Source organism: Ambystoma mexicanum, chromosome 14 (assembly GCF_040938575.1).
Source record: "Ambystoma mexicanum isolate Mex_15411 chromosome 14, UKY_AmexF1_1, whole genome shotgun sequence".
Classification (NCBI taxonomy): Eukaryota; Metazoa; Chordata; class Amphibia; order Caudata; family Ambystomatidae; genus Ambystoma; species Ambystoma mexicanum.
In genome coordinates, this window is record NC_090940.1 from 553,552,935 (window position 1) to 553,625,023 (window position 72,089).

General features: G+C 45.1%; 1 protein-coding gene across 1 annotated transcript; it reads left to right on the forward strand.

The window, feature by feature from the left end:
• The first annotated feature begins 6,501 nt into the window (after positions 1–6,501).
• On the forward strand, positions 6,502–44,580 carry DIO2 (iodothyronine deiodinase 2). Its single transcript, XM_069637866.1, has 2 exons — positions 6,502–7,215; positions 36,321–44,580. Exons 1-2 carry the CDS (start codon positions 6,832–6,834, stop codon positions 36,873–36,875), a joined length of 939 nt encoding a protein of 312 aa, XP_069493967.1. The 5' UTR covers positions 6,502–6,831; the 3' UTR covers positions 36,876–44,580.
• Positions 44,581–72,089: the final 27,509 nt, after the last annotated feature.

Genomic DNA, 72,089 nt, shown 5'->3' on the forward strand with positions numbered 1-72,089 from the left:
TGCCATATTTGTATCACTTACTGTCATCTGGTGCAGTGGGATTTTGTGTTCGTCTTTGTTCTGATTGTTTATGGGTTCCCTGTCAAGGGGGGTGTGTCTATTGCTAGTATAGAGGTTCTGTCCGTTTTAATTCCTTGAAGGATCAGGGTAGATCGTGTTTAACGCTGTATGCTCCTTGTGAAACTGGCATTGCGTAACCGTGGATTGTATCGGTATAATATGGCCTTGATTTTAGGTTCTTTCTGGGTCATTTCTGCTGGTGGGAGCCCTGTGTTGATGGGTGTTGGGCCGCTAGCATGGCTAGGATTGCAGAAGTTAGTTTCATTTTGTCTTCACGGTCATTTCTAGCCATCTCGAACAGTCTTGCTTGCCGTTGGGCGCTTGCCTCAGCCTCCAGGTTGAGGCGGTTATTGATGCTGTTCACAAAGGCTTCAAGGTGTATTTGTTTTGAATGTATGAGAGCCAGAGAAGTGGCTTGATGTTTTATGGCTTTCACATGAGCTTCCTGTAATTTGGTGAAAGGGATCATCGACTGTGATGAAACTGCCAGTAGTAGATTTTGGAGATTAACCATTGTGGTTTGGATTGCTTCTTGTTGACATGAGTGCGTGGGGCTGCATTGACATTTTGTGTGTACATTTCCTTCTTGCACTGTTCTTGCTTTCGAACTTGGTTTCCCATGTGTTGTGACTGGGCTTTCCATGTCTTGACAGCCGGTTTTCAGAAGTGGTAGGGTTTGATATTGGGATTGACGGTGTGGATGTTATCTGTCCCATATTGTATTTGCTGTTTGATGTTTTGTGGAAAAGGTTGTTCCTTTTTTCTTGGTCATTCATCAGTGACTCTATCTCAGTGATGTCAAGCGAGAGACGAGCGGCTCTGGTTTTGCTCAGCTATCATCTCTGCTTTAAGTATAGTGCTATATTTTTGTCCCATGCTCTTTTCGCTAAAGAAGCTTTTTCCTTTTGTGTCATCATTTTCATATCGTCTGGAGAGCATATTGGATTCTGGTCTTTATCTCGTTTTTTGGTCGTCAGGGCTACTATGTTTGATGGTCGCTCTTTGTGTGTACTTTTTTCAATCATCAATAGCTCCTCATGCCAAGAGAGGAGTTGAATGGAGTCGTTGTTTGTGGGTGGTCGATGAGCATGTTGTTCAATCTCAATGAGCTTCAAGTTAGTAGCAGTAGGGTGCTGGAATTACGTCCTGAGCGGCGACTTGCCCCGCTGTATCACCCTCGATCAATTAGATGCTCTCAGTCGCGCTCCTGTTCGTCTTCACAGGATGATCCTTGAGGTGCGCCTCGGCCACCCGTGGCTGTAGGTCATGCCGTTTCCTTCAGTTCCATTTCATTCCCTTGATTTGTCAGGGGGATTAATGGTGGTCGAACCTTTGCCTGTTTCTCTTGGTCTGACTGTTGCAGCTTGAGTGTGGGTGTAGACGACCCTGAGTCTGTTGTCGAGCACAGTTATTGCGCAGTCGTGTGACAGGTCCTATGGGGGTTGCCATTGGTGTAGCTGGTCTTCTAGGCAGTAGAGATCTTGCAAGTACGTTGAGACCCCTTGTTCGATATGTTGGTGCACAGGTCTACCGATGGCCAATCATACAATGAGACTCGTGAAGTAGAGTTGATGTATGAGTCGTGCTCCCCGCTTCAGCTACCGGATAATGAGGAGCGTGTGCCGCAGGAACTGAAAATCAAAGGCACAGTTGCTCACAGTCTTTCCAGTCCTTTGTGCGCTTGAATGAAACACTCGCCGTGCACTGGCATTTCGGAGCGGGACTCCGGGATGCTCCAAGTTAATTCTGAGTGTATACAAAGTGGTGGGCTCACACTGCCACATGTCCAACAGCCCAACAGCGGATTCGCGCCCTTGACACCTCGCGGGCCTCACGCCGCAAGGGCGCTCCAGTCTCCCTTTTCAAGGCAGCCGATGCTAGTGGGCGGAGTCCCAAGCCTTAAAACGAGAGCGGAATATTTTCTTTTTGCACGTAGCAGCGTGTATGTAAAGTGATGGTTTGAGTCTAAGTGGAGTGTTGCCTATAACACTCAAGTCTCAGCAGGATCAGTTGAGTTGGGTAGCAGACCAATAGCAGATTTGCATCCTTGGCACCTCGCAGGCTTCACCCTTCATACGTTTTTTCACTATTTTGCACGTAGTATGATGTCATTCTGACGTATTTTTCATATGAAAACCATATTCTGTGTGAAGATCATTGAGAGACTGAGCGTACCTCCGCTGATGCTCGTTGTAACCTCCCTGTTTTAGATAATTGTTAATAAAACAGTACTTTGCCTTCTTTCTGATTTGGTTCCGTTATTTGGACTCAAAATTATTCTGGTGTCATCCCATCCATTAAAGGGCCATATGCTCAAGGCCTTCACTGGTGAGTGGAGGTCTCATAGTTGAGAAAAGAACTGGTCAGCATGCGTGATGTTCCGCAGCGGTGAACTTAATTATAATGGTGGAAGTATCATTAACACTGCATTTTCAGAACTTTGGCAAGCGAACAGCGGGGGCAGGGCCCAACAGGCGGCGTTTATACATTTATTTTTGCATTTATAAAGCGCGCAGAACCCCGAGGCATCGATGAGCTGGTTACAGAGACAGTTAGAGTAGAGGGGAAGAGGGTGGGGCGGGCAAGGAACAGGGAGAGAGGGGGGAGCATAGGATACAAAAGATGCAAGTATGGTTTCAGTTAAGCCGTCTAGTTTTGAGTTGTTTCCTCAGTTGTCAGTAGGACGTTTCGGCCCGCAGGTGTGAGCTGCAAGGCGTGTGTGGCATTCAGTTGAGGCAAGTGTTGCTGTGGCGCCGCCCCCCCTGCTTGGGCACGCCCCTTTGTGGCCACGCCCCCCGCCCAAGGGCTCGATTTGGCAGCCACTTAAAGCACTGATTGCACTGTATATGCGCACTTGGTACTGTAGCACTGCAGATGTTGCACTGTTTCTGCACTCTTGAGGCACAGATTCTGTACTCCTGGCGCACTGATGTCGAATATTTGGACTGAGTACTAAGCTATTTTAAGGCAGGCCGGTTAACATGTGTCCAGTTTAATACAGACATATCTCAGAGATGGAGAATAGGCTTCTGTTTAGAAAAAATACCCAAGGGGCCCGATTCATGGAATATTTGCTCGGTTCAAAGTGAATTTGCACTGCTGAAAAGTGACTTTGCACGGCCGACACAAACCCTGATTCATGGAACCGTGCAAAGTGTATTTTTGCAATGCAAAGTCGGGCAAAGTCAGCGCATGGTCATTTTTGTAGTACAACATGCCTTTGCCCGGACTTTGCATGGTAAAAACACACTGTGCACGGTTCCATGAATCAGGGTTTGTGTCGGTAGTCCCAAGCCACTTTTCAGCAGTGCAAAGTCACTTTGAACTGGGGTCCAAGGGGTCCAAGGTATGCTGCTGTGATCAGTGTTGTGCCTGAGGATTCTCTGCCAGCGTGTAAACGCTCGGCCCGTGGTTCTGGCACAGCTTGGTGGAGATGAAGATTGGGAAGTATGTACTACGTCAGAGGATCTACGCGAGCTTTGTGCGTCACCCGACGCTGTATTGCCGGGCTCGTGCCACTGCGTCCTGCGCATTTGCAGTCGGCCCAGGATGCGTTGGCTGAGTCTCAGCGTGCGCCGCTCCGGGAGCCGGTTTACCTTGGGCATGTCATGCAGGCCATGGGTGCTTTTGGGGAATGAAAGATGGCACGTTTGACAATGGACAGTACAGTTGCACCGTACTCCTCTTGTTGCCGTCGGTATGGTGCAGACAGGGACGGCTGTTTGAGTAAAAAAGATCAAACGCCCGTCCCTGCTCGGAAAACCAGAGTAAGGAACTACTCAATAGTGGACCTTTATGTTCTAGCCGGCGCTTTCCTCCTGAAGCAGCACCCAATCGCTACTGGAAATATTAATTTGTTTAAAAAAAAAGAACAACAAGTCGACAAAAAGAACAAACATTCGTTTTTGTTTAATTGTTTCAGAGTTATATGATGCGGTATGAGTTTGAAATACAACACCTGTTTGCAGTTTAGAAATACTATACATGCAGGTGGTTTTGTGGTACTCATTTTATCGACAAGGCGAGGATGAAAGGCTGAGATGTCAGCGGTTTCAAATTAATGATTACTGCACACGGGTCGAACAAAAGGAGCTCGCTACAGAGCTGTTTATCAGCATAGATACAAGTTCTGTACTGTTTCTTTAAGGACCCGACTGGGCATATGTAGCAACTAGAGAAGCATGTGTGCGTTTGTGGGCTTGTAAAAATCATCAACATTCTTGCAATGGGGCTGGAGCGGCAGGCTCACAAATCACACATGGTGTCGGTGACGGAGCTGGCACCGGGACGCCGTCCTGCCTTTCAAGTTGCTGCCATTAATGGCTCGCCCGTACTGTACTTCTTGGCAGCCCTGGCGCGTGGCTGGCAGCGGACTTGTTCCCACACCTTGCGCCGCGCTCTGCGGCCGTGCAGTGGCACGGTCAAGTCTGTTGGGACGGCACAGGGTGATAGTGTTGTACATGCTGTGCTTCCAAGGGGGCGGGGGCTGGCTCCGAGGAGGCACTGGGGTCTCTGCAAAGCTGCCTGTACGTCTCCCACTTGTAATGGAAAATATCCACCCTCTCGGTAGGTTGCCATACTTGCAATCGACAGTACTCACACTTTCCAGTAGGGCTGACATTCTTGCAATCAGCAGTACTCACACTTCCCAGTAGGGCTGACATTCTTGCAATCGACAGTACTCACACTTCTCAGTAGGGCTGACATTCTTGCAATCAGCAGTACTCACACTTCCCAGTAGGGCTGCACTACTTGTAATCGACAGTACACACACTTCCCAGTAGGGCTGCAATACTTTTCATTGGCAGTACTCACACATTCTAGCTCAGTAGGGCTGCTATACTTGTAATCGACAGTACTCACACGTTCTCAGTAGGGATACTATACTTGTCATCGACAGTACTCACACATTCTCAGAAGGGCTCCTATACTTGTCATCGACAGTACTCACACTTCCCAGTAGGGCTGCTCTACTTGTAATCGACAGTACACACACTTCCCAGTAGGGCTGCCATACTTGTAATTGACACTAGTCACACATTCTCAGTAGGGCTGCTATACTTGTCATCGACAGTACTCACACATTCTCAGTAGGGCTGCTCTACTTGTCATCGACAGTACTCACACATTCTCAGTAGGGCTGCTGTACTTGTAATCGACAGTACTCACACATTCTCAGTAGGGATACTATACCTGTAATTGACAGTACTCACACATTCTCAGTAGGGCTGCTGTACTTTTAATTGACAGTACTCACACATTCTCAGAAGGGCTACTATACTTGTAATCGACAGTACTCACACATTCTCAGAAGGGCTACTATACTTGTAACCGACAGTACTCACACATTCTCAGTAGGGATACTATACTTGTAATCGACAGTACTCACACATTCTACGGGACCTCTCAGCAAAGCTGCGCGCAACACGTTTCAAAAGACAGCACACGCTTCCCAAACAGTGCGAGCATTTCTTAGCGAGACTGGAGCCCTCCAGGGGCCAATATATGGCCCCGGAGCTCAGGGCAGCACGGTTAATAAGACAGCACACACTTCTCAGCAAGGCAGGAGCAGCAAAGCTGCGGGACCTCTCAGCAAAGCTGCGCGCAACACGTTTCACAAGACAGCACACGCTCCCCAGACAGTGCGAGCACTTCAAGACTGGAGCACTTAGGCGGGAGAGCTGTATATCTTTCAGGAGAGCCGCATGCAACACGCTGAATAAGCTGGCATACACTCCCCAAAAGGAAACGGGCACTTTAAAGGGGAGCCCCGGCCTTTGTATATGACATCCCAATCGTTGGAGGAAAGTGGTCTGGACAGCAAATAGATATAAACGCCCCCCTCTCCCCTCCACGCCCCTCATTCTTCCAAGCCGGTCCGGGGACCCCCTCTTGCCAGGAATGTCCCGGGCTGGTAAGCCCTCTCGAATTCTAGAAAATGTGAGAGAGAGAGAGAGAGAGAGAGAGAGAGAGAGAGAGAGAGAGAGAGAGAGAGAGAGAGAGAGAGAGAGAGAGAGAGAGAGAGAGAGAGAGAGAGAGAGAGAGAGAGAGAGAGAGAGAGAGAGAGAGAGAGAGAGAGAGAGAGAGAGAGAGAGAGAGAGAGAGAGAGAGAGAGAGAGAGAGAGAGAGAGAGAGAGAGAGAGAGAGAGAGAGAGAGAGAGAGAGAGAGAGAGAGAGAGAGAGAGAGAGAGAGAGAGAGAGAGAGAGAGAGAGAGAGAGACGCTTAGTCTCGGCTGTAAATAACAAAAGCGTAAAGTAGTCCCGCCCTCAGCAGAGGGGAAAAAAAAGTTTGAGTTCCTTTTTCTATTCAGCGTAACGGCGGCCAAAGTAAAGCCCTCTTCGGCGCTGACGTCACAAATAGATTCAGGAGGGAGATTATTTTTTTTCCTCCCGCTCTATTGCAGCAATTAGCTGCGCAATGTATAAAAGGCTAGGGAGAGCTGCCGAGGGCACCAGAGGGGACCTTTGGGTGCCAAGGGGAGAACGAGGCAGAGAGAGAGGGGGTGGGGGAGATGTGGTAACGGCAGCAGCACGGGGGGAAAGATGCCTGCTAGCACATGTGCTGGGTCAGAGCGAAGTTGGAGCTCCACGCTGCCTGCCCACGTTGGTGTACGCTCTGTGCATTTATCTGGCGCTGAACCTTACCCGTACCACTGCTGTCTTTAAGGTTTACTTAAACTCCCAAAACGTGTTAGAGAGTGGGTAGCTCACGTGGATTGACCTGGCAAATCATAGTCTTATCGATGCCATTGTGGAAGGACCCACCACATTATGCAGGCTAGGTTCGACGAGCCTGCATTCGGTGGCACCTGTTGGGGAAGCGTCCTCTTCAACACGGCCAGGCAGAAGTTGGTGGGCTTTTTCCTCTCCCTCATGTGGGTGAAGGGCAGCGAGGAAGCCAAGGTGCCCGGGCGCCGCTGCCAGGCAACCGGCATGGGCTTGCCAAGTGCCAACTTGCTCATCGCTCTGCAGATCGTGCCCGGCTTCTTTTGCAACTGCCTCTTCCTGGCCCTCTACGACTCCGTCATCTTGCTGAAGCACGTGGTGCTGCTGCTGAGCCGGTCCAAGTCGACGCGTGGCGAGCGGCGCCGGATGCTGACCTCAGAAGGGCTGCGCTGTGTCTGGAACAGCTTCCTATTGGACGCCTACAAGCAGGTAAGGAAATGTAGGATCTCCTAACATAGCTCTGGGTCGATCGAGGCATTTGGAAATGTCTAGTTCCTGGGAGCTTTGTGGCATTTTACGAGTCAATGGAACTCTCCTTATTACTTTACAAACCGAGGTGCCAATTCTGTGATGAGAAAAAACTGCACACACCTGTGAAATCTGGTGGTATTTCCTGGAAGCTCTTGACTTTTCAACCAAGGTTTGAAGAGAATTGAAAATTCATCTATACACTTGTATAAGCGAGAGCCGACTCGGTCTTCCTAGACACCAAACTCTACAAAATGAGTACCATTTAATTGGGCGATAAAGGCAAATACATCAACTAATGCAGTAACTTTGGAAAACAAGGCAGCACACCTTTCATTGTTGAGTTAATAAATTCATCAATCGTGGTGATAAATTTGGTTTTAGCCGGGCTGTTGCACATTTTTACCAGTGCCGTTACATATGTATAATGTGGACTGATCCAGTACCATCTGCAATCATATAGTAACACCTGCTATGCTCTCTTCTAATTTAACCAGACAAGGAAACTGACGCTTAGGAAGATTAGGGAATTTGCCTATGATCTAAAATTTGGTGATGTTACGTTGCCAAAACTAGAATTAAGGCCATCTTATCCTGCAATTAACAATTACCAACTAGACCAGTCTCCTCCCATCAAGGCAATGTATTTAAATGACAAAACAAACAAGTCCCTCATTCTTTCTAATGCTTGATTTCATTCTTGTCTGTAGCTACTGAAAATTGCCCACCAAATTTACCAATACCTGAGATGTCTCGAAGCTGATTTCTAAGTATAACGAGTAAGAAAAGTTGTACTTTGTGACTAAGGATTTAGCTTGAAGCAAGTCTTCTTGTTGCAGGAGATTCACTGCTTGGCTCTTAGGGTCTGTAGGGAAAAGGGGGGCGGCTTGGAAGCACCCGAACCTGTCACAAACGCTGTATTCCCATGATGTCAATCAGACCTGGTGCATTCAGATCCTTACAGGAGACACCTGCCACAGATGAGTGACATGTTATTTATCAGAAGAGCAAGGTGACAGTGGGACTCCCCTTGAGATCCGATAGCGTACACATTAACCCAGAGCTGAACATTGGGTGTTTATAATAAAGGGTTCACAAAGGGGTCATTCGCTAGACTTCACCTCCTTGGGAGAACTAAGTTTGCCTTGGTTAGAGTTGGAAAAGTGGGTATCCTATTGTACTCCAACGTTGGGCTATCTCTTTGTATAATATCTTACAGTACTTTACAGCAAGGACTCCAACTCGAATACACCGCAGGGTTTGAGGAGGTGGGGCGAGGTTATTTCTGAGTGGGTGGGCGGGATGGGTTTAGATGCACGTTATGCTGGATTCGACTTTTATAAACACGGTATTGGCGTGTGCAGTGGAACGCGGGTTACGCCACGATTCGTTGACTGTACCGTGATGCTTGCCGTTGGTGCTGGGTCCGAACAGATCTCGTGAGATAGCGCAGTGGGTTGAGTGCCTGTTGCAAAGATTGGGGTGTAAGTGACAGATCAGAGTTACTAATCACGCCCAGGGTGGGGGGATATTGAGCTGGTCCAAACACATTGATGTTTGCAGAGGTTCTGGGCATCACTAGCGCCTGTTGGGTCAGTGCCAAGAGACGCCCCTGGCGCCATAATGCATAACGTTAAACGGCCATGTGTTTCGGGGACATAAGTGGCGCTTGGCTCCCAGAAAGGTGAAAGGGCGGTTCCAGGCAGGGAGAGTGACCACGCAGACAAAGGTCCCTCCTCTTATTCTCACAGATTATGACAAGGGAAGCTGCATCTGGCCCCGCCTCCTTTCATAGCCCTCACGTTTGCACACTAGGGGGGAAGATACCACTTTACACTTGGCTGGGAGGGTGGGTGGGGGGGGTCCCCCGATCGATGCACGAGGCTAATGATTGCTAGGAGCTGCTGAGCTCTCATCTCAGAGTGCAGCCGCGTGGGCTGGGCGGGGAGGGGGCGGGGCGATCCCCACTTTGCCAGCTGCCTTCTGGCAATGGCAGGGGTCCAGCTAGTCCGATCCAGTGTTTTGCACTCATGGGAGAGAAAGCGGCGGAGGCGGGAAGGGAGGCAAGCCGTGTGACACTGCAGAAGCTGCTGGTTGGCAGTCCCCTGAGAAAATATGCCCCTCACAAGATGTCAAGTCTCTTAGTTTGTCAATTCCTTACTTAACCATCCCGCCTCTAACTCGCACATCCACTCTGCACTCTTTCGCACAAATACATATACACACGATCACAAAATCTAAATCGCTCTCCCTCTTTCTTTCTTATCGACCCCATTACACACACACACACACACACACACACACATGCTCTTGCGCACACTTTTACAAACATTCTAGCTCATGCAATCTTTTACTCGCAAATATGTAGCACACCACGTACTCTGAGACACCCACAATAATCTCATACTCTCTAGTTTCACACACAGCACCTGCTTCATTGTTACACTATCTCAAACTATATTCCACACATATGTTTTCTGACACACACATATTCGCACCTAACTCTATAAAACTCGCATTCACACCCACCCCACATGCATGCACACACTGATGCCTACACACAGCCACCCAAGGATGCTTTCCTATTCACTGGCATATTCACACACCCGCACACACACATACAATGAAATAAACATGAAAACATAAACACTTGTACAGTGCACAAGTAAAAACGCCCCCAAACACAATTACAAAATATCCGTTTATATTCACAATTACTTATTTTCACACACAAATGTACCCAAAGAAATGCTCACACCTGCTGATGCTCAGCTATTCGCACAAAAGCAATACATGTTACACACACACACACACACACACACATTTTTACATTTATACAAGTCTGATCACAACGAAATCCCCAAAAAACTAAATCTTACAAAAATTCAACCCATATACACACTTACGAAAATACATTCACATGTGCTCCATTCTATACATGCATTTACACCTAGAACATTGTGTGCCTTTATATATATATATATAAATATATATATTCAATGATCAACTCACATGTATCCAGACTACCTGATTTCTCACACAAAGACACCTGTACACATACATGCTAGCACGCATACTCAGCCCTGATTTCAGGCCCACAAACTCAGTCTAGGATGTTCACATCCAATAACACATCCTCAGATCCTCAGGTTACATATTCATGTGCATGTGTGCACCCACTCACATCTACACTTGTTTTTATTTGCAAAGTTACACATTCACATAATGGTTGGCACTGAAACACACATTATCCTATTCACACATATATGCTTGCTTACACACAAACACCCCCACACACGCGCGCACACACACACACACACACACACACACACACACACACACACACACACACACACACACACACACACACACAAACACATCTCCATATACATCCATACACAGCATGATAAATCCTATACTTTCACTCACATGTATATCACACACGTGCACGCAATCACCGATAGCATGAACATCCTTGTGTACTCTCGCTCTATTTCTCTGCTCTCTCTGCCTCTCTATCTCCTCTCTCTCACACACACACTCTCATTTCAGTCTCTCTTTCTTACACAAACATGCACACACACACATAGATTCATACATTCAAACTTCCACATGAACACTCAGTCATATACATGTATGTAAACAGAGACATGGATGAACTCTCTCCCACACACTATGATCCTGTGTCACACCCACTCATTCATAACGCGACATTCATGCAGTAAGAAACCGTCTCACGTCTCACTGTCACGCAATCACTGACTTTAGCAAATGACCCACTGACTCAAAACACACACACATGCATGCACAGGTGTGCAAACTCATACTCGCATGCCTGCACACCTGCTACAACCAATAGATTAAAAAACAAACTCATTTTGACACACACACACACACACACACAAGAACATACCCAGGTAACAGACTCATTTAGATGTTTGTACATACACTCAGACACATACATGCTCAGTTATATTCCTGCACCCAAACTAACTCACACCACACATGCATAGACACTTCTAAATGTTTAGACATTAAAGTACCCTGTTCATTGGTTCTCCATGCTCTCTAATAAACACACACACACACACACACACTCACACACTCACAAACTCTAATTTGCACCACATGCTAAAAGGAGAGTCTTACAGTCAGAAACACTCTCGTGCGTCTTTTCACTAGCATACAATTACTCACTTATTCACTGACTCAAGCACACTCACAAATCACTTCTCTCTCTCTCTATTTCTCTCTCTCTCTCTCTCTCTCTCTCTCTCTCACACACACACACACACACATACACACTCACTTTGCAGTATACATTTACACATTTGGTGTCACAATGTTTCCAGGCAGTCTTCTATACACTCACTTTATTATTATAATTATTTATTTTTTATATACTGCGCTACATTCCCATGGGCCTCAGAGCCCGCATGAGCATGCGCACCCCGCGCACACGCACTATAGTACACATTCAGTACCGCAACGTTTCCAGACATACTGACATCCACACTGTCGTGCATGTATCCATTCTCACGCATGCCGTCATTGTTTCACACTATAACATAAACATTGGAAATGTCCAGGCAATGGTTACTTATATCTCTGGAGAAACTCAGTACTTGCATTTCTCATTATCTTTCTAAACTTTCCACAACTATAACAGTGTGTATCGACGTATTGGCACTATCTACACAATGCACTGTGCCATCACATATGTATATACCACACATATTTGGCAGTATGCATTATATTATATGCGTCCCTAGATGGTATGTACAATAGATCATAGGCAACACACGGTGCATAGGGTGCATTAGGCAGAGTATGTAGAGTGTAACACAGATTGCATAAGGAACATCAAGTGTTATGATGAACTCCCCTCCTGCCTGGCCAGCTGGGTGCATGGTGGGGTCACCAAAGGGGCAGTGTAATTCTGGGCCTGGAAGGATTGTGGGGAGATCCCCTGGTACCCCTTTCGTGCCACGGTCAGGGGCAGAGCGTTGCCACATGGCATCACCGGAAGGCTAGTTCCTTCGAGGGGCAAGGAGCGGATGTGGACAGTAACCGTTCTGAGATGCCATTAACTAGCATACTCGTCCTTGGCACTTAAGGGGTTAAAAAATAGTGTCTCCAAACACTGTGCTCACCAAGTCCCTATTTCAGCTTTTTAGAGAGGGATTCTCCTCTCTATCATCTCACTGTACCCCAAAACTGCAGCGGCCGAAATCAAAGCTCATATGCTGCGGCAGCTCAGCGAGCCCATACTTTCCTTCAAAGAGATTGACCTTCTGCCTTCAGTACACCAATCACACTTAGATAGTCGCTATGAGTACTAGCTGCATGCAACAGCAGAACGCCCAGTCCAGGGGCAGAGATCCTGGGCCTATTTAAGCCAAAGGGGTAGTGTGGGTGCTTGGGCAAGACCGTGGTTTGGATGTGGTTGGAGAGTACAGACTGGAGAGGCTGGGAGGAGGCTGGAGTTTGGGGAGGAGTTAAGAAAGAGGGAAGGAGGAAGTGGTGAAGTTACTCAGGAGGAGGTGAAAAGATGAGCTGAGAGGGAGGGGAGAACATAATTGAGTAGGCGAAGAGGGGAGGGGGAAAGAAGAACTGAGGTGTAGGTAGAGTGCAAGGTTGAGGATGAGGTGGGGAGAAGAAGTGAGGCGCTGAAGAGAACCAAGGAGAAACTGACGAGAGGAGTTAAGGAGGCAAGAAAGGGGCATGCGCACGTCTATGGGTTGTGCAATTTAGAGGGGGAGGAGCAAGCCAGTGGCGAAGGATCAAGGAGGTCTAAAGGGTTTTTGGACAGTAAGGTGACCCTAGGAATAGGTGAAGGTTGCCTGGGAATGAGCATGTAGCATGGTGGCAAGGAGGAAACTAAAGCTCGGCAGAGAGGAGACAAGACGAGGTTCATGGAACAGAAAAATGTTCAGGAGCCACGGGAATGACCGGTAACGCATATCTAGTGGTTTCCTATCTGACAAGGCTTTGGGCTGTGTTGCAATGTTCACTCAGGCCCACCTCCAAGGCCGAAGCCAGTTGCACAGGAAACTGCCAAAACCAAGATGAAAAACCCTCACACCTAATGGGTGAAAGCTGAAAGACGCAGACAAGGCGAATAGGGACATTTAGCATTTTAAGACTACGAGTAATGACGTTGAGAGTTCTGCAGAAGCCAAAGAACCATTAATCTTTACAGACATTTAATGAGCACAAGGAAGACGTTGCCATCTGGATATCATTCGTATTTTGAGGTTATTTTGTCCCAACCTTAAATACATTCTGAATACATTTCTGTTGACCAAACTCCTTTGTGGGGATCAATTAGTATATGTACAATGTATACTAGGCTACAATGCATGCTACAAATACCACTATGTGACTTTGTGTACACTGTGTCATTGCTCGTATACGTCACACATATGTCTATACAAGTGAAGGCGCACTTATATTATGTAGTAAACGCATGTATCTTACAAAGGCAGGCGTGGCACATGTCAAACACCTATGGTGCCTTCAATCACTCATTTGGGCAATAATTCATTTTTGTACTGCTTTTATGTTTACCACCTTCCAATAGTAATAGCCTCTACAATGCAGCGCCACAACCTCCAACCCCCAAAAAACGGCATCAGCATTTGCACACAAATGTTATTATTTGGGACAATGTCCTTGATGTGATTCCAGTAAGGGTGAGGTTAGGACTTACAAAGAGCCAAACCAAACATCAAACAATACATTTCAACTGGAGTCCGAACCCAATCCCGAAGCCAAAATCAAGCCCTGGTCCCTCACCCTACATGAATGTCTACCTCCATTGACACCACCGGAAGGTAACCATAAGTCTAACTCTATCCGTTAAAGCGAATTCAAGACTTTACTGCAACCAAACCCCTAATCAAATTATCAACATTTAAGCCTAAAGTGTAAAGCTCTTTACCACAATCTTTAAGTCTAAACTCATAAACTTAAAAAATCACCCTATAACCAAAACAAACTTCAATCTGCAGCCAAAACATATCTACGTTTAAGCTTAAACACTTAAACCCAGAGGCACATAATCCTAATTCTAAACTAAACGCAACCCTACATCTAAACCCCTAATACTAAAGCTGATCCCATTAACATTTGCCTAAAACCCCTAAACCTATGACAATGCCCACAATTCTAACACCTTACACCCCAAGCTTAGACATGTAAGCCTAAAGGCCCGAGCCTAGTTTTATACCATTAAACCAATGTATCCATTTCTACGCTTAAGACTAAACTCTAAAACCTAAGCCTAACCAGCAAAGATTAAGCCCAAATCCCCAAACTTAAGAATACATCTGTAAATCTGAACATTAAAGCTTAGAAATAAACCTCAAAACCTAAATGTTAACACTAAGCATTAGCCTAAACGTCAATCCCTAACTCTACCCAAGGCAATTTGCCTGAACATATATCTGATAATACAGTAATAACATTAAACCCCTAAACCTAATTCTAGCCCCTAATAATTTAGCCAACATCCCCAAACTTAAACCTAAATTTGTACATCTAAACCTTAAAGCTCAAGACTAAGCCCCAAACCCTAAAACCTAAGCATTATCCCAAACCTAAATCCCTAAGACTACCCCATTCAGAATTGCCCAAACCCTAAGCCTGAACCTAAAGTTCTGAAAGTATACCTGCCAATACAATCATAACACGAAACACCTAAAACTAAGCCCATTAACCTATAGTGAAGCTTCTAAACATATTTATTTAATTTACTTAGACATTTTGTAAAGTACCATTAATGTTATTTCGTCACTTATGGCGCATATATACCTAGGCAAACCCTAACAACCCCCAATGTCTTCAACTAATCTCTAAGCTCCCGAAACGAAACCGAGATCATAAACCTGAAATCAAAATCACAAACCTGAGCCTGAAATTGAAACATTAACCCCACACCCATAAACTTTAAAGCTAACCTTGCACTTTAGCCTAAAACTAAGTTACACAATCTAAATATTAACCCTTATTCTTAGACTATATACAATAACTTACATTTCCTAAGCCTCTAGTCATTCTCCAGAGTGTAAACATTAAAATGGAATAAGCATATTTACTTAAGCAGAACCCTAAAGCACTACATCTAAACAGCTAAACTGGATCCTCAGTTTCAAATGTACCCCTTACAATGGTGACTGTAGCAGCATAAAAAACATTAACTCATCATAGCAGAACATAGAGCTAAATGCCTAAATCTACGGTCAACCCAAAACTTTGAACATAGCCCAATGTCCAATTATCCATGTTTCAGTCAAAACCCCTACACCAAAATTTAAACATGTATATGTTCATCTAACCCTAAATATATAATGTATATTGCAGCAGGTGTGCATGTTCAACTTTTTTTTTCATCTAAATCGTGCCCCAGGGAGTTTTCCGGGTTTCAACAATTTACTCCTCTGAATCAGTTCATGTCACATACCATTTCACCTCCCAAAAAAATGATTCATAGCAAAATGTAACCACTCCTTTCATTCTATGTTCTACATCTTGCTTAATAATGATACTATCACTAATTATAACTTGTGCTTTAGGGAACTCTTGCTACCACACATTCCAGCATTTCTAAGCGCTGCCTGAAACTGGTTACGTTATAAACCATTTGAGGATGCAAGACTGAGTCAGCCCTACAGAAACTGAACATACTATTTCTAGGTCACACACAAACTCACGCCGCATGCGCACTTGCTTGCACCCACACACATCTGTGCAGTGAGTTCTTAACAATTGGCACCTAGCGTGGCCCCTTTATCAATCCGGAACAAGGCTGTACCCAATGGCATAAGACTGTGTCCAAGCAGTATATTGCCTCCCGCTCGCCTCATCCTTTTGACTTCTGCTTTGCCATTTCAGAAAATAAGAAGGAAAACTAATCTTTGATTACCCGTCACCTCTTCCATGCCATGCCTCCATCTCTTCTTCTCAGCTACCATGAAAATAGAAAAGGGACTTTTTGAAGCGCTCCTTTGATTCCGTCAATCCCTCTAGGTTATTGTTCTTGGTACATATGTTTACACTCCCCATGCAAACCACTTTAAATTAAATTAATACATTAATTCAACTTTGTAGCACACTTAATACCAGAGACCAGTCTCTAAACATGTATTGCTCTGCATTGTCTTGCTTCTAGTCAGTGTAAGATGTTTGCAAACAGAGTTTTGTGCCCCTGTTTACCTTCTCCTGTCATGCATTGGAGACCCAGAAAACATTGAGAACACTTTGGGCATTGAAGAGAGACAAATGAAGGTGTCATTCATTTTGTAGACACCTGTCGCGTCCTGGTGCTACAGAAATGGCAGGTGCACATCACTGGTGGTCTCTGATTCATCACCACCACAGTATTGCGATGGGAGAGTTGATACTCACTGAGACAACCCTACTGACCGTACCTCACAGGGATTGAAGAACTACTAAACCTGCAGACTATCAAGGACATAAACGAGCTGTGATCAGAATGACATCGCTGCTGATGTCACTGCTGAATACTGACACACTTAGGGGTATTAGACACAAACCACATTCACACTCTTCACGAAGATACACGAACAACAGGTCAACTTGCACTTAGACATGAAGAATATGCTTGCATCCAATAGGTTAGAAAACATACTTTCTATGCTGAAATGCAAGCTGCACAAGGATACACATAATGCTTGCTTATGCAGAATGAAACTAACACGAGTGGCCATGTAAAACAAGATGGACGGCTCAACCACATATGAGGGAATGGAAGACAGCAGAGAGGCTTCAAGTTTGCCGGGTGACCTGGCTCACTGAGTTAGCAGAAAACCCAAGTGAAAGAGCCCAGAAAGTAAAAGAGCACATGTTTGCCAAGGCTACACACGGAATAAAGGCCTGAATCAGCACCCAACACTACAGACAATAGCAGTTCTTAGACATGAGACACAGTCTTCTTAGATAAGTAAAGAAACAAGTAATATTGGAAGGTCAGATTCCCACCAACTCACAGTTAATATTGAGAGAAAAAGTGTCTCGAAGAAGTCTCTAGAGACCAAGAGAGGTAACGACACCCGCAGTAAAAAGGGCTAGGATCCTCATAAATGCTTAGCTTAATATTCCAAAATGTGGTCTCCACACACGTGACCTATAGCTTGAGAATAATGCCTGTTCATTAGAACCAGACGTAGACAGATGGAGACCTTGGTTCCCATCCAGTTCTCAAGACTAAAGATACAAGGCAGTGCAATGTTGAAAGCTAAATGTCCTGGCCTTTGGCCTAAGAGAACCTTATTGGGACAAGTAGCACATTGGTGTCGTTCTCACCACCTCCTATTGTGCGCATGTGCTGGTAACCTTCCAAAAGTGCTAGGGCTGAGAAAGCCACCACTGACCAATCATCACCCTCCGTCCATGTTGCCTCACATACTGTTGCATCGTCCAATGGCCTAGTGTACTGATGACATGTTTTTACCTGTACCAATTCAGAAGGTGGTCTCAGGCAGAGTTAGCGGATAGTGCCTGATCAATGATCGCCCTAACCCCTATATGAAATATACATAGTTGATTCCCTTATCCAACCTCTTTCCACCTTAGGGTGTTGCAAAGTTATATGTCATTTATGATGCTTTATAAGATGTTGTCAAGCTTGGGGTTGTTGAGAGCTGCAGAGATTTGCCAAATGTTCGTGCTGTCCCTTTTTTTTATATGGGTATTGGCAAATAAAACAGGGGTTTGTGACATTATTGGCCTCTTCTGTTTTTTGGGGGTGTGGGATTTCCCCTGGACTGTCCTCTTGGTTAGCCACAGGGGTCTTCCTCCCCATCAATTCAGCATAATTTCGAGTGTGGCTATATTTCCTCTGGAAACATAAATACTGTGACTGCATGCGGTTAGCATGCAGTAATGGCAAGGGTCCGCATGATTTGGATGCATGCGGACCCTTCATTTTTTCCCAATTTCAGAGTCTCTTTGGACTCCACAGGGATTGCTCTTTTATTGCTTGCGGCATTTACCACAGGCAGTAATATCAAAGGTGGCAATCGGTTGTGTCCTCCAAGCAAAACCGGGCAGATTTTTCCAAATTTTGAAACTCTGAATTTGGCGGTGCTGTAAAAGTAGCTGGAATTTCATTACCAGAAGGTTTCCCTGCTCTCTAAACTCAGCGAAGAACAATATCATTGCAGACAAAGAGTTCAGAGGTTATGATTAAAAAAACAACAGAGATTTAATTATACATGTTTTCTAAACATCCCAATTCAACACAGGAGGACAGGGACAAATAAAAAAAATACACGAAAAAGCAGTCATAGCAATCCCACCCACACACTCAATCAACAAATCATGTATATTAAAAACGTGTGACCATTTTCCAATAATTTGCACTCAATGTAGCCTAAATGCGAGATGGTATTTAAATTCATATTTCCAATTTCTGGCACTTATCCAGGACTGACAGGTTTCGATGTCACTGCAGTACTGAACTCTAAATGTGTCCCTTTCTCAGACACGCCCATAAAAAGGGCAATGTAGTAACCCATATAATCACTGGTGATGGTCCTGTCTAGGAGTTCTAGTTTGTTCCGGTCTGAAAGGGTGGCCTCCATCTAAAAAAATTGGTAAATTAAAGATGACTATTAAGTGCTATTGCTTGAAGATGCAGGCAATAAGACCATTAGCACCTAGTCACAGGGATGGGCACTAAACACACTGCACATTTGGCCAAGAAAAGCCGGGGGGAAAAACAAACAGGTCCACTTAACAGGAACCAGGTGGTCAGTAGGTGTCGGTCCATGGAGTGGGCTGCCGACGTACAGGAAGGAGGAGGAGGAGGATGTACGGTGGATCAGCACCATGATGTGGTATTGGCGAGCCGGAGCAAGCAATGGGAAGACGCGGGAAGTACTGAAGAGGCAGATGACGCAGGTAACAGGGAGCACGCTTGTGACACATGGAATCCGGATGGCTATCAGGATCCATGGCTACAGCAGCAAATTATTGGCCCCAGGATTCCAATGTCCCACCCAGGGCGCTAAAAGATGATCATTTTACAGCATAAGTGTCCTGGGAAAGCATGGTCTGGTCCAAGGAACAGCCCAATTTAACTTCCTCATTTAGGACAGAATGGTGCAACCATGTGGATTTTATTTTAGCGTTCTTTTGCTACAGAGGACAATAAATTCTTTTTTTGGAGTAATTTAAGTTGAATTCATTCAGATTCATTTACTCTTGTATTATAGATCAAGGGTCTGCAACATTTGGCTCTTCAGATGTTTTAGACTACAATTCCCATCAGCCTTATCCAGCATACTTAATGGTGAGTAATCATGGGAGTTGGAGTCCAAAACATCTGGAGAGCTACAGGTTGCAGACTCCTGCTATTGATCCACAAATAGATGACTTTTAATATCACACAAAGAGTGACATTGACAAAGCAATGGCAATCCATGCCCAGGCTCACAAGATCATTTAGTGGTTTGTTGTATAGGCCAAAGGGTGTATTTTCATAATTGTGTGGTCTCTAATTTGAGGGTACACTGCACCTCACATGTGCGAATCGTGATGCAGGGCCATCGTAGCCTTTCATCCTGAAAATGTGTAAATCAAGTACCATTACAAGAAAAAAATGACAAGCAGCAATACTGTGGCCTGTAGACTTGCAAGGATAGCAGATGAAACGGCTGTACAGTGGCAATCAGCTGTGCCTTCCCCAATATTCCCAATAAGGGATCTGCGACCTTCAGCTCTCCAGATGTGTTGGACTACAATTCCCATGATCCACCACCTTTGAGCATGCTACCAAGGACTGATGGGAACTGGAGTCCAAAACACCCAAATCGTTCAGACCCCTGTTTTAGGATTTGGACATAAAATAGACATGCATATTTTCGACCAAATTAGGCACGATAGTACATTTTCTCATGTAGGTCTCGTCATTGTCTAGCTCTTTAATGGCACCAAAGTTTGTTTTAGTTTAAATTTGTCACTATGGACTTAACAATTGAGTAATGTCCTTTCTTATTTACTTCCGTGGCTCATCTGTATTGGTAACATATCACAGTTGGTCGGTTTAATTTTCTTAGAATGTATACAACTATACTGTCCCTGAAGAAACGTTAACGTTGTTGTGAATTGAATGCCAGCCTTTGCAGGGGTACAGAAATAGGTTAGATTTTGGAATGTATTATTATACAAATTGGAAAGGTGCAGAATCTTAACTGAAATATGTTTTCTCTTGTTCCAGAGCTTGCTTCTGCTTTTAGTTATGGAAAGTAGAAGCCCCATTTGAAGGTGGCAATCCAGCCAAGCAGTCATAGGACAGCTGATTGTCTATTAATATTCCTTTGATATGATTGGTTATTTATAACGCGCTTAATACCCAGAGGTTTCCAAACGCGGACCCATGGATCGAACCTCTGGTGCTTCGTGACGCCTTGATTCCAAGGGCAAGCACATTGCCCCTGAGCTATCCTCTCTTTGGAGTTATCAGTGTAAATTGAGACTTTATTATAAATCATTAATTTAATAATTCCCGGACACCCATCGCTCTACTATGAGATTATTTTCCAAGTCCATGTCTAAGTTGATTTGATGTAAAAACAAAATTACAACTGTAGCTCTAACTTTGATTTTTCGATCATTGCTTTAATATAAAATAACATTTGGAAGAAATAGTCTGCTGAAATCTAATGCCAATTGGCCTAAAACGTCATCAGTCGGCAACCTTTGTCAAATTAGATATTTGAGCCTTCAGCTCCCAACAGTTCCATCAATCATAGTTAATGGCGACGGATCATGGGGGTCATAGTTCAGCAAATCTGGAGAACCACAGGTTGCATACCCCTGCTATAGGCTGTCAAGGTACAAGCCTCCAACAGTCTTAAACTTCTTTCGAAGGAACAGTAAACTTTTACAAGACCTGTCAACTACACCCGTTCCCCAGATAAAAGCAAACACCCCAGCACTATTGCCACAGCCAACAAAACAGAATTGGGTCTGTCGTATCCTCCAGTGACGAGTGCCACATATCAAGGTGTTTCCTGACAGGGTCGGACTGGCTTGCAGGGCAACAGGCCCATGGCCGAACCAAACACACAAAATGCTGGTGTGCGCCAGTTTATTTTGGTCGAAGTGGTCCACTTTTCTGCCCAATGTGTGCCCGTTTGATGAGTTACTTCACCATGTGGCTAGTAGTTTGACGAGTGAGGCTGAATAAATATTCTTTAAAATGCACAATTTGCATCACATTTCATCAAAAAACTCAACCCTTGGGTACTATTCAAACAGTGTCGCAAAAGGAGTGAATTGCCATTTGCAAATGTGGGCCACTTTTTCATTGGCGTCCGAGACAATGTTATGGCTCAGTCCGATTCTGTTTCGCGATCATCCGGCTGTTCAACATTAATATGAAGTGCTTGGCTTAGCTGATTTGTCTGCAGCTGTTGCATTTCTAGATGCACACTAATGACACCCCTATCAGTTTCCACCTCGAAAACAGACGAGTGCTGGGCTAACATCACTAGGTGTGTGAGTCATGTCTATTTTTGGGTGATGGAAAATGTCTCCCTAATGGCACCAAATACGAGGCTTTTGCACTCACTGGAGGTGAACATGAGGCCGTGCCATTCATTTGACCCCAAACCTAGAAAGATCTACAACACCATGGAAACACTGGATAAACTGGCATGACCTTAGCCTCAGCACTGATCACTTGCCCTTGAAAGGAAGTGATCATCATGGCGGCAGGATGTATACTAATTGACCTTTTCACAATTGACCTCGGGAGAATTGACCTAATTTAAAAGGTCAATTGGTACATATATGTGGGGGTAAACCCCCGCAACCCCCCACCTAATCCAAAACCCCCCCGCAACACCCCACCCAATCCCCTTATATTATTTACAATCCAAAACCAACCCAATACATATATAAAATAACTAAAATAATATAAAGGTCAATTGTGCAGAAGGTCAATTAGGACCACTATAATTAGGTCAATTAGGACAAAAGGTCAATTGTAAAAGGTTAATTTGGGTAATACCTGGTTGCCGGCTTCCAAATGCCCGATGTCTTTGCGAGACTTCCACTCCTGCACACAAATTACTGAGTTGATCCCACCTGATCACAAGTCATGTCAGGTCGCCATTAGCAAACCTTAACATATAATAGGCCTTTAAAAAAGTAATAGTATAAGCAGGTGACCACATTTTACCTCAAATTAAGAGCAATTCCTTGGCCTCCACTGGCGTAGAAGATGCATTTAAAAGGGATCTGTGTCATGCATAAAGCTGTGTGGGGCATATGCCACCAAGAACCCTCAGTTCGAGTGATGCTAAGTAATTCTGAAATCTGCCCACCAAAGTTCAAGTGGCGATACAGAAATTTAATGATTTTGCATTTAAATAGCACTACGAACTCTCAGGCATCTGAGCACTGCTTATTATTAATTACCGACAGTGTGTGGGGCTCATTTTTTGACCTCGAAGGATGAAAGGCTGAGTTTGGCCTGGGATTCGAATCTGCATCAGCAGGCTCTGCACAGATGTCAAAGCAAGCGCTCTACTTGCTGAGCTATCCGAGAGACACACAGCCTTGAATGCTTTCAACCAGTCATTAAGAATACAACCACACCACTGCCAGCCACTCTTCGGAGAGCCAGTGCAAGCAGATGTGTGTAAGCAGACCTGCCTCTGTTCAATAGAAGCGGAGGCTGGTGTGTGTGTGGCTGGGCAGTGTGTAGAGAGCCGGTTTTTGTGGGGAACACCTGTTGGCGGTGCACGCTCTTTTGAAGGATCACTGATTTTAACGAAAAATGTAATAATGAAAACTTTTTTTACGATCACTCTAATACTGAAAAAAATACCTATCTTTTATTTTTTATTTGGGCAAGGTCCTGCCACAAGCCCCCCTTTCGTAGGGTTTATAACACCACCCAAAACCCCTCCCCACCGTTTTAATCCTTTACCCAACCCCCATAGATATTTTTTACAAAATGAAATCAGTATTTTTCGGTATCTAGGGTTCGTTTAAAATTAATTTCGTTATTTCGTTATTTTCAATTTGTTAATATCACTGGATACCTCTTTTGAATTGTTACTTAAGTAATTGGTTGTTCAAGCTTTTCTAAATGGGTATGTGGCAATTTACTAGTCAGTTCAGCTTGCCACAACGGTTATCTATGCACTTTGCCTCCAAAACACTCGTTAGCCTCTTAGGTTTGTGACCAAGGGATTCAATGTATCCACTGGGAACGGACATGTGTTCCATGTCTGTGTCCCTTACAATATATTGCATGAATGGATTTGATTATTATCTGATACTATGGCGGCGGCCATCTTCTTTTGTTTGAGGGAGATGTGGCTTGCTCAATACAGATGGAGCTCGTTTCCAGTAAAAAAAACAGAAAAGGAAAACATATTTGCAGCTGAGATGGAACCCCTGGGGTGTCAATAGCCATCACCCCTTGTTGGGGGGGGGCAGCAGGGGGGGTATCAGGGCTGGTAAGGGCTCTGAGCCTTCACTGAGGCGCTTGTTTCGCTCGGGCCTGCCTAGCCTGGCAGGTTGTTACTGGCCACGGTTCAGCCTCCGATGCGGGGTGGATATCTACATTCATTCTCCTCTTTGTCTCTAGAAATGCGACAGAGCTACAGAAGTGGGATGAGGCCCGGAAACGGGATGCAGTCTATGTGTTGACATTGGACGACAAAAAGTATAGAGTTATTAAAAAGGGCAGTGGGTGAAGCTCTCGGTGGGACTTTGCAGCACATCAGAGGGTGGCAGCAGAAGGAAAAATGAAGCACCAGAATTTGTTTGATGCCTTGAATCTCCGGAGGGGTGGGAACAAAGTCTTCACACAGAGGTCACAAATGGATGATTTGCAGTAGAATCACATCACGGGGGCCTTTAAAAGGTTAAAGGCTATTGCAATAGCTGGACTACTGCTAACGTTCAAGAAGGTATGGTAGTCTCCCATTCTGTATTTGGCTTCTGTGCTGAGACGATCATCAATGATACTAATTAGAGATACTTGGAATATTTATTTTAACTCGCATTAACTGACTATCTCATACCGAACAATGAATAGCCAAATAATTGGACAATATAATTAGTCTCTGCCTAGGCCATGTCTGAGGCTAATAGCTGTGAAACTGTTTTATGCTAATAGCTGTGAAACAGTGTTCCCTGCCCGTGGCCAGCAAACTTCCACATTCCTCCCATAACTTCTTTGATTTGCATATCATCTTCCTGCTGGGAACACATGTTTGGGATGCCAAGGCATGATTGTGTGAGGACTGCCTCGCCATGCCCGGCTGAATAGATGGTGTTGTTGGATGTTAGAGCGTCATGAAGGACAGTTATCTGAGCCAAATAACTTGAAGTTCCTCAATGACATGAGCGCGGCATTGATCCCCTCTTTGTAAACAGTGGACATGGTTACAATGTTCCTAGGCACACAGACCTACAGTAATTAATTTCTTGTGTGCAAGAGCAGCCTTTGAAAATGAGCCCATTCATGGACAGAGCGCCTTAATATCAAGAGGGGATTGCGAAAGAGACGTAGTATCGAAACAAAGAGGGGATGGCGAAAGAGACGTAGTATCGAAACAAAGAGGAGACAGTGAAAGAGACGAAGTATCGAAACAAAGAGGGGATGGCGAAAGAGACGTAGTATCGAAACAAAGAGGGGATGGCGAAAGAGACGTAGTATCGAAACAAAGAGGGGATGGCGAAAGAGACATAGTATCAAAACAAAGAGGAGACAGCGAAAGAGACGTAGTATCAAAACAGAGAGGGGACAGTGAAAAAAACATGTTATTGAAACAAACAGTGGGGATGGTGAAAGAGACGTAGTAGTGAAATACACAGCCAAGGCCAATGGACAATGAATATTCCACGTTGGAAAGTTGGAAGCACACCAGGAGGATGAGGTCTTCCTCCTTTCATTCAATTAGACTCTCAGCTCCAAAAGAATGAGCCTGCGTTTTTTTTTTTTTTTACAACACGCATCTTGCAACGGAGGCGGAGTCCTGGCTGGGAAGTGGCACTCTTAGCGTGAGCACAAACTTAAGAAGGTCACTTGGCAGACATCAGAGCTTGTACGGCGCATCATCGAGACCGCGATGCCAAGTCTGACGAGAGCTGTCCGCCACCTTGATGCGTAATAGAGCTGGAGAAAGGGAGACAAAAAGTGGGGGCAGCACCTCCTCCCCCCATTATTTGCCACTCTTTTTCAATGCCTTCTCCCGCCAATGCCTGTGAGCTCACCATATTTACTTAATGCTTTTTACAACCTCCATTCCTTTGATGTTTTTTGATTGCATAAGAATGGAGCAGCACCCATTCTCAAAGAAGGTGCCTAGGACTTCACCTGCCCCAGCCCCTCCTGGTTAGTAAAAGGCAGCTATTTCTAATACTGTTCTTATTCTCTCATTTTAATAGAACCCAAAAAACATTTTTCCATCTGTGTTAAAGTTTTTGATGTTTTTTATCTGTATGAATTGTTGGTTTTGGCGCAGTATTTGAGCATATTTACATGTGCTGTGCCCTGCTTGTTGTTGCTGTAAAGGGTTCAGTTCTCCGCTCAATGGTCTTGATAGTGGCACAGAAAACCTTACAATTAAATATCTGTTTCACAGTCCCCCTTATTCCTCCGCTTAATCCCTTATTTCTACCATTCTTTGCCAAGAGTGTTTGGATTGATCAAGAGTGAGGTGCATTTCATCTTACTTTGGTTTTGTAATCTTGTTTTCCTATTTTCTTGTTTGATTGTTTTGTGCACGTCAGAGTTAAGAGGTAGCTCCCCCCAGTGGTGGGAGGGCAGAAGCAGACCCTGAATAGGGAATGTATGCAGACAATCACGTTTGCACTGGGATTTCTCAGAATGCAAGGAGGGCGGTGATCACTCCCCCGCCCCCCACCCCCCCACCCCTATTGATACTAATGATAAAGGGATATCACTCTTAGGAAATAAGCATAATTAAGTCTTCCAGCCCCACTATTCCTTAACCAGCCAACTGAAGCGCATACCAATTAATTTTCCAACTTTCCAGGTGTGCCAAGGTGGCTACGGTTGTTTGTCTGTGTTTGTAATTAATGTACAATTAAACAGACACAGCACACCCACAGGGGACCAGGCTAATAACACAAAGCGCTTTTTCGCTTAGTGTACCAAATAACCATTGACTTGTATTGTAGTTAGACGTAGAGACGTTCCAATTGATTCAGAGCCACCCAATTAAGCCATGATACAATAGTTCTGCTCAAAGTTTTCAACCTCTTTCGCAATCCCAGATCAATCGTTATGTTGTAGACCGAACCATCTCCTAAACAAAGGGGGACACCAGTAACAGTACAACGCCCCAACCTCTGGATTATTTTGGATCCTTAATGGACGCCCTTATCCAGTTTGAAAAAGTCCTGATGAACAGCTTATCCAAGGAGGTGGTTAAACGGATGCTTTGCATTTTTTGGATAACCTCGCCCTACTTCCAGAAAGGGACCAGGCAGCTCTAACTGTACACACGGGTGAGAAAGACTCTATTTGATGAAAGTGGACATCCCAAATCTCCTCCGTTTTGACGAGTCCTGTAATCCAACTGTACTGCAGACAGGCAGTATACTAATTGACCTTTTCACAATTGATCCCGGGAGAACTGACCTTCTGCACAATTGATCGTGAAATGAAGGTCAATTAGAACATATATGTGGGGGAAACCCACTCAATCCAAAACCCCCTGCAACCCTCTACCCAATCCCAATCCAATCCCGCGTTACAAATGCTATATCATGTCATATCATATCATATCCCCACCCAATCCGATTATATTATTTATTACCCCAAACCCACCCCACACATATATATATAAAAAAGTAAAATAAAGGTAAAGGTCAAATGTGCAGACTGTCAATTAGGACCACTAATATAAGGTCAATTAAGACAAAAGGTCAATTGTAAAAGGTCAAGTTGGGTAATACCCTACAAAAGGGCCACATATGAACAGATAGGAGCTCAAGAAAACCCCTAAATTAACAGGTCAGCAATATGACGACTCCAGGATAATGGGCAGAAAGAGTATGTGAGTTCTGTGCTGCTTTCTGATGAGAATATCGGCATAGTGGACTGCCGGAGGCGCCAATATTTGGAAGGATTGCTTGGCAGATATTCCTACTGGTGGCAGGAAGGACAAGGTGGAAGAAAGGCTTTCCCAGAGTGCGGAACGCCAAGTTGGTTACGGGCCCGGAGGGATTATACGTCTGCGCCAGCCAAGGGCTGGACTTTGTGTTCATGGCGCAGCCGCGTGGTCGGAGTAAAAAAATAAAAAAAATGAAACCTGGAAAGGCACCAAAGGGAGTTCCGCTTGGCTGACCTCCTTTCTGCTGTTGGAGTCCAACCAGAATTCTTGAGTCAACTTGGAAAATAAGATGCTTCAAAACGTTCATCTGGTTTGCGACTCAAGAGAAGGCATAACATGGCCCTTTTCCATGGACATCTTCTTCCTGTTCCAGAAATAAAAAGAATAATCAGCACACATGTTCAATAGGCATTGCCATCAATGACTTAGGACAGTGGTCTGTAAACTGTGACTCTCTAGATATTTTGGACTACAACTCCCATGATCCCTCTCATTTTACAATGTTATCTATGGCTGATGGAAGTTGTAGTCCACTTTCACCCGGAGTGCCAAAGGTTGCAGACCCCTGAGTGTTAGGATAATAATCCTATTCCAGACTGAAACCAGTATGTTTAGCAGGACGTCGATAGGGGCATCATTGTCTATAGGCTACTTACTCCTTGGAAAATCCGGGACTACACTTACCGCATTCAAGTGCGCTGGTTTAAAGGAACATTGTAAAGCCATTTGGCCACATGGGCATATATGGGCCGTAGAGAGAGCCAAGAATGGGTGGCATCAACCTGGAGCATCCATGCTCTATCAAGGGAAGGCGACTGTACTCCACCGTCAGGTGTCCGAGTGACTTTCACTGACCGTCACCTGCATCTAGCAATCCTTTCTTCTAGTTGATTGCTGTCTGGGCCACGTGATCCCACTTGCAACCTGATTGGTGCACAGGCTTTTCATGAGACACAGTAATATGGGCTGGCATAATCCTGCGCGATGTAATAGTACCATTCAATTGAGGACAGATGTGCCACTGAATTCACCAACGTTTCCTCACCTATACATAAAGTTTATTGACATTTTGAAGGTTTCTGCACTATCACAAAACCTCAGAATGAATAACAATGAAGAAGAATTGTAGCAGTATCTTGAGATACCTTGGAATACCCATTGAGCAGAAATCCCCTTGTGTATTGCTGGATCTAATGTAATAGATCATAATAGTAATGTATGTGAATATGTGCTATACAAATACAAATTATTATTATTAATATTATGTCATACATACCTACCTACCTACTTACATATCACCGAGGGACTGTTCCTGGTGGCAGTTAATATCATACACAATATAGCAGGCCTACTGAGCGAACCAACAGTAACTTTATTGATGAAATACACATACAATACAAATATTTCCATTATTTTCAGTGGCAAAGATTGGACAGCTTCCATGCCACAAGGCATAGAAGGCAAGTTTTGACTGTAGATATTCACATTCCCAGTGATTGCCGATTTGACTGTGGTTTCAAAAGGGCAATTTGCTGTTTCTGTCTCTGTGTTATGAATGCACATCTAAACTCTCTGGTTGTCCATGAATTAAACAAATTTAAGTCTATGACCAGACTAGCAGAGTCACCCAAAGCAACTGACAAGAAAGGCAGTGCCTATCAAACACACCCAATACATCAAGTCTACCTCAACTGAGTGCTGCAATTCCACCAGTGTGACCAAAATGTAGCATGCCTAATGTGTTTGGAAGACCCTCTTAAAAATGATAGATTTAGCCAGATAGATTAAAAGTACAATTGAAATCACCCTACAAACCCAACGATAACTTTGCCTCATGGCTGTATGCAAGCGTGGCCCGTCCCTGCAAAAACTTTATGAGTGGAGCAATATTGTTCAATTACCTCGTTTCCCTGGAGGTTGAAACTCCTCTTGGTTTTGGCTTTTGGGAGTGCGAGGGGAGCAGTCTGTTTTTGGTTCCTCTTCTGGGATGGCTTACTTTATTGCATGATAAGTGAGGTGAGTCAGCAGAGGGAATTTGGAGCAGCCAGTGCCTGATGGGTTTCTTAAATAGGGCATTGCAGCCTTGGTGAGTGATTCAGTAGAGAATTGAAGATAGCTCATGGGCAACGTGCTCGCCTTGGAAATAAGACCACACGGAGCAACAAAGGTTCGATCACCGGGTCCGCGCTTAGAAACCTCTGGGTATTAAGCATGTTATAAATAACCTATCATACCTTATAGACATATTAACAATGGGGATTTGCGGCGTTCTGGTGCAGAGAGCAGTGGTCGCTTGTTGCCAGTGATGACCAAAACATTAAGGGCATAGGTTTTTGAATGATTTCCACAGGCATATCGCTCTGGACAAACAGCCAAACCATCATGATTTAGGAGGTCGGTGGCGTTACGGGACGGGCCAGCCGTATAGAAACCAGTCTTTCACTGGAAGGAGTAATTCAGAAAGAAATGCAATGCTGCCTCTCCTCTTCATGGGAACATAAGGAAACCCAGGAATATTTGGCCTTGTGCATGTTAAGCCTCATCCTTGAGGTGCAGTTGGGTACCCTAGGGTACAGTGACAAAGGGGCCCTTTTTGTCCTTGGGGCTAACTGGCCATGACACCAATGGAAGCAGTTGCCCTCATCCACTAGGTCATGTCCAATTGGAACAAGAACACAATCAACCCCAGACAGGTTTCCCCCATGTTGAGTCTCATCAGTGAGGTGCAATGAGGGCTGCAACATCTCCATCCTCATTACTTCGATGGATAGTACCACATGGAAATGAAAGTAGACTTACTTCAATTGCCATTAGCGTAGTCCTTCATCTATAGACGCATCGAATATTTTAGATCCACTTTTCTCATTAGTCAAGAAAACTCAGCATTCTTCGCTATTCAGAACCAAAAGCCGATTGGCCGTTCATGGGATACACCGCCGGGATGCCGCTCATCATGCAGTGATCTTGAACTCATTGATAACATCACAGATGACGACATCAGTAGCTTCCCTAGTGATAGCATGGGTTCCCCGACTTCGCAAACAGATCTGCGGATCCTGAACACGGGTCTGGGGACCCTTGTATTTCCACAAACTTCGTGGAGCCGGAGGGGCCAGGCCAAGCACCTCCTTGTGGATGCTTAAGGCCAAGAGAGAGGAGGGGAACTTAGCTTGTGGAGGGGGGTCTGAATGATTCAGGGTGACTGTACTTTGCCAGGTGATGTAAGCCAAGAAAAAGAGACCTGGGTATCCTGATCATCGCACCCCCTTGTCCATCATCCACTGGCTTGGGTTGGCACCCTGCCCCCTGAAGCACTATCCTGGTGTCCTGCAGAACCAGGCAGGGTTCTTCATCACAGTGCACTACTGGGACTTTGCCCATCAGGGTACCGAACGGTGTTAATCAGGCATTCATCTGGTGATCCAAGCAATAGCCAGAATCCCTTGTAGTTGTCCGCCCACTCCGAAGTTTACCACAGTGTCTCTAACAACGTCAAACCCCTCTCACACACCCACAGGCCCGTACTTAATTATCCCTCATGCCACCTGCGAGGTAGGTAGATTATTGCACGTTCAAATTGGTCGCAGGAGAATTGGTCGCAATTTTGATGGCGCGTTTTGCCACATATATATGTGGGTGTGGGTTTAAGGATAATTAATGAATATGGGTTGGGGGAGTGCAGGGGGTATGCCCCTGCATATATATGCAGCAAAATGTAGTTGTAAAAAAAAATACACAAATAATTAAAACTAAAAATCGACCAATTTTCTCAAGACCAATTCGATATGACCAAATCAACCAGAACACACTCTGCAGCTACAGAATAACATCTAATGGAGACGTTGAATTAAAAAGAAGGCAGTGAGTGTTTAATTCACTCTAGTCTCTGAAACCTTGATTCATGGAACTGTGCAAAGTGTATTTTTGCAGTGCAAAGTAAGTGCAAAGTTCATTTTGTACTGCAAAAATGACGTTGTACTGCCTTTGCACAAATACACTTTGCACAGTTCCATGAATCAGGGTTTGTGTCGGCGGTGCAAAGTCACTGTTCAGCCATGCACAATCACTTTGCATTCATGGAATTTTTTGCACGGTTCAAAGTGACTTTGCATGGCTGAAAAGTGACTTTTCAGCAGCGCAAAGTCACTTTGAACCGTGCAAAAGGTTCCATGAATCGGGCCCTTAGTTCATTCATCACTGTATCCCTATATGTTGTGCTGAACTCGTCACCCTTGGTTTACGCCGCAGGAAGGTGTGCGTTATACACGCTGGGCCACGTCGCCCGAGAGGTCATGTTTGACTATGATGAAACCTATCACGTAGACTTTCACCTTTGATAGCTGTGTTTCAATAACTCAGCGCTCCGGTGAGTGGAAAGTTTTACAACCATAACATATTGAAGAATGCACACTGGGGTCCTTGTGATAGGCTACATGTTGCTGAGTGCGGTTCTGGCAACATTAACTGGGGTAGGGGACCACCACTGGATCTCGTGCATGTATACATCTCAGAATCGCGACAGCTCAAGTATGCACGTCCTTTTTGCATAGCAACGCATGCAGTCCTGCTGAGTAGCGCCAAGATGCCTTTGTGGCGAACGTTGAGCTCTAAAAAGAAACTTGACATAACAAATAGCTCAGCAGTTACCACGTACAGTAACAACCATTATTGTTGACATGGGCTTTCTTTTTAGTTTATCATGCTTTGCTCAACTGATAATGGCTACACCTGATCGTCTGGGGAGGATAGCTCAGAGGCAAAGTGCACCCCTTAGGAGCAAGACGACGCAGCAAAACACAGGTTTGATCCCCGGTTCCTTGCTTAGAAACCTCTGGGTATTAAGTACGTTATAAACAACCCATTATTACTAGATATACAAAATAATTTGCATTGTTACACAAGAGGCAGGAATTCGCCCTCGAGGTGATCTGCTCTTCAAAATATGCAGAAGTCAGGGAAGTGCCATGGGGCTCTTCCAAACTAAAACATGCATTGTTTGGCTGGCATTCCAGTTACCGATTGTGATGTAATGCATAACGACTGGTCACAGTATAATATCACAAACTGGAAATGAAAAACAAGTGTGGCAAATGTTACAGTTGGAGTTATAGGGTGGCGAGATTAGATTTTCAAGACAAAAACCTGGGACGACCAACAACATAAAAGAAGGACTGCCCCATTCACACCTCCTGCATACGCCCACATCACACCGCACCCCTGCTTATCCCGAGGCGCCACACCCATAAGATCTCACAATATCTGCATATAAGCGTTGCTTTTTAACTGTGGATGTGAGCATGTTAATAACAATGGGCAGTTACTCTATCCTTGTTATGTATTAGTTTGTTTCTGTGGCGCATTCAGTCAAAGCATGTGGCTGGTACCGTGAAGGTTGGTGGTTCGACGGCATCCTGAGATGGCAAAATAAAATAAAAAAACAGATTATGATGTTTACTTTGTTTATAATTATTGCCAATTGAGTTGTTGCCCTCCCTTTCCCCAAAACCTGTACAGGGATTTGAAATTTTAAAAAACCCTGGATGGGGGACAGAGGGCTCAATTCCGGGACAGTCTGGCAAAACCGGGACGTCTGGCCACACTAAGTTTGAGAGGATGTAGACAGTAGTACTTGCCTTCGACTTACCCATGCGTTCCTCCCCGGCAGTGTTTTTGAGACTTCCCTCAGACACAGATGTGCACACCTCCATCAACCCACACCTTTTCTCAATCTTCACCCACCTCATATTGCATGCTTCACTGTGCCTGTTTTTGAGGACGTAACCCCCTCATGCATACCTTGGCACCCCTACCTCCCTCACTGCCTGGTCCTCCAACAACACCATTGCCCACATTCGCCCCCATTTTCTGTCCCTCAACTGCACCCCCCTTTAACCCCTTCACTTTGCCCTCTCATCCTCCGCTGCACCTTCTTCACTTGGATTCCGCCCTCAAGCACCTCTTCGACACCGCGCCTCCTCTTGTCACGTCCTGTAACCTCTTCCCTTGTTCCGCTTGATGGCAATCGAGAGGTGACTTGTCGATAATCCCAAAGGTTACTCATGCTGCCGGGGAAAGCACGCACCTTTTTTATTAAGTTATTGCATTTTTATTTTAAGTACCCAAAGGTAAAATGCAGCAAAAGTATGTCGGTCAGATAGCACAGCGAGTAGAGCGCGCGCTTTGACATCCGTGCAGATGCCTTCTGACGCAGGTTCCAATCCCTGCAGGGCCAAACTCAGCCTTTCATCCTTCCGAGGTCGATACATGAGCACCACACACTGTGGGAAATAAGCAGCGCTCAGATACCCAAGGGTTCGTAGCGCTATATAAATGCCCAAACAAACAATAATAACATAACCAGTGGGAACAGTGTAAACAAACAATAGGGCAATCAGGTTGTAGCAAGTGGGATGTCCATGAAGCCAAGATGACTAAAAACAAAAAGAAAAGGTAAAAAATCCATTACAAAAAACACATCATGAAAGTAAGCATATAATGTATTACAATACCAGTAGGGCAACCAAAATCACATTGCTGAAAACTGAAAACGTACAAAGAACACATTCCGTGTTGGGAGGATAGCTCAGGGGGAACGTGCTCGCCTTGGCAGCAAGATCAAACGGAGCAACACAGGTTCGATCCCTGGGTCCGCGCTTTGAAACCTCCGGGTATTAAACGCGTTATAAATAGCCTGTAATTTCCCGTTAGCACATCAGCCACATTCAGGAACAATCCCCATATATCATTAAATGTATCAGTTTCCCCTCTGTGTGAAAAACTGCAACCATTTCGGCATTGGTTAATAGGCCATTGCACAAGACACAGGCCTTCTTTTGCCTTTGTTGTTATGCAAGGTTCATCCGTGGAGGAGAATCCTGCATAACAGCCATGCCACTTCTGTTCGGCAAGACAAGTCACATCCCTGCATCTAGTACAATGAAGCCCTGAATGGGTGTCAGACGCAGGATGTTCTCAGTCGGTGAGGCGAAGTCACGCAATTTCAGGTGTCCCTGGAGGCTGCCCTGATGGATGCAAGGGGGGAATGAAAATCATGTCAAGCTTGACTTTACCCACAGGCTGCTAAACTCCGCCCAGCCTAGCGGTCTCATTTCAGCCTGCTTTTTCAGAATGTTCTTGTAGGAGAGTGTCTTGTGAGGATAGCTCAGGGGCAACGGGCTCCCTTTGGAAGCAAGACGGCACGGAGCACCACAGGTTCGATTCACTGGTCAGCGCTTAGAATCCTCTGGATGTGAAGCGTGTTATAAATACCCTATCATACCGAATGGAAAATAATATTTCAGCTTTGATGAGCATTATGGAAGGGGGCTTCCGCAAGCAGGCAGTATATGCTCTTGGGAATGGAATATGGTGAGGGCCAAACATTTTTTTCCTCAATTGAAGCGAGAGCAGTTATAGTATCAACCACTGAATGGGGATTTGATCAGTTTGCCCCGGATATCGTTTTTTTTTATTAATAGGTTAAAATGATGCATTTTCTATTGCACAATTTTCATGAAGAATTGGGTAAAAAAGCTGTACGTCTTACAGTTGGTTCTATAGCGTAACAAATGAAAGATCTCGTAGATGCCATGTCACCAACACTATACATTTGAGCATGTTATAACAAGTTAGCGATGCCGGCGACTAGAATATTTGCCAGCATTAGCACTGTGAAACACACTTTCATGATCCCTGTGCAAACAATATATACAGTTGCCACTGTAAATCAAAATTCACGAAGCACGTACCAAAAATATATGCCAGCGTTGCCACTGTAAATCACATTTCATGATGCATGTGTCCACAATATATGCCACTGTTGCCATGTAACAAATATTTTCATGAAACATGTGCCCAGAGTATATGCCTGCCCAACTCTGTAAAAAACTTTTTCATTACACTTGTCTTCACAATATTTGCCAGCATGTCCCTGTAAAACACATATTCAGGTTGCATCTCCTCACATGATATGCCCACATTGCCCCCTTTAACGTGCTGGAGGATGCATGCTTCCACAATATATGCCAGCCTTGTCCTTTTTTCAAGGTCTGTATCCACACAATATATGCCAGAATTGGCACTCAAACACGCCTTCATTCTGCCTGTGCCACAGCAATAAGTCAGCCTTTCCCCAGCCGCTGACCTGCATGGCCTAACTCGCTCTGATCCTTCTGCTCCACCATACTGCCTCCAGTTGCACAACCTGCCTGCATACACCGGGAACTGTGACACACAGGGAGCATCACATGTTTGAGAAGACATGCAGTTATATCTGGGGCCCTGAAACGTCACTGCCCAATGTTTCTATTCAGCCATGATGTGAGGAAGTGGCACAGGGTGTCCCCGTTCATGCATTGACCCAGGCAGCATGACCAATGGACAATGCCTGGCTGTGCATCCGTTTGGCCTACTTGTACTGCGTTGTTCTCACTTCCTACTTTGTATTTGTATTTGGCCTGCTGGCACTTTCATAGTTGGTGGATCGGTGGCATGGTGGCAGAGAGCTCTGGGGGAGCCCCCATGTAATACATCCCGGGGTTGCCCGATAGATCAGGCCTCTGCCCCTGGACCCCAGAGTTCACCAGTCTTCCCTCTGGTCTAATGAGCAGATGAGCTCATCAGGAATGGCACCATGCACATTTGACAAACCACTGATAGCAGTTGTATTTTGGAGCGTGAATAATCTAACATTTCAATCTTATGAACAATATTCTCTTGTTGAAACTGTACATAATAATAGTAAAATATAATGGCAACCATGTAATATGCAATCTTTAAAACCTATGATGTCCTATCCCTATAGCATGCCAGCCTTGCACGGAACCAAGTTATAATGTGCCAATTTTCCGTGGATGTTGAGAATTGTTCAAGTGGCAATTCTTGTGTTGTTTGCTAATAGATGACATAATGCCTTATATTTCTCTCTTGGTTTAGGTGAAACTTGGCCGAGAAGCACCAAACCCCAGCGTAGTTCACGTCTCCAACGGCCAAACGAGACCCACTGATGATGGCAAATGTGGGATCCTGGACTTCGCCTCTTCAGAGCGGCCCCTGGTGGTCAACTTTGGGTCTGCCACCTGACCCCCATTTGTGAGCCAGTTGCCGGCCTTCAGCCAGCTGGTGGAGGAGTTCTCCAACGTGGCCGACTTCCTGTTGGTCTACATTGACGAGGCTCACCCATCAGATGGCTGGGCAGCTCCTGGCGTTGCGTGCTCCTCGTTCGAAGTGAAAAAACACCAGAACCTAGAAGAGCGTTGCGCAGCGGCTCACAAACTCACAGAACACTTTTCTCTCCCGACCCAATGCCAGGTTGTGGCCGACTGCATGGACAATAATGCCAACATAGCGTACGGGGTGGCCTTCGAGAGAGTGTGTATTGTGCAGAGACAGAAAATTGCCTACCTGGGCGGCAAGGGTCCATTCTTTTACAACCTCCGAGAGGTTCGTCTCTGGTTGGAAGGCACCTTCAGAAAGACTGGTCCTGAATGATATAACATGGCGGGTTGCTTCCAAGTCAACGAAACAGCAACAACGTAACTCAAGCAGTACACCCAGGTATCATCGGGACAGATAATACAGGTTGGATTACTTCAGGAGCAGACAACGCTGAATGGTCCTCCCATGAAAATGTGCTACGTTATAGACTAATTTCCTCTTACGGGTTGATACTGGGATGCTCTTCTGATGCTCGTTGTCTATGCTTAGTGTAGTAGCTCCAATAGGACATTGGTTGCCACAACCGTAAGATCATACCTGGTGGCAAATCGTTGGTTTACATGGCTCATTTTTTATACCGCTGACCTCAGTGTAGGATCCGAAACAGCCTGGAATTTTTTGGGGCCCAGATGGAGAATAACCAGAGCCTTCAATAGAAACAGTGTTTGGGGGCGGTTTTAGGGAGGAAGGGAAAAATGGAAGATGACTTGATGGGAAAATTGGGAATCTGAAGCTCCTCCGAAGAACATTCCATGGCCACAACTCCCCTCAAAACTGGTACTGGTGGTTATCAGAAGAGGCTGCACTACAGGACTGACATCAGGAACAGCATCACCCGCCCCTTTGTGCTGCCAGACAAAAGTGTTAATTTATTGAGATCATTTCTCAAAGGGGTTTCCTTAAGATCAGCAATAAGTCAAGATATGATACGGTTTGTCTCTTAGGTTTTGTATTATAATTTATAATGAAATTATTATGAATATTTGGCATGTGTAGTTGATGGTTTGGGATTGTACGATGCACCCACCCCTCTTTTCCTCCTGGGGATCCCTAGTATTCACTGAGTAGCCACTCACTGCCCTAGCCAGATGTGTCTATGCGGGTTAAGGAAAAAAACATCCAGGTGTAGCAAGGCGACAGAAAATAAGCAGGCACAATTTCCTTGCGTGGAGGAGTAAGTGTGTCCCTCAAGCAAAAGCCACACAAAATTCAAGTGTGAAAATGGGTTTTTTAGAAGCACAGCGAGGAACTTTTGTGCAACTGGTTCTGGACAAACTCCCTGTGACACACGCTTGAGATTGTTGGGCAACAGTCCTCTCAAACTTTTCGAAAGGATTAGGACACCAGATACGGTGGCGCATTAAGTAGGTTTTATGCATAGGAATCAACGTCCGCAATCATTGTTCTTCGCTCCTCCTTGTAATCTCCGACCCAGAATCACAGGTGAGGATACAACAAGAGGCCTTCACTTGTTATCCACAGGACTGTTGGCAGAATTTGGAGAACGAGGTAGTAGTGTGGCGTCCATGTGGCCATCGTCAATCTAGGTGAGACACCCACGGGTATTGGTAGGGTGGAATGGCCACTGCTCTACAGGGTCCCACACACTTATAATGTGCATATGTCAAAAGAAGTAACAGCAGAAGGGGAAACATAATTGCAACCACTCCACTTAGCCATCCGATCTACTCAACCATCTCTCATCCTCATGGAGACCCCAGGGTTAGTGGAAGTGAATAGCTGCTTCCCTGGTTTGCTGGGCCCTCCAGTCGTGTATAGTTCATCCTCAAGTGCCATGCAGGGTTATTTGGAGTGCGTGAGATAGGACAGCACACTTAGAGCTCCTCATCACTCTCCTTGGCCATCTGCCATCGCAACATTGACTGCCAGCCTTATGGGACTCCCGGGGTCTCGCTATTTTGTACACTGTCCATGCTATTCCAGTGATTTTTAGAAACTTGAATTTTAGAAACTGATGTCTGCTTTTTGCCCTGGTATGGTAAATTGTGTCCTACGCAGCATGGAGCTTTGAAGACCATTGGATCAGCTACATGGCCGACTTTCTCCAGACCTCAAGTGCTATTTCGTCATCCTTGCCTTAATGTTGACATTCACGCCTGTTCTCTATGTTCTTGATTTCTTCACTTCGGAATAACTGGAACAGGTGAGGTGATGAGACAATAAGGCCTTCTGCAGCCACCCCTTGGAGACCATGCTCCCATAGACAAGGGTTAGTTCCGCATAAGCCATTGTATGCTAGCATTGTGCCAATAGAGCAGGGTTATCCAACTCCCGGCTTCGAGGGCTGGATCCTGACGGGTTTTCAAGATATCCCTCATTAATATTCACGAGGAAAAATGTGCATACATTTAGAATCACTGTATGCAAATTTATCTTGTGAATATTAATGAGGGGTATCCTGAAAACCTGACATGGATCCGGCCCTCTCGACCTGGAGTTGAACAACCCTGCTAAAGAGGGTGCTCAGCAGTAATTCTTCACTTTGAAAGTGCCTCTCCTCAGTCACATTGCCAATCATAGAACACATCCCTCTGCTTGTTAGACACTGTCTCACTGTTGGCTGAACAATACCAGCACATAGTAAGAAACTGCATTGCTATTGGGTAATGCACACTATGACAGTGATGATCTCGCTGGCGGTTTATAGTCATAGTTTCTAATCAAACGATTCGAAAAACAAAAGTTTTGAAACCAAAGTTTCGAAAACATAAGCTGTGACATGCTATGTTTAACATGCAAAGTGCATTTCTTTCGAAACCAATTCGTCGACAATAGTCATGGATTGGTTTCAATTGAAATGCCCTTTCGCATGTTAAAAGTAGCATTTCAAAGCTTTTTTTTTGGTAACGTTGAAACGTTAGATGGAACTGTCTAGCGCTGTAATTTCAGCACTGGACAGCTCCATGTAACGTTTCAAGGTTTTAGTGTATATTGGAGCGGGGTTCCCTCCCCATCCGCCCCACCCCCACGCCACCCTCCCACCCCCAAACCCTAACCCAAGCCCCAACCCTAACCCAAGTTTCGAAAGGCAAACTTTCCCATTTTTTTCAAAGAAATTGTCATTCGAAAGAATGGCATTTCGAGAAAAAAAAAATATTCAAAAGTTTGCCTTTCGAAACTTTTGTATTCGAAAAAATGACTGGACACCCTCGCTGGCGGCAGGTCAGGAATAGGGGTGGGAGTAATGGCTTCATCCCGCTCCGTTGACCAATTGGCAGACTCTGGGCAAAATATGCCTGCTTCGCCAATTGCCGGACTCCAGAGGCGAATGACGCATTTTGGACATTTTCCTGCTTGACGTTTTTTTATGTGCAGTTTTGCCCGAAATTACAGACTATTGGAAGACTGTGAAAGGTTTCTGACTCCTAATTGGCCAAACAGTTGGGAAGCATCATTGTTAATGGTCTCACCTCAACATTGTTGATGGCCTCACAGCAGTATCATTAATGATCTCTCCACTGCACCAGCCATAGCCCCAGAGCGGGACTGTTTATGGTTCCAGAACCAGTCCCGTTCGGGAGGATAGCTCCTTAGCAACGTGCTCGCCTTGGAAGCAAACTGACACAGAGCAACACAGGTTCGATCCCCGGGTCCGCACTTAGAAACCTGGATTAAGACATAGTGGATTGTAATATCCGACCGGAATGTTTCTGAAAACCCTCTCAGTGCCCTGGGAACTAGATCAATTCAGTCCATAAGAGAATTCTCAAAGTTAAAGACAAAAGTCATCCTTCCTTCGAAGGGAAAATTCACTAACACAAAATGAAGTACATTATTAAATAAAGGGAAACATAAACATATTGAAATGTGCATTCCAAACAGAGCAAAAGGCTGGGCTGACCTTTTAAGGCTAGGATTTGTAGGAGTGATGCAGATTTCCTTGTGTACATCTCCCACGCCCCCATGCCAAGGCCTTGTAATTCCCAAACCAGCTCTATTACAGATTGAGATCAGTCATAGAAAGGGGACAGGCATAGACATAGAAAGTGGACTTTTAGGTCGTAAAGGCATGGGCAGGCAGTGAGGAAAGAACCTACAATGACATCGTCCACCATCTCAGGATGTCATCAGACAGGTGCACCACGAAAGCCCAGAAAATGGAAGGCAGTTTTGCTTAACTATTGAAATTTGTATTAAGGAATTATGGGTCGTGGCTCCAACGCTAATAGAAGTTCTTAATGTCCTTCACGCTTATACGATATGGCACGCTCCAACAACATGAATAGAACAGAAATAGAACTTAAAGTTGCAATTCCAGGTTATAGGATATGGCGGGTTGAACCAACATAAATAGAGCATAGAATTGTCAATGGAGGTTATAGGACGTGGCCCGCTGCACAAACATAAATAGAACCTAGCATTGTCATTCGAGGTGAAAGGGTATGTCGCGCTGCACCGATATAAATAAAATGTAGCATTGCCATTTGAGGTGAAAGGGTATGTCGCCCTGCACCAACATAAATAGAATGTAGCATTGCCATTCGGGGTTAAAGGGTATGTCGCGCTGCACAAACAAATAGAACCTAGCGTTGTCATTCGAGGTTAAAGGTTATGTCCCGTTGCACAAACATAAATAGAACCTAGCGTTGTCATTCGAGGTTAAGGGGGTGTCATGCTGCAGCAACATAAATAGCACGTACCGTTGTCATTCGAGGTTAAAGGATATGTCCTGCTGCACCGACAAAAATAGAATGTAGCATTGTCATTCGAGGTTAAAGGGTATGTCGCGCTGCACCAACATAAATAGAATGTAGCATTGTCATTCGAGGTTAAAGGGTATGTCGCGCTGCACCAACATAAATAGAATGTGGCATTGTCATTCGAGGTAAAAGGGTATGTCGCGCTGCACCAACATAAATAGAATGTAGCATTGTCATTCGAGGTTGAAGGGTATTTCACTTTGCACCAATATAAATAGAATGTAGCATTGTCATTCGAGGTTAAAGCGTATGTCATGCTGCACCAACATAAATAGAATGTAGCATTGTCATTCGAGGTAAAAGGGTATGTCGCGCTGCACCAACATAAATAGAATGTAGCATTGCCATTCGAGGTTAAAGGGTATGTCGCGCTGCACCAACATAAATAGAATGTAGCATTGTCATTCGAGGTAAAAGGGTATGTCGTGCTGCACCAACATAAATAGAATGTAGCATTGCCATTCGAGGTTAAAGGGTATTTCGCTCTGCACCAATATAAATATAATGTAGCATTGCCATTCGAGGTTAAAGAGTATGTCGCTCTGCACCAACATAAATAGAATGTAGCATTGCCATTTGAGGTTAAAGCGTATGTCGCTCAGCCCCAACATAAATAGAATGTAGCATTGCCATTCGTGGTTAAAGGGTATGTTGCACCGCACCAACATAAATAGAATGCAGTATTGCCAATCGAGGTTAAAGGGTATGTCGCGCTTCAAAAACACAAATAGAATGTAGCATTGCCATTCGAGGTTAAAGCGTATGTCGCTCTGCACCAACATAAATTGAATGTAGCATTGCCATTCGAGGTTAAAGGGTATGTCGCACTGCACCAACATAAATAGAATGTAGCATTGTCATTCGAGGTAAAAGGGTATGTCGCGCTGCACCAACATAAATAGAATGTAGCATTGCCATTCGAGGTTAAAGGGTATTTCGCTCTGCACCAATATAAATATAATGTAGCATTGTCATTCAAGGTTAAAGCGTATGTCGCTCTGCACCAACATAAATAGAATGTAGCATTGCCATTCGAGGTTAAACCGTATGTCGCTCTACACCAACATAAATAGAATGTAGCATTGCCATTCGTGGTTAAAGGGTATGTCGCGCCGCACCAACATAAATAGAATGTAGCATTGCCAATCGAGGTTAAAGGGTATGTCGCGCCGCACCAACATAAATAGAATGTAGCATTTCCATTCGAGGTTAAAGGTTATGTCACGCTGCACCAACATAAATAGAATGTAGCATTGCCATTAGAGGTTAAAGGGTATGTCGCGCTGCAAAAACATAAATAGAACATGACATTATCAATGGAGCTTATAGGATGTGGCGCGCTGCACCAACATAAATAGGATGTAGCGTTGTCATTCAAGGATAAAGGGTATGTTGCGCTGCACCAACATAAACAAGGTTATGCCACGCTGCACCAACATAAATAGAATGTAGCATTGCCATTAGAGGTTAAAGGGTATGTCGCGCTGCAAAAACATAAATAGAACATGACATTGTCAATGGAGGTTTTAGGATGTGGCGCGCTGCACCAACATAAATAGGATGTAGCGTTGTCATTCGACGATAAAGGGTATGTTGCACTGCACCAACAAACAGAAATTGGCATTGTAATTGGAAGTTAGAGGATAAGTGCATTTGTGATGGGGAGTTTAACATTCTCCTGAAAAGAGAGAATTACCTCTTTTGAGGATTCCATGGTCAACAAGCACTTTCAGGGCACATTGTTTTTTTTTTTTAAATATGATATAATGTAATTCTATGAATATGTGAAATTGTTTGTCAAGTAGGCCATGGTTGAATTTAATGAAATGCTGAAAAAGCTTTGCGATTATTGCTACACTCCATGTCCTTGCTGCTGACCGCACTGCCCACCTTGCTACTTTTGAATGGTTACAGGTAGAAGGAAGGCCTGAAAGGCTTCCACATTGCTCAGCAAGCCCAGATTCCTCCATTTTGAAGTTTCTAAAGCACCCTCCAATAGAGCCGCACAGCCTAAAAAAACGACATTTCTTCCTCTGTGGAAATAAAGCCATTGGAAGGGGGTGTGGGTTGGAGCACGAAGGAGAAAGAAAGATTACATTCCACCCATAACATACACACTGATGACGCACCTTTGCTGCAACTTTAGGGGAAGGATGGCTGCAGAAGGTGTAACCGCGAGGAGCCCTTCCTTGCAATGCTGATGACATCACTGAGGAGCCGGCCTATAGGGACCCCTGGAGAATTCCCAGTAGGACTCTGCACCCTGGGCCTCTTTTCGTGGTTACCCATTTAATTTCTACATTTTTTCACAGGAAAAGCGGTGGGCTTGCTCAAAATGTGTAATATGGGGCCATTTTGAAAATGATTTCCAGGGTCTTTTTTGGTTCCCAGTCCACCTCTGCATTCGTTCCAACCGCGGCAGACTCATTAAGGTGTCCACATGGTGCAAAATGGGGTGGAGAAATGGAGCATGAGTAGACGAGCCTGTAGGAAGACGACCCCCAAATTCTTGGCAGACCATTAACTTTGAAATGTCGTTTAAGCGGTGGAGGAGCCCGACATTTTGGGGAAAGAGCTGAAAAGCAGCTCTTGATTTTCCTACAGGCCCTGGAAATTGGTTTTCAAGGAAAAGTTCTGCCATTTTTTCAAGAAAATTAGCCATTTCGCGAAGAAACGAGATATAAAACGCCATCGATATGGCTGCTTTAGGAAGGGATCAGGTGATCGTTTCCAATATCCACTCACAAAATGGCCGCTGCATCTGGACAACTCTTTAATCACATACTATGTACGCTGCCGTCGTTACACTTTGTCTACAATGGTTCGATAAACATATTTCTATAGCCATACCCTGTTGTACATTTAGTGTAAGTATTTGTGAACAATGTGCTGGCAGAGCAGTGGGTGGGGGGGTGGGGGTTGAGGAAGAAGTGAAGTATGACGAGGGTACAGGGAAACGTTGACACCCAGTAAGGAGGTTCCAGGGAGTGCCTCTAGCGTGTTAATGAAGCGGATTGACCAAAGGGTCCCAGAATCCTGTTGGTGCGCAGATGATGTCACGCCGGAAGTTGCTCTCTCTTCCACTGCCGCATCTGAGGGTGTCTTAAATCTGTGAACATGTCCTCTTCCCCTGCCCCCCCATCCAAAAAACGTGACAAGTGATCAGAAAAAAACATACATTGTTCCTCTTTTGTACAGTAGAAAGTGTTTGATAAATGTTCTGTATTTTTGTATTTTAATAAACTGACTACAAATAATACGTTTTATTTTATTTTTGTTCTTGCATTCAACCACAGAGCTACATTATGCAGGTTTTATTTAGTTCACACAGGACTTAAAGCAGGACGGTTATTAGTAATTCATTTTAAAACTTAGTGAGGGATTGTGTGGTGTTCATTTATCAACCGCTTAGGTCTGAGTTTAGCCCTGCAGGGACTCGAACCTGTTTTGGTAGGCTCTGCACAGATGTTAAAGCGAGCGCTCTACCGCTGTGCCATCAGACTGGCTATACATCATTTTCTGGTAGCTGGTTTTTATTCCTTGGTAGACAGACTGGTACACTCCTATTGTACTTTTTCAAAAAAGCCCTATGACAAAGGGAAATGAGACATGCAACACACTGAGGCTTCCATTCTGTTTTGCATAAAATCAAAGAGCATTATGGGAACATCTAAATGTACCACAGATCTTTTGTATTGATAAAATATGTCTGTCATAAAAGTGTTGTTCTAGGGCCACATCCACTGCTTTTGCATTGAGAGTTCTGAGGCCAATTAGTGACAATTCCAGCCTATGATGTAAGCTAAAAGAGACGCAGATTCAGTTGAGTTATGTGAAAATCAAGCAATAGTTTACATCTCAGGAAATATGGGGTTTGGGGATAATCTGCAAGGAACATTTTCCTCAATTCCACAGGATCTCACACCTGTTTCCATCCAGGGATGCCTTGTGCACCATTTTAAACAAGCATTGGCAATGCCAACAATTTGGGCTTTTGTGTAGGCGTGGGATAAGCATTGCGAGGCACTGCTATAATGGCACTATTTGGCTATTAATGGCAACAGCTACAAAATGCTGTGAGTGCCTGGGCTTATATCAGCACTTTCTGGCAAATGCATATATAATACCTATACGCAAGCCGATTCAGTTTGCTTTGCCAATGCTTGTTTTTAACAGGACTTCAGTGAAGGACATGCATACTGTTTCCAAAATCAAGTGGCTGAAGGCAGACTTGCTTAAAACATTTTTGTTACACCAGTTGCGCACTTAAAGCACAAATTAAACCAATTAATCTCAGAGGACTGCTTCAAAAAAACTTTTGCATGCACCTTGCACAGTTTGATGGTTACAGCTTGATCAAGCTAGCTCAAAGAAATCCCAGGCTCCGCGTGTTTTGGGCAGGGCGGGCCCAGGAAATGGCTGGGAATGGCCATAGGGATTGGCAGGCCTTGGGCAGCCAATGGGTTGGTAAATATCCAAACGACACCTACAAGCACTGTGGCCCTCCTCATATGCCATCTCCCCCTAGCTGTACTCTAATGCAATAGTTTTGGCTTATAAGTGGCAATTAAACGCAATATAATAGCCCAAACTAAAAACTTGTGGGACGGAGAAAAACAAGAGTGAGATATATGGGACTGAAAGGTTTGTTTGTAAAGGTCAACAAGTGAAGGCAGGTGAAGGCAAAGGCGGCTGCCATCGCTAACAAGGAATGATACGGAAAGGAACCAGAGAAGCAAACACATAAGTAGCACCAAATTTCCTAAAGACTAACTCAACGATATATGCCCATACCCCCTCTTACCTGACGAATCAAAGACCAACTAGCAGCGCTGGTGTCAGGTATTTTAAGTTTTTCAACTGACAAGGGCCTCCTCACCTTGTGAGGGCTGTAACTCTGACAAAGAAAGTTTAATAGCTTTCCTCGGGTGGCCCTTTAGGGGTTCACATCTCCCAAGGGCTGCCTTTCTTTGTTCTGCTGTGCAGAGGACAGCAACTATGCCCCATAATAATCCACATCTACATGAACCCTGTAATCCTATATCCACGATGTGAAACCAAAATTCAGGCACCGGCTGAGGCCGTGATGCACAAGATCAGTGTAGAAGCCACCTTCTTAGCACTATACATAAGTGCTTCTAGGCACCTTTGTAAAGTAGCCATTACTTATTCCCAGGTCTTTGCAGCTTGCAGATCCAGCCAGGCTTGAATCTAGGTGAAAGAAGAGAACAGCCAATGTATTGATTCTAGGTACCAATGTAAAGTAGTCATCGCTTCTTCCCAGATCCTTGCAGAATGCAGCCCCAGCGCCCAGGTGCCTCTAGGCCTTGGTCTAGGCCTTGGTTCGCAATTCAGAAATTTCAATACATACTCTATTAATTCCAGGTGAACTCATTATGAGGTGACCTCCTCATATACAACAGCTATAACATCAAGGAGGACGAGGTGTCCTCCTCATATACAACAGAGACAACATCAATGAGGAAGTGGAAACCTCCTCATCTACAACAGTTATCACATTAAGGAGGATGTGTAAACCTCCTCATATACAACAGTTACAATATCAAGGAGTATGAGCTGACCTCCTCATATACAACAGCTATAACATCAAGGAGGAAGTAGTGACATCCTCATATACAACAGCTATAACATCAAGGAGGACGAGGTGTCCTCCTCATATACAACAGAGACAACATCAATGAGGAAGTGGAAACCTCCTCATATACAACAGTTATCACATTAAGGAGGACGAGGTGGCCTCCTCATATACAACAGTTACAACATCAAGGAGGATGTGGAAACCTCCTCATATACAACAGTTACAATATCAAGGAGTATGAGCTGACCTCCTCATATACAAAAGCTATAACATCAAGGAGGAAGTAGTGACATCCTCATTTACAACAGTTATAACATCAAGGAGGATGTGGAAACCTCCTCATATACAAAAGCTACAACATCATCAAAAATGTGGAAACCACCTCAGGTACAACAGTTACAACATCAAGGAGGACTAGGTGACCTCCTCATATATAACTATTACAACATCAAGGGGAATGTGGACACCTCCTCATATACAACAGTTATGAGCATATGGCTCTTTGGGCATCGTGCATGGAATGGATGGGAATGCAGAATAACTCTGACACCAAAGACGATGGCAAAGGTTCTGTTATAATAACAATTATTAAAGGGAGTTAAAACGGACATCAACGGACGTTCGCTCGAGCTCTCAGTATATTTATCATAAAAACACCCTTATATTCAAAAAATACATCAGAGGTGACGTCATACTACATGGCAAATAATAGAAACCTATGAGGGCTTGGGATACCTTCAAGGGGAACATCTAAGCATACTTTCTTTAAGGGGTGGGATTGTGATTGGATATCTACTGTCAGGTGGACAACTTATGCCTATCTATAAAACATGTAATCTTTAACACGATTAAGTACACATTATATCAATGCCTCTCAAACTATAAGGCCCTTCTTCATACGGCCCTATATAATTAGTTGGCACGCTCGTGCCATGTCTAGAACATTCGGTTCACTTAGCACGTCAACTGAGACCCAGGTGCCAGGAGGTGGACTTGAATTTTCCTCCCCACCCAATTAGCCTAAGATCTCTCATCACCCATGCCTTCTCCATGAAGATTGTCTTTCAACTTGGCCTTGCAAACTATTCTTGTCTGTGGGAATTTATGGGAGTATAGGCTTTCACTATTGTTGTTCTAGGACTCCATGCTCAACTCTATTTCCATCCTTGGCTCACATGACAGGAGACCATGATTTGGTCCATTTTTCAGCATTTAAATGTCTCAAATGAATAAAACTTGGTAAGCTTGGTGTTTTCTCTTTGCACCTTAACAAGGGATGATTCAGCTTCACACATTCACTGCCTTCCAGAATAGATAACTGACATTGGCTGCTTCAGCTTTTGATACCAGGCCAGACAGCCTCGCCATTTGTTACCACGATCTCAGCTTATTCTTGCTGCAACACAGTTCTCGGCCTTTCCTCTCCATGGGTCCTGGCTTACAAAATTCATGACACAGATGTCCAGCTTCAAAGAATGGCGAATTTGCCTGCGGTCTATTCACTACATATAGCCAGCTTTCATGATCACGTAGTCTACTTGCGTTACAACATCTGTACAATCATTGAATGGTTGCATTTTCTGCAGTGCTTCACACACGTGCTATCTTTTTCTAGTATATGAAAGTTTACTTGATTCTTAACTTCGTCATCAGTTTCTGTAAGATCCATGCATTCTCTTCAGCCAGTATTCTCAGGGCATCACGCTCGTGTTTTGTGACATCACCATCTCCTATTTCTAGTCTTCTTCAGATTCCTTCAGGGACATCCTCCCTCAGATTATCGTCTCTTCAGGGATACATTTGATAGGGTTTTCTCAGAGGATACCTTTTTTTCGAATATTCGTTGTGCTATGGTCACAACTGCTGATGTCAAGTATGGCACAATCTCAGGCCTCCAACATACAGGAGGTAGGGGGGAGGCATTTCCTGCAGAGGTATCCAACTGCTCCTCTACAGTTACAACATCATTGAGAATGTGGAAAACTCCTTGGATACAACAGTTACAACATCAAGGAGGATGAGGTCACATCCTCATATACAACAGTTACAACATCAAGGGGAATGTCGAAACCTCCTCATATACAACAGTTACATCACTGAGAATGTGGAAACCTCCTCAAACACAACAGCTACAACATCAAGGAGGATATGAAAACCTCCTCAGATGCAATGGTTACAACAACAAGGAGGATGTAGAAACCTCCTCATATGCAACAGTTATGACACCAATGATGATGTGGTGGCCTCCTCATATACAAAAGATACAATATCAAGGAGGATGTGAAAACCTCCTCATATGCAACAGTTATAAGACCAATGATGAGGTGACCTCCTCATATACAACAGGTACAACATCAATAAGGATGTGGAAACCTCCTCATTTGCAACAGGTACAATATCAAGGAGGGTGTGGAAATCTCCTCATATACAACAGTTATAACATCAAGGAGGATGAGGTGACCTCTTCATATACAGCAGCTACAACATCAAGAAGTATGTGGAAGCCTCCTCATATACAACAGTTACAACATCACCGAGAATGTGGAATCCACCTCAGATAGAACAGTTACATCATCAAGGAGGATGTGAAAACTTCCTCACATACAATAGTTACAACAACGAGGATGTGGAAACCTCCTCAAATGCAACAGTTATGTCACCAATGATGATGAGGTGACCTCCTCATACACAACAGATAAAACACCAATGATGAGGTGACCTCCTCATATACAACAATATAAACCCACTCACTCAAAAGGGAGAACATTGGACTGGATAGCAGACTATAACTGCACAGTCTCTATCTCCTCGATCAATCCTCAACCATGGACAGATCACTCACTTGTATCCTTTAATGTATCTACACTTAGACCCTCTCCCATGGTCTCATTGCCAGTGTCACCCTGCCCAACCAGAAATAAAAAAAGCATCACGGTGGATAAAGTTATCGCTGCCATCCTACCCACTTTAAACTTTCTGCCTGACAACCTAGACCCTAGTACTTTAGTCCAGCAATATAATAACATCATGCTCTATACACTGGATAAAATTGCCCCTCTCAAGTTCAGAAAAAGTAAACCCAAAGCTCACCTTAACAAATGGTTGACGCCTCAATTAAGAGACCTGCGACTCTTAAAAAGAAAAAGTGAAAATTCCTGGAGATTATGCCCTTCAGCTGAAAACAAAGCTAAACTAACCTCCATTTCCTCCCGCTTCAAAAATGAAGTATTCCTTGCTAAAAGGAATTCCTATGATGAACGCATCACCAACTCCAACTCTAGTATGAGGGAACTCTTCTCCATACTGAAAGAATTAGAGTCACCAATAGCCACACCCGATCTAGTTACCAAGGACAAGTCTTGGTGCGCAGACATCCAACAGGAGCTAGCAAACAAAATCAATACGCTCTAAAACAAAATACAACAAAAAAAGAATATGCTGAACCTTCAACACATTCCCAATACCTTGTCACCTAGTGACTCTCTCGAGGTGCAGAACAATACATTTCATTTTTCCAAAACTTCCCCTTTAGAGGTAGAAAAAATCATACTCTTTCTCAAACTGACTAACTGTAAAGGCGATATCTGCCCTGCACCTTTAATAAAAGATGCTGCTAGAGACCTCTCACCATTCATCCCAAAACTGATTAATGCCTCATTTGCATCAGGTACTATCCTGCTAACCTAAAGCACTCCTGGGTGCTCCCACTCCTCAAAAAACAGACTTTAGATCCGCTCATCCCGACTAATTACCGCCCTATTACCACAGTACCATTCCTCCTCAAAGTATTGGACAAAGCTGCCTACATCCAGATACAAAAACACCTTGATCTGCATAAGCTCCTAGGAGCTAGACAATCTGGCTTCTGCCCATTACACGGAACGGAAACTGCCCTAATTGATTTAAAGACCCAAATTGATGAGCTGAGAGATAGAGGAAGGACAGCACTCATGCTCTTATTCAATCTCTCAGCTGCATTTGACTTGGTCGGCCACAAGGTCCTTTGCAGACACCTGGACACTGCTGCTCACTTCTCTCCTGAGGCCATCAGATGGTTGGAATCTTTCCTGAGCGAGAGAACAATGAGAGTATTCTCCCCACTGGCAGCAGCTGACCCCACCCCCATCCTGTGTGGCTTTCCCCAAGGCTCTTGCGTCTCGCCGACTTTATACAGCATCTTCACCAAACCCTTGTTTGATGATTTGGACCTTCTGGGTATCACCTACACCAACTATGCAGATGATACACAGATTCTCCTCCCACTTTCTGAGGATCATAGTAAGGACACAGAATGGTGAATAGAGTATATCTTATCGTTCAGGCATGGCGGCCACCCATGGTTTGTGCTTAAATGACGACAAGACAGAGCTGATAATCCAAGGAAGTGAAAACCCTCAGCTTCTACCTAGACTTCAGTCTGTCATTTGACAAACAGGTAAAATCTCTGGCATCCACCACCGCCTATACTTGCAAGCTAATAAGAGCTGGCAAGCCATTCCTTTCCAACGACAGCTGCATGATCCTGGCCAGAGCATTAATTCTCTCCAGGATCGATTACTGCAATGCCCTTTACAGTGGCGATAATAAAACCATCATCCAGAAACTACAAACACTACAAAACAACGCCTTGCGAGCAGCGCTTGGCATAAATAAAATAGTACACATCTCCGCCATCAGACGCCAACATAAATGGCTATCCACAGATAACAAAATACAGCTAAAAATGATCTCTTTGACACACAAAGCTCTAAACAATGCCGCCCCTAGCTACCTCATGAACAAAATACATAAAAATACGTCTATCAGACTAACCAGAGCAGCCAACGCCAACTGCCTAGTAGCGCCCAGTTTCAAGTTAACCACGATTGGTGGTAATAGCTTCCCAGTGAAGGCTGCTAAAACTTGGAACGTTCTACCAAACAACCTGAGAGCTGATCAACCCTGCCCACTATTCAGAAGGAACACCATCCAACACATCATCTCCAATGACCATTAGTCACCTTATCTCTTCAGCTGCACTTACCTACCCTATTTCCAGGCCCTGACACCTGACACTGTTCATATTCTCCTTGTTGAACTATCATATCTGTACCATTTTTGTGTAATTTACCCTGTTTTTCTGTGATTCCTGTACATTATTGTAACTTGTATAATCTGCAACATTGTAAGTTTCGCATTATCCTATTGCTGTGCCCTGCTACCCACGGGTCTGGAGCGCATTAGAAATTAACAAACATACAAACAAACAAACAACAGGTACAACATCAATGAGGATGTGGAAACCTCCTCATATGCAACAGGTACAATATCAAGGAGGATGTGAAAACCTCCTCATACACAACAGTTATAACACCAAGGAGGACGAGGTGACCTCCTCATATACAACAGTTATAACATCAAGGAGGATGAAGTGACATCCTCATATATAACAGTTACAACATCAAGGAGGATGAGGTGACCCCCTCATATCCAACAGTTACAACATCATCGAGAATGTGGAAACCACCTCAGATACTTCATCAAGGAGGATGTTGTGGCCTCCTCATATAATACAGCAGTTACAACATCAAGGAGGTTGAGGTGACCTCCTCATATACAACAGTTACAACATGAAGGGGAATGTGGAATCCTCCTCACATACAACAGTTACAACATCAAGGAGGATGTGGAAATCTCCTCATATACAACCATTACAACACCAAGGAGGTTAAGGTGACCTCCTCATATACAACAGTTACAACATCAATGGGAATGTGGGAACCTCATCATATACAACAGTTACAAGATCATTGAGTATGTAGAAACCACCTCAGATACAACAGTCACAACATCAAGGAGGATGGTGTGGCCTCCTCATATACAACAGTTATAACATCAAGGAGGATGTCGAAACCTCCTCATATACAACCATTACAACACCAAGGAGGTTAAGGTGACCTCCTCATATACAACAGTTACAACATCAATGGGAATGTGGGAACCTCATCATATACAACAGTTACAACATCATTGAGTATGTAGAAACCTCCTCAGATACAACAGTCACAACATCAAGGAGGATGGTGTGGCCTCCTCAAATACAACAGTTATAACATCAAGGAGGATGTCAAAACCTCCTCAGATACAATAGTTACAACAACAATGATGAAGTGAAAACCTCCTCATATGCAACAGTTATAACACCAATGATGAGGTGACCTCCTCATATAGAACAGGTACAACATCAATGAGGATGTGGAAACCTCCTCATATGCAACATGTACAATATCAAGGAGGATGTGGAAACCTCCTCATATACAAGTTATAACATCAAGTAGGACGAGGTGACCTCCTCATATACAACAGTTGCAACATCAAGAAGGATTTGGAAGCCTCCTCATAAACAACAGTTACAACATCATCGAGAATGTGGAATCCACCTCAGATACAACAGTTACAACATCAAGGAGGATGTTGGGCCTCCTCAGATACAATAGTTACAACAACAAGGAGGATGTGCAAACCTCCTCATATGCAACAGTCATAACACCAATGATGAGGTGACCTCCTCATAAACAACAGGTACCATATCAAGGAGGATGTGGAAACCTCCTCATATACAACACTTATAATATCAAGGAGGATGAGGTGACCTCCTCATATACAACAGTTACAACATCAAGGAGGATGAGGGGACCTCATCATATACAACAGTTATACCATCAAGGAGGGTGAGGTGACATCCTCATATATAACAGTTACAAAATCAAGGAGGATGAGATGACCCCCTCATATACAACAGTTACAACATCAAGGGGGATGTGGAAACCTCCTCATATACAACAGTTACAACATAATCGAGAATTTGGAAACCTCCTCAGATACAACAGTTACAACATCAAGGAGGATGTGGAAACCTCCTCATATACAACACTTATAATATCAAGGAGGATGAGGTGACCTCCTCATATACAACAGTTACAACATCAAGGAGGGTGAGGGGACCTCCTCATATACAACAGTTATACCATCAAGGAGGGTGAGGTGACATCCTCATATATAACAGTTACAAAATCAAGGAGGATGAGATGACCCCCTCATATACAACAGTTACAACATCAAGGGGGATGTGGAAACCTCCTCATATACAACAGTTACAACATAATCGAGAATTTGCAAACCTCCTCAGATACAACAGTTACAACATCAAGGAGAATGTGGAAACCTCCTCATATACAACCGTTACAACACCAAGGAGGATGAGGTCACCTCCTCATCTACAACAGTTACAACATCAATGGGAATGTGGAAACCTCATGACATACAACATTTATAACATCATTGAGTATGTGGAAACCTCCTCAGATACAAGTTACAACACCAAGGAGGTTAAGGTGACCTCCTCATATACAACAGTTACAACATCAATGGGAATGTGGGAACCTCATCATATACAACAGTTACAACATCATTGAGTATGTAGAAACCTCCTCAGATACAACAGTCACAACATCAAGGAGGATGGTGTGGCCTCCTCAAATACAACAGTTATAACATCAAGGAGGATGTCAAAACCTCCTCAGATACAATAGTTACAACAACAATGATGAGGTGACCTCCTCATATAGAACAGGTACAACATCAATGAGGATGTGGAAACCTCCTCATATGCAACATGTATAATATCAAGGAGGATGTGGAAACCTCCTCATATACAAGTTATAACATCAAGTAGGACGAGGTGACCTCCTCATATACAACAGTTGCAACATCAAGAAGGATTTGGAAGCCTCCTCATAAACAACAGTTACAACATCATCGAGAATGTGGAATCCACCTCGGATACAACAGTTACAACATCAAGGAGGATGTTGGGCTTCCTCAGATACAATAGTTACAACAACAAGGAGGATGTGCAAACCTCCTCATATGCAACAGTCATAACACCAATGATGAGGTGACCTCCTCATAAACAACAGGTACCATATCAAGGAGGATGTGGAAACCTCCTCATATACAACACTTATAATATCAAGGAGGATGAGGTGACCTCCTCATATACAACAGTTACAACATCAAGGAGGATGAGGGGACCTCCTCATATACAACACCTATACCATCAAGGAGGGTGAGGTGACATCCTCATATATAACAGTTACAAAATCAAGGAGGATGAGATGACCCCCTCATATACAACAGTTACAACATCAAGGGGGATGTAGAAACCTCCTCATATACAACAGTTCCAACATAATCGAGAATTTGGAAACCTCCTCAGATACAACAGTTACAACATCAAGGAGGATGTGGAAACCTCCTCATATACAACACTTATAATATCAAGGAGGATGAGGTGACCTCCTCATATACAACAGTTACAACATCAAGGAGGGTGAGGGGACCTCCTCATATACAACAGTTATACCATCAAGGAGGGTGAGGTGACATCCTCATATATAACAGTTACAAAATCAAGGAGGATGAGATGACCCCCTCATATACAACAGTTACAACATCAAGGGGGATGTGGAAACCTCCTCATATACAACAGTTACAACATAATCGAGAATTTGGAAACCTCCTCAGATACAACAGTTACAACATCAAGGAGGATGTGGAAACCTCCTCATATACAACCGTTACAACACCAAGGAGGATGAGGTCACCTCCTCATCTACAACAGTTACAACATCAATGGGAATGTGGAAACCTCATGACATACAACATTTATAACATCATTGAGTATGTGGAAACCTCCTCAGATACAAGTTACAACATCAAGGAGGATGTTGTGGCCTCCTCATATACAACAGTTATAACATCAAGGATGGTGTAGAACCCTCCTCAGATAAAACAGTTACAACATCAAGGAGGATGTTGTGGCCTCCTCAGATACAACCGTTACAACATAAAGGAGGATGTTGTGGCCTCCTCATCTACAACAGTTATAACATCAAGGAGGATGTTGTGGCCTCCTCATATACAACAGTTATAACATCAAGGAGGGTGTGGAAACTTCCTCAGATACAACGGTTATGACATCACAGAGGATTATTGACCTCCTGATGTACAACAGTTATAACATCAAGGAAGTTGTGGCGGCCTCCTCATATACAACAGTCACATCAAGGAAGATGCAATGACCTCTCCATATGCAGCTGTTCTAACATCAAGGATTATATTGTGGCCTCCTCATACACAACAGTTATAACATCAAGGAAGATGTGATGGCTTCCTCATATAGAACAGCTGCCACATCAAGGAGGATGTAATGACATCCTCATACAGCTGTTAGAACTTCAAGAAGGATGCAGTGACCCCATATGCAGATGTTGTATATGAGCAGGTCACCACATCCTCCTAACACTTCTAGCATGAAGGAGGACAGTGACCTCCACATGTGCAGCAGTTATAACATCAAGGAAGATTCTGTGACCTCCACATATATAACAGTTATAACATTAAGGAGGACGTGGTGTCCTCCTCATGTGCAGCTGTTATTACATTGGTGAGAATGTGGTGACCTCATATTCAACAATTATATTATCAAGGAGGATGTAGTTACCTCCTCATATACAACAGATGTATCATCAGGGAGGCTGTGGAGACCTCCTCATATACAGTCGTTCTAACACCAAGGGAGAGGTAGTGACCGTCTCACATACGACAGTTGCCACATCAGGCAGGATGTAGTGACCTCCTCATATATAGCTGTTATAACATCGAGGAGGGTGTATTGGCCTACTCATATACAACACTTGCCATATCATGGAGGATGTAGTGATCTCATATACAACAGTTTCCACATCAAGAAGGATGTAGTGGTCTCCCCATATACAGCTGTTATAACCTCCTCATAAACAATAGCTGCCACATCAAGGAGGATGTAGTGAGCGCAGCTGTCATTAGATCAAGGAGGATGTGGTGACCGACTCATGTACAACAGTTGTCACATCAAGGAGGATGTAATGACATACTCCTACACAGCTGTTAGAACATCAAGGAGGATAGAGTGACCTCCTCATATGCATCTTTTATAACATCAAGGAGGATGTGGTGATATACAACAGTTGCCACCTCAAGGATGGTGTAATTACCTCCTCGTATACAGATGTTAGAACATCAAGGAAGATGTAGTGACCTCGTCATACGCAGCTGTTATAACATCAAGGAGGACGCAGTGACCTCCTCATGTACATCAGTTCTAACATCAAGGAGGATGTAGTGACCTCCTCATATACAATATTTGCCACATCAAGGAGGAAGCAGTGACCTCCTCGGCGGTTATAACGTCAAGGAGGATGTAGTTACCTCCCTATATACAGCTCTTAAAACACCAAGGAGGATGTAGCGACCTCATATACAACAGTTGCCACATCAAGGAGGATGTACAGACCTCCTCAGTGGTTATAACATCGAAGAGGATGAAGTTACCTCCCTAAATACAGCGGTTATAACATAAAGGAGCATGCGACTTCCTCATACTCAGCAGGTTTAACATCAAGGTTGATGTAGTGATGTAGATGAGTGCGGAGTGAAGAAGACAGGGAGAATAAGGTACAGATGAAGATGAACTGTGCTAGGGGTAAGAGAATATGGGTGGTCAACTCTTCAACAAGTATGAAACTTGTGTCAAGGCTGGACCAAACGTTCTTACCCAACATTTCTTGCACAACATACTTCTGCTTTTGCAAGATTGCCATTAGAGCTGAATAGGCTGGATACATTAAGGAAGGGCTCTTCAGTGGATTTGTTAGAAATTGCATGATTGCTTCTTTGACAATTCAGGATCAAAGTGATTTAAGGAACTGGGGGCAGAAACAGGGATACCCTAAGGCACCTTACCTCTGTATGGTTGCCCACAGATTCCCCAGCGAAGTTAAGGAAGAGCATTTTATCATCTTTTCTGCTCACAGGCCAACCTAAAACCTGGATTTATCCATATTCGGGACGACACAGGACTAGAGCGTTAAACTGCCCAAATCAAGGAAATGTGAAAAAGGGATTTTACTGACAATACCTTAAAGGGGAGGAGCCTCGGTTTAGAAACTTGTAGGGCTGTGTGGGCTGCCAATCAACAGAGAGCTGTTTTGCTGGGTACACACATGTGTTCTACTCTTTGTTCATTGGAAACAGCTCCCCGTCAGGTGTCGACTATACAGGATACACACAGAAAAAATATCCTATCAGATATGATTATTTAATACCAAGAAGCACCTGTCTCTTTTCCACTCTCCCGCTCTAAGACACACACTGAATAAGGACACAGACAACCAATTTGGAAAAAAAAACATTATATTTAGAACAAGGGGTGTTGCTGGGTCTGGAAAAGATCTGGGGCTACACTAATGCCAGGACTTAGGACAAGCCATGGCCTTTTGGTTGTAGCAGCTGAGCTTCTATCCAGGGCTACAACCAAAAAACCCGGGGCTGTAGCCCCCTCAGTCCCCTGTAGCAACCACTCTGTTTAGAACAGTTAATTGTGGACTGTGACTAGGCTGTGGCATATCTTTATTTTCCTTATTCCAGGATTATGGCAACATCTGCAGAGAAAAAAAAGGATAATTATTCTAATCAAAAAGTGACCTGTATGTTCTCATGTTCTTTTTCCTTCCCCTCAGATTCAAGAAGCACCAGATCTCCTTCCCTTCCTTCCCTGTCACCCCCTCCGCCCCCCCCGCTGTGCATCTAATATTCAGAGCCAAATCACAAACAGGACTTTTTCCTGAACTCTGAAGAACGCAAATTCAGGACCATTCAGTTCCACCAAGTGGTCTCCAAAGAATACCTTCCAAACAGCCTTCGTCCTGTGAGAAGTGAAGACATTGGGAAAGCAAGATTGTTTCCAAAGTACTGTGTGTGGTAAGAGCTTGTAGGAAGAGTGGACCCCTGCGCTAATCTGTTCTCTCTCATTTGGTTGGATTGGCTCCTGCAGTCTGGGATTAAGGTTCCAGTGGGACAAGGCTCCTGAAGTCCCATTGTTTATGAAAGTGGAGGATTGGGTTTGGAACCTCAGTCGCAATGGCGCTGGATATGGCAGTTGCCAAGTGGTATAGTTGTACCCTGCTATGATTTTCCAATGACTGTTAGAATGTGCATTGGTCAAATCACAATAGTTGCTCCTGGTGGGCACATTGTTTACAATTGCATGTTGGGTATCTACCATTTGCATGTCATGAATTGCCAACACGTGTTTCCACCTAGGGTCTTTCTCAAGGCGTGTAAGAGTGGGCCTGGTTGGTCCTAGATGTAAGTAGCGGAGTAGCTTCTGCTAAAGCCTGGTAGAGGTTGTCATTCCCGTTGCGGGCTCACAGCGATCGTCTGATAAACAAGCCTGCAACGTGAATGACAAGCCCCGCCAGGCTTTATCACTAACCGGGCAAGCTCTTAGACTCCTTGAGAAAGACCCTAGGTCGAAACACGTGTTGGCAATTCATGACATACAAACAGCATTTACCCGTAAATAAGTCTGTCTGCCCACCTGGGGCAACTATTGTGATTTGACCAATACATCCTTAATCACCCAACTGTGTCTAACAGTCATTGGAAAATCATACCTGGGAACAACTATCCCACTTGGCAACTGCCATATCCAGTGCCATTGGGACGGAGGTTCCAAACCCAATCTTCCACTTGTTTACAAAGTACTGGGCCTAAATCCAAATGTGCAAACAGAATATTTAGTATTCAGGAGTAAAAAAATGAAAGTGTGTGCTAGGAGATTGGGGAAGTAAGTGGATACAAATTGGCTTGATGTCCCTGGCCTGTTCAGTGCACGTCACAAGTGGACCGTAGATTAAAAGAAAATAGCTGTCCATGCAGCAAGAAGGGTGACTTGTGCTGCAAAGAAAATAAAAACAGTGTGACTTTCTTTTCCTGCACAGGTAACACCAATTTGTCCTGAGGTGCTCTCTGGCCCTAATGCCAGATCGAATGTTACCCCAGCACCCACTCCCGAATAATCCTTCTCAATGACTTTCTGGGGCCTCACCCAAAGTCAACGGTCATTTAAATGTCTGGTGATTTGCAAGAACCATTTGTCTTGGCTTTGGAAATATGGGTGCTTCCTTCTGCAGCAAATCTCAAATGGCCTTCCACCTGCGCTGCATCCTCTGTGTAGAGCAGTAGGTCGACGTTCCTCTACCCATCAGGGGCAGCTCAGGCTCCTGCACACATGGGGATCATTCATGTCTCTGGCTAACCCAATCAGGTGCAAGAACGCAGACTTGGAGGACACTCTCCGTAGCGGGTGAGTGCTCTGTTCACCCTCACAGCCACAGTAGCTCGATGTTCTTCTACCCATCAGGGGCAGCTCAGGCTCCTGCACACATGGGGATCATTCATGTCTCTGGCTAACCCAATCAGGTGCAAGAACGCAGACTTGGAGGACACTCTCCGTAGCGGGTGAGTGCTCTGTTCACCCTCACAGCCACAGTAGCTCAATGTTCTTCTACCCATCAGGGGCAGCTCAGGCTCCTGCACACATGGAGCTCATTCATGTCTCTGGCTAACCCATTCAGGTGCAAGAACTCAGACTTGGAGGACACTCTCCGTAGTGGGCGAGTGCCCTGTTCACCCTCACAGCCACAGTAGCTCGATGTTCTTCCTACCCATCAGGGGCACCTCAGGCTCCTGCACACATGGGGATCACTCATGTCTCTGGCTAACCAATTCAGGTGCAAGAACGCAGACTTGGAGGACATGCTCCGTAGCGGGTGAGTGCTCTGTTCACCCTCACAGCCACAGTAGCTCAATGTTCTTCCTACCCATCAGGGGCACCTCAGGCTCCTGCACACATGGGGATCATTCATGTCACTGGTTAACCCATTCAGGTGCAAGAACTCAGACTTGGAGGACACTCTCCGTAGCGGGCGATTGCCCTGTTCACCTTCACAGCCTCAGTAGGTCGATTTTTCTTCCTACCCATCAGGGGCACATCAGGCTCCTGCAAACATGGGGATCAATCATGTCACTGGTTAACCCATTCAGGTGCAAGAACGCAGACTTGGAGGACACTCTCTGTAGCGGGTGAGTTCTGTGTTCACCCTCACAGCCACAGTTGCTCGATGTTCTTCTACCCATCAGGGGCACCTCAGCCTCCTGCACACGTGGATCATTCATGTCACTGGTTTACTCATTCACGTGCAAGAAGGCAGACTTGGAGGACACTCTCTGCAGCGGGCGAGTGCCATGTTCACCCTCACAGCCACAGTAGCTCGATGTTCTTCTACCCATTAGGGGTACCTCAGGCTCCTGCACATATGGGGATCATTTGTATTACTGTTTAACCCATTCCGGTGCAAAAATGCAGACTTTGAGGACACTCTCCATAGCAGTCGAGTGCTCTGTTCACCCTCACAGTCACAGTAGCTTGATGTCTTCTATGCTAATGGGGCACCTCAGGCTCCTGCACACATGGGGATCATTCATGTCACTGGTTAACCCATTCAGGTGCAAGAACTCAGACTTGGAGAACACTCTCCATAGCAGGCGATTGCCCATGTTCACCCTAACAGCCATAGTAGCTCGATTTTAATTCCTACCCATTCAGGGGCACCTCAGGCTCCTGCACACATGGGAATCATTCATGTCACTGGTTAACCCATTCAGGTGCAAGAACGCAGACTTGGTGGGCACTCTCTGTAGTGGGCAACTGCCGTGTTCACCCTCACAGCCACAGTAGCTCGATGTTCTTCTACTCACCAGGGGCACCTCAGGCTCCTGCACACATGGGGATCATTCATGTCACTGTTTAACCCATTTAGGTGCAAGAATGCAGACTTGGAGGACACTCTCCGCAGCAGGCGAGTACTCTATTTACCCTCACAGCTACAGTAGCTCGATGTTGTTCCCACCCATCAGGGGCACCTCGGGCTCCTGCACACATGGGGATCATTCATGTCACTGGTTAACTCATTCAGTTGCGAGAACGCAAGCATGGAGGACAATCTCTGCGGCGGGCAAGTACTCTGTTTACCCTCACAGCCACAGTAGCTCGGTGTTCTTCCCACCCATCAGGGTCACCTCGGGCTCCTGCACACATGGGGATCATTCATGTCACTGGTTAACCCATTCAGGTGCAAGAACGCAGACTTGGTGGGCACTCTCTGTAGCAGGCGAGTGCCGTGTTCACCCTCACAGCCACAGTAGCTAGATGTTCTTCTACCCGCCAGGGGCACCTCAGGCTCCTGCACACATGGTGATCATTCATGTCTCTGACTAACCCATTCAGGTGCAAGAACGCAGACTTGGAAGACACTCTCTGCAGCGGGCGAGTGCCCTCTTCAGCCTCACAGCCACAGAAGCTCGATATTCTTCCTACCCATCAGAGGCACCTCAGGCTCCTGCACACATGGGGATCATTCATGTCACTGTTTAACCCATTTAGGTGCAAGAATGCAGACTTGGAGGACACTCTCCGCAGTAGGCGAGTACTCTATTTACCCTCAGAGCTACAGTAGCTCGATGTTGTTCTCACCCATCAGGGGCACCTCGGGCTCCTGCACAGATGGGGATCATTCATGACACTGGTTAACTCATTCAGTTGCAAGAACGCAGGCATGGAGGACAATCTCTGCGGCGGGCAAGTACTCAGTTTACCCTCACAGCCACAGTAGCTCGATGTTCTTCTACCCATTGGGGTACCTCAGGCTCCTGCATATAAGGGGATCATTTGTGTCACTGGTTAACCCATTCAGGTGCAAAAATGCAGACTTGGAGAACACTCTCCGCAGCATGCGAGTACTCTATTTACCCTCACAGCTATAGTAGCTCGATGTTGTTCCCACCCATCATTGGCACCTCGGGCTCCTGCACACATGGGGATCATTCATGTCACTGGTTAACTCATTCAGTTGCAAGAACGCAGGCATGGAGGACAATCTCTGCGGCGGGCAAGTACTCTGTTTACCCTCACAGCCACAGTAGCTCGATGTTCTTCTACCCATTGGGGTACCTCAGGCTCCTGCATATAAGGGGATCATTTGTGTCACTGGTTAACCCATTCAGGTGCAAAAATGCAGACTTGGAGGACAGTCTTCAGAGCAGAGAGTGCTCTGTTCACCCTCACAGTCACAGTAGCTTGATGTCTTCTACACTAATGGGGCACCTCAGGCTCCTGCACACATGGGGATCATTCATGTCTCTGGTTACCCCAATCAGGTGAAAGAACTCAGACTTGGAGGACATTCTCTGTAGCGGGTGATTGCCCTGTTCACCCTCACAGCCACAGTAGCTCGATTTTTCTTCCTACCCATCAGGGGCACCTCAGGCTCCTGCACACATGGGGATCAATCATGTCACTGGTTAACCCATTCAGGTGAAAGAATGCAGACTTGGAGGACTCTCTCCGTAGCGGGCGAGTGCCCCTTTCACCCTCACAGCCACAGTAGCTCGATGTTCTTCCTACCCATCAGGGGCACCTCAGGCTCCTGCACGTATGGGGATCATTCATGTCACTGGTTAACCCATTCAGGTGCAAGAACGCAGACTTGGTGGACACTCTCTGTAGCGGGCGAGTGCCATGTTCACCCTCACAGCCACAGTAGCTCAATGTTCTTCTACCCACCAGGGGCACCTCAGGCTCCTGCACACATGGAGATCATTCAAGTCTCTGGCTAACCCATTCAGGTGCAAGAACGCAGACTTGGAGGACACTCTCCGCAGCGGGCGAATGCCCTGTTCACCCTCACAGCCACAGTAGCTCGAATTTTCTTCCTACCCATCAGGGGCACCTCAGGCTCCTGCACACATGGGGATCAATCATGTCACTGGTTAACCTATTCAGGTGAAAGAATGCAGACTTGGAGGACTCTCTCCGTAGCGGGCGAGTGCCCCTTTCACCCTCACAGCCACAGTAGCTCGATGTTCTTCCTACCCATCAGGGGCACCTCAGGCTCCTGCACGTATGGGGATCATTCATGTCACTGGTTAACCCATTCAGGTGCAAGAACGCAGGCATGGAGGACAATCTCTGCGGCGGGCAAGTACTCTGTTTACCCTCACAGCCACAGTAGCTCGATGTTCTTCTACCCATTGGGGTACCTCAGGCTCCTGCATATAAGGGGATCATTTGTGTCACTGGTTAACCCATTCAGGTGCAAAAATGCAGACTTGGAGGACAGTCTTCAGAGCAGAGAGTGCTCTGTTCACCCTCACAGTCACAGTAGCTTGATGTCTTCTACGCTAATGGGGCACCTCAGGCTCCTGCACACATGGGGATCATTCATGTCTCTGGTTACCCCAATCAGGTGAAAGAACTCAGACTTGGAGGACATTCTCTGTAGCGGGTGATTGCCCTGTTCACCCTCACAGCCACAGTAGCTCGATTTTAATTCCTACCCATCAAGGGCACCTCAGGCTCCTGCACACATGGAGATCATTCAAGTCTCTGGCTAACCCATTCAGGTGCAAGAACGCAGACTTGGAGGACACTCTCCGCAGCGGGCGAATGCCCTGTTCACCCTCACAGCCACAGTAGCTCGATTTTTCTTCCTACCCATCAGGGGCACCTCAGGCTCCTGCACACATGGGGATCAATCATGTCACTGGTTAACCCATTCAGGTTAAAGAATGCAGACTTGGAGGACTCTCTCCGTAGCGGGCGAGTGCCCCTTTCACCCTCACAGCCACAGTAGCTCGATGTTCTTCCTACCCATCAGGGGCACCTCAGGCTCCTGCACGTATGGGGATCATTCATGTCACTGGTTAACCCATTCAGGTGCAAGAACGCAGACTTGGTGGACACTCTCTGTAGCGGGCGAGTGCCATGTTCACCCTCACAGCCACAGTAGCTCAATGTTCTTCTACCCACCAGGGGCACCTCAGGCTCCTGCACACATGGAGATCATTCAAGTCTCTGGCTAACCCATTCAGGTGCAAGAACGCAGACTTGGAGGACACTCTCCGCAGCGGGCGAATGCCCTGTTCACCCTCACAGCCACAGTAGCTCGAATTTTCTTCCTACCCATCAGGGGCACCTCAGGCTCCTGCACACATGGGGATCAATCATGTCACTGGTTAACCTATTCAGGTGCAAGAATGCAGACTTGGAGGACACTCTCTGTAGTGGGCGAGTGCTGTGTTCACCCTCACAGCCACAGTAGCTCGATGTTCTTCTACCCATCAGGGGCACCTCAGGCTTCTGCACACATGGGGATCAATCATGTCACTGGTTAACCCATTCAGGTGCAAGAATGCAGACTTGGAGGACACTCTCTATAGCGGGCGAGTGCTGTGTTCACCCTCACAGCCACAGTAGCTCGATGTTCTTCTACCCATCAGGGGCACCTCAGGCTTCTGCACACATGGGGATCATTCATGTCACTGGTTAACCCATTCAGGTGCAAGAACGCAGACTTGGTGAACGCTCTCTGTAGCGAGCGAGTGCCGTCTTCACCCTCACTGCCACAGTAGCTCGATGTTCTTCTACCCACTCATCAGGGGCACCTCAGGCTCCTGCACACATGGAGATCATTCATGTCACTAGTTAACCCATTCAGGTGCAAGAACGCAGACTTGGAGGACACTCTCCGCAGCGGGCGAGTGCCCTGTTCACCCTCACAGCCACAGTAGCTCGATGTTCTTCCTACCCATCAGGGGCATCTCAGGCTCCTGCACACATGGGGATCATTCATATCACTGGTTAACCCATTCAGGTGCAAGAACGCAGACTTGGAGGACACTCTCCGTAGCGGGCGACTACTCTGTTCACCCTCACAGCCACACCCACCTGGCTGATTCTGCCTGAGCAGATTCATTACTGAAACTGGAGTTCATTGGATAACGTTCCAGGCACCCTCCCCCCCTCCCACTCTTTAGCCCGAGACCTACTCAAATGCTGTCTTAAGTCTGTGGAAAGAGCACTTCCTTCAAGATGAACTTATTTTATGGTAGTAGCATAATTGGCCGAAAAACATTTGACCTAAAAGATTTAATCGAATTAGTTAGACCTTTTTTTCAGTCAAGTTTAATTAAATATATATATGCGGGTGGGTAAGGGTATCGATTAGTTTGAGAGGAAGTGCGGAGAGGGTTTCCGGGGATCTCCCCCCCATTTTAGACCAGAACCATAACCATGTTTGCGCTCTGGTAATATCCAGGACCTTAATCGGTGTGTTTGGATAAATGAGATGAGCTGGGGTAGTTCTGATCCCCTCTTCGAGAGAGGCACATTTTTCCACTCATACCCTTCTGACGCTATTACATCTCTTTACTAAAGTGCAGTCAAACTAGTATGATATGATAGGTTATTTATAACGCGCTTAATACCCAGAGGTTTCTAAGCACGGACCTGAGAATCGAACCTGTGTTGTATCTTGTTGCTTTGCTCCCAAGGCGGGCGCATTGCCGCTGAGCTATCCTCCCAAGACTTGTGAGGGTGTTCCTCATCACATGGTCTCTGCTGTGCCCAAATCCCCGGGGATATGCTTATTACCTGTGCTTTGGCTTTGCTCCACTGAAGACTGCTAGACTTGATCAGGCTGCCAGCTGCTATATTTTACTGCAAATGTGGCGTCTGCAATGGAGCTGGGTGGAGGATAAAATATATTGCCACTGGCCAGCAAAGTGGGAGGGGCTTGCGTTGTTATAGCTCCAGTTGGTATGACGCATTGGTATTTCCTGTCACCTTGGATCTGAAAAGCTTCACCTTAGTTTCAGAGGCACACTGGAGCTTTCAAACCTTATCTTGTGGCTATTGCCTGCAGTACCATTTTAGAGGTGCTGGGGGAGTTGGGCAGGAGTAGTCGCAGGAATGCCCTTGCGCACTCTCTGTCCTTGCCACAGTTAAGTCATGTGACCAGCTTCCTCTGTCTGGAACCACATCTGCTTGGAGGTTTAAGCTGCTTTACAGGGGAGGTAGGTAGAGGGGCCCACACATCCAAGATCAAAGCAAGTGAATTACTGGAGATGATCAAAGCAAGTGAATTACTGTGCTAGAGATGATCAAAGCAAGTGAATTACTGTGCTGGAGATAATCAAAGCAAGTGAATTAGTGTGCTGGAGATTATCAAAGCAAGTGAATAACTGTGCTGGAGATAATCAAAGCAAGTGAATTAGTGGCTGGAGATGATGAAAGCAAGTGAATTACTATGCTGGAGATAATCAAAGCAAGTGAATAACTGTGCTGGAGATAATCAAAGCAAGTGAATTAGTGTGCTGGAGATGATCAAAGCAAGTGAATTACTGTGCTGTAGATTTTCAGCCGTGATTTATCCCTTCAGAATCTTGTTAAAGCTCACCTTTATCCCAATGGCCTCAGTATGGTCCAGGATGGTCCAGGAAGACCACCAGATGTGTCCCGCTCATCAAACCCATTGCTATTTAGCAGCAATGTCTCTGTGCTCCTGGACTGTTTTTCACCCATTCGATGGCTGGCTGCTGCCAATTCTGGGGGACTGAGTGTATGGTCTCAGTTCTATCTGGCATAGTCCTCACTCCACAAGCCAACCCCTCCTGTGCTGACAAGTAGACCAGCTGGCTCAGTGTGCCCGTCTGCCCCATGGCAGGATGCCTACTGCAGGAAGACGTAACCCCTGCTGTTCTGGTTATCTGAGTGTTCCACCATGTCTGCCTGTGGTCGTGCAAGTGCCGCGGCTCTCCAAGAAATCTACTCTAGTTTTCCAAAAAGCATCAACCATTTGTTGCCTGTGGCTGATCACCAGTGCTATGGCTGATCACCAGTGCTGTGGCTGATTATTCAGAGGGAGTGCGCTGTTGGCATATGGTGCTATAGTTCAGTGTCCCGACAATCCTCTAGAATGGGGTGGGACTTTCAAGTGACTCCATTCCCTAGGTCCCCTCTACTTTCCATTCATTGTATGGCCAATAAGCAATACCCTTCATCCTGCCTGGTGGGCTTCATAGTGGATGGTCCTTTGAACCCCTGGGGCTGGAGTTTAGTTTGGCCAGTGTTTGTCTGCTGCCTGCAGTGGTTGGCTGCTTCCCTAATGGAAGCTGTAAGCTAAACTGGCATCAAAAAATTGCTCATCGGCTTCAGCTGGTTGATGCTATGCCCTATTTCTTGTGCCTATCCTTGCTGGGTGGGAGCTTCTCTGCACACCAGAGACTAGGCCAGGCCTACAGCGTCTCCTCAGTCGTCTTCTCCTCCCGTTCCTTCCCGCTTCTTTTTCTATATTCATTCTTTTCTCCTCTATTAATTGCTTATATCTTTATATCTATGGAAAGAATACATTTTTGGGGCGGGGGGAGCTCCTCGGTGGGAAACGGTCTGTGGTGCTGACGGTGATGAAAGATGGCGGCGATTGACACTATTCTGCTGTCACTCTCTCTCTATCTAGAGAGAGAGAGAGAGAGAGCCTGAACCATGGCTCCCAGTGGACCCCCATGCGACTAAAGCCATTGTGCAGGCCATCTCTTTGCAGATCCCTACGCCCCAAATTCCAGGGATGCGGCCTACAGCTGTCTCCCAGCCACCCCCTAACCCCTGCGGATTGCCTTCCATCACTGGGCCTCCTCAGTAGCCGAGGTTGGGGCCGACCAGTCGGTGTTACCCGTTGTGTCTTGTCTGCGCGGTGTAAGAGGATTCAATTCAACACTACAGCTAAGTCAATGCCTAGTCTGGGATACTGACTGGAAACCCTTATTGATATATCTTTATGTCCAGTTCATGAGTTCTGGATGACTACCCTTATATAACACCCCTCTCTTAGAATCCCCCTGACCTCACTGAGCCAAGAAGTAGTTCTGTTTTGCAAGTTTAAAAGGTTTATTTGAGAAATTAAACAAAATATAGATACCACGCTTTTATAATAAATTAATACTCGATATTGCCCTTATAAATATAATGTTAATCAACAATGGGTAATCTGACACTAGCACACTTCTTTATAATCAATGAGGAGTTGGTGTAGGATGGATAAGGCAGCGAAAATACTTTTATGGTTTCAAATGGATGCAATGTTGAATGAAAATTCAGTACAGAAACTAACTAATATGGTTTCACAAGATATCATATGTTCACTTTTCCCTGGTGGCAATTCACCCCCCCCCTATATGCAATGCAAGGAGATGGAAGTAACACACACAGTTCTCAGGAATGCAATCAAATACAATACGAAATTCAATTCCCACCCCAGCAAGCTTAGAGAAAACAGGTATGAGTTTTAAAACACAGGCCCAAGTGCTTTGAATGGGGTGGCAATGAAGTGAGAAATATGCTGAAAATGCTTTTAATTCCCTTTAGGAGGTTCAGGGTGAGTGAGAGATACTTGGGATGAGCTCAGGCTCACTTTGGCAATGATTCAGGGATGGTTATTAAGAGGCAAACACATTTTTAGCAAAGGAAAGCAAAAAGCTGCTATCTTTTTACAGGTAAAGAAATCAGGCCAAATCGCAAATCGCGGCAAAATTCGCAAGTGCGTGAATCGCGATTACGGCAAAAGTATAAGGAGTAGCAAGTCGGTTCTAGGTTCATTGGAAAGCTGAGATTCTAAGCTTTCAGAGGAAAGTTAAACCAAGGACAAACGTTCCAGAGATATGAACGATTTTGTAAAGGTCGTTTTTCGGATTTAAAGTAACTCAAATTGACAGGTGACAGCTGACAGCTTTGAAAAGGACAGGTGACACGATTTCTAGGAGACAGTTCTAATCAGATTAAAATAGTTGGATTAAATTATTTTAACTAAGAGCTTATTTCTGTCACAATCTGATCTAAGTTCTCACTCCTAGCTTTGAAAGGACTGGACCTCGCCACGGATCGGGTCAGGATTGGCTGTGGTTCCCTCGCCACGGATGGTCTCTGCGCGCAGCGCCTGGGCCAGCTCCGCTCTGCTGGGTCTGTCAGGCACCGGTTCTGCTCACAGCGTCTGGGTCAGCTCCCCGATACAGCGGCCTTTGGTTCTCTGGATCTCTGGTCTGCTTTCTGGGTGTCTCTGCTTTCTCTGGGTACAGCACTGCTTCTGGATCTGCTGAAGAGAACTCAGCTTGTGGGTTAGGCCTGTTCTTTACAAATTCTGAAGTAAAGTCTTGGTCTCTGAAGATTGATGGATTGAAGTCTGATGTCTCCCGGCAGAGCGTCCCGCGGAAAGTGAAAAAGGGATCTCCACTTGTCCTGCACTGTCTTCTTTTATGTGTTTAGAAAGTGGGTGTGTGTGCAGCATCACTAAGCCAGCCCCTCTCTCAATTTATCATTGGCCAAGCTTTCCTTTCTCCCTTGATTGGGGGAACTGAGTTGTGAGTCAGAGTGATGAGGTAGATTGTATGGCCAGAGGGCCCTCCCCTTGTCAGATTGCACACAAATCTATATTTGATCCAAATACATATTTTCCCAAATACACAGTTGTTTTTACATCACCTACACACATCATATATCACATGAGGTAGGCACTGTTCCGACTCTGGCGTTTCTAGGAGCTTGGGTAAAGAAATGGCAACTTATTTTCGATTTTAGTGGGTTATGCAACATTGGTTTTTCATTAAGAATTATACACATATACACGGCCTGTCCATACATACTCCAGTAAATTCCCATGTCTCTAGCTTCAACACAGAGTCTGTAGTATCAATACATAGTGGGGTTTTGCCCCAAAACATCACACAAATTGGAGTTTGGGCTTGAATTGTGGGCAAAGTTTTCATTTTAAGGATCCCCAAATTTCACATTTCTGTCATCTGGTTACCAAGAGTTATCAGTATTTCTGTAAAATATATATTTGCTTTCAATTCAAAGTACTGTAGTGTTTGAGTCCGCCCCCAAAGTTTGGGGATGACAGTGATCACATGTCTCTCCTGGCTGGCAGATCTTTGTTGACAGGAAACAGTCAAAATCACCATATTCTATTCAAGGGAAAAGGTCTTTTGTGTGTGTGGGCTCCAGCAAGCTGAGGTCAACAGACCAGGGGGCCACTTTGCATTTGGTTAACATGACCATGTGATATCCTGGGCTTTCTGAGATGAGAAGGTTTCCCAGCCTTTTGGCCTGTTAATCAAATCAGATTGTCTCTGGGAACAGCAGGTGGTTAGATCTTCCATTACCTAACAAGCTTTGAAGTCCCAATTGTCACAGAAGGCTGATTAGCTTCTGAAGTAGCAGTTCTCCTGTCAGAGTTTAGACCGCTAGCGCCGCCTTGAGTCCAAAGCGGGTACTGCATGCAATTTTTTGAGTTGTCTTGAATTACTGCATTTCAATAGAGTGGTCTTTTGCTTGATAGTATAGGACCCTTGCTTAACATTGTTTTGATGGCATCCTCACAGTAAAGTGGTGATGTGGAACCCCCCACAAGAAGGTTGTATCTTTGGAGTGGTCTCGTGCCAACTGCGCAGTTCTCCTATTCTGGCGTGAATGTGGGCGGTGATAGCTCATCCCCACATTCACCCAGTCTATTGATTTAGTTTGTTCTGGGATAGAATAATGGGCGGCGACAGCTCATCCCCACATCTACCCAGTCTATTGATTCAACATGGGCCAAAACCCATGACAAATCCCCCCGTCCGACTGCGCTTTGATTCAAGTTGAGGGGAAGTCGGGTGCAAAGGAGGTTTTGAGCCCTTGCGCTGGCATATCCCCATTATCTTCTTCCAATCCTGTAGGTGGCACAGTTCAGCATCTTTTCCTCCACCCAGTTGGATCGATCGGTTCTCCTCGCCGGTCCTGATGGGAATATTGGGCGGTACCCCGGGCCCCTCGGGTCTCTGCTCCCAGTCCCCGGATCATCCTCCTTGGTCAGTCTCCATGGTTTCATCTCTCCTAGGATGATAAAGCAAAGCGGCAATACCTATTTGTAGACATTTCTTCACCACTATTAATGGTGTGTCGAACATATACATTTTATACTTTAATATACCTAACATTTTACTTTTGAGATACAAGTTATCATTCAAAGACAGTGGCTTACAAGAGTATAATATTTTAGAGACTATATGTGGGATATTTTAGGGTTGGGACTGAATTAATCTGGAGCGGTCCCCTCTGGTATTGCGGAGGACTCCTCCAGTTGCTGCAAAGTGTGCCTGGGATGGCAACACTTTAGCTGGTTAATATGGACCCACTTGTCTTCCCCTTCCGCCAAACTGCCTTTGGGGATGCAGATCTTGTATGCAACAGGGGAGATCATGTCTATAATTTCAAATGGTCCCTTCCATGTAGGCAAGAATTTTCGCTGTTTGGCCTGGTTCCTTTGGAAATTGTATAGATAGACCCGATCACCCACCTTATATTCCTTTCGGGTA